The sequence below is a fragment of the Phyllobates terribilis genome, unplaced genomic scaffold, assembly GCF_046119375.1.
Source record: "Phyllobates terribilis strain yellow unplaced genomic scaffold, ASM4611937v1 Scaffold_2__4_contigs__length_985480577, whole genome shotgun sequence".
Taxonomy (NCBI): domain Eukaryota; kingdom Metazoa; phylum Chordata; class Amphibia; order Anura; family Dendrobatidae; genus Phyllobates; species Phyllobates terribilis.
In genome coordinates, this window is record NW_027362762.1 from 694069963 (window position 1) to 694142051 (window position 72089).

Consider the following 72089-nt stretch of genomic DNA (forward strand, 5'->3'; position numbering starts at 1 on the left):
CTGCCATGGTTCAAGAAGAAGAACCGTGTATTTCACAGCAAGATCATTTTTCTGCATGATAATGCACCATCTCATGCTGCACATAAAACATCTGCATCTCTGGCTGATATGGGCATAAAAGGGGACAAACTTATGGTGTGACCCCCATGCTCCCCTGACCTCTACCCCATTCAGAACCTTTGGAGCATCATTAAAAGGAGTGTCTATGATGGCGGGAGGCAGTTCACATCTAAGCAACAGCTCTGGGAGGGTATTCTGTCCTCATGCAAAACAATTGAAGCAGAAACCATCCAAAACCTGACAAATTCAATGGACGAGAGAGTTCAGAAGCTCCTTTCGAACAAGGGGTCCTATGTGAAAATGTAACATCACCTAGAATAAAGTTTTGAGTTGAAAACTGTTTGATTTCAGTTTCTAACAACCTGCTAATGCTTATAATTTCAAAAATGACCATTTTTTTGGTCTTTATTAAAATGAAAAGGTTGATCGAAAAGTTTGGGGGATCTAAGAGTGTGGCAACCCAGTAGTCATGATTACTTCGAATTCTGACAATATGAGGGTCATGCTGCAGGTAGTGCACCAAGAAGGCACTTATGTGCCTTGCGCATCTCGGAGCCCCAAAATTATTTTCCGGGCTAGATGCAGCTAAAAATTATTTTTAATTTTAAATCTGGTGAAGCTTTAGTATAGATGGCCTAATAGGATCAGTGCTGCACACTGCTACAAAGCCCAAATTATTTTCCAGTCAAGATACAGATAAACATGATTAGTAATTTGAAAGCTTAAAACGGTTGGTAGGGTGATTTTAACCAATCATCAAGCTTTTACTCTCCCCAGGATGACACAGGGGTAGAAAAGTCGTTTCGGATCCATGATTTGTTCATCTTTATGAACGTGAGTCTGTCTACATTATCAGTGGAGAGCCGCGTGCGCTTATCTGTCAGCACACCACCAGCAGCGCTGAACACACATTCAGACAGAACGCTGGCTGCGGGGCATGACAAGATCTCCAAGGCGTAAGTGGCTAGCTCCGGCCATTTATCCAGATTGGAAGCCCAAAAAGAGCAAGGGTCCAGTGACACAGTCGTGGCTTCAATGTTTACTTGGAGATACTCCTGTACCATCGTCTCTAGGCGTTGACTATGTGTCAGACTTCTTGTCTCCTGTGGCCTTGCAAAGGATGGGCTAAAAAAGTGGTGAAATGATTCCGCAAAATTGATGTTACCAGCAGATACTGTGGTTCTGTCACGGTTTGAGTGCTGAACACTTGATGGTCCCACGGTTGGCAAGTTGGAACTGTGAGATTCACTACGTGCACCACTGGTATTTTGTGGAAAAGCACATGTAAGATTCTGCAACAGTCTCTGCTGATACTCCTGCATGCGTGCATCCCTTTCTATGGCAGGAATAATTTCTGCAAATTTACTTTTGTACCGGGGATCTAACAGTGTGGCAACCCAGTAGTCAGGATTATTTCTAATTCTCACAATTCGAGGGTCATGTTGCAGGTAGTGCAGCAAGAAGGCACTCATGTGTGTTGCGCATCCAGGAGCACCAAGTCCCTGTTGTGTTGGTGGCGAGGTAACAATCATGCTTCCTTCCTCTGTCCTCTCCCCCCCAACCTCGCACAACAGAAATGTGATCAAGGTCTCCCTCATCTGATGAGTCTTCCATCAGTTCGTCCTCCACTTCTTCCTGGGCTCCTGCACCTTCCTCACTAGTTTGGCTGCTACCATGCGCCCTGGTAATACCATCTCCCCCACCCTCACATGCCTGCCGCCTTGGTGCTGCCGACCGTCTGGACCTTGCAGATGTCAGCCCTTCCGCATACAACTCCTCCTCCTCTACTTCCTCCACCTCCTCTTGTGCCACCACCTGACTCCGAATTCTGTTTAACATGTGCTCCAGCATGTAAATCACCGGAATAGTCATGCTGATAATGGCATCGTCAGCACTAAACATCTTCGTCGCCATTTCAAAACTGTGCAGAAGGGTGCATAGGTCCCTGATCTGAGACCACTCCTCCAGCGTGATTTGTCCCACCTCTGAATCTCGTTGGCCCAGGCTATACGTCAGAACGTATTGCACCAGGGCTTGTCGGTGCTGCCACAGTCGCTGCAACATGTGCAGAGTTGAATTCCACCGGGTAGGCACATCGCATTTTAGCCGGTGAAGTGGCAGGCCCAACGACTTCTGTAGAGATGTAAGTCGCTGAGCTGCGGGATGCGAACGGCGGAAGTGAGCACACAGCGACCGTGCCCTCTGCAGAAGGCCATCTAGTCTGGGATAGTGGGCTAAAAATTGCTGGACAACCAGGTTCAACACGTGAGCCATACAAGGCACGTGTGTGACATTGCCCCGGCGAAGGGCCGCACCCAGGTTTGCAGCATTGTCGCACACGGCCTTCCCTGGTTTCAGGTCCAGTGGAGACAACCATTCATGAAATTGGTTCTCCAGAGCTGACCACAACTCCTCAGCTGTGTGACTCACATTTCCCAGACATTTCAATGTAAAAACCGCCTGATGACGTTGAGCCCTACTGCCAGCATAGTAAGGAGGTGTGCAGGATCCCTTCTGCGCAGTTAGAAAGCTTGTGGCATGACCAGACAGGCTTTGGGTGCAGGTGGAAGACCGAGAGGAGGTTGAGGAGGCAGAAGCAGTGGTGGAACTTTGACATAAAGAGGATTGACGCACAACTCGTGGGGACGGCAAGACTTGGACAGCAGCCCCTTGTCCTGCTGTCACCATAGTTACCCAGTGCCCAGTCAGCGACATGTAACGCCCCTGTCCATGCCTACTCGTCCAAGTGTCTGTGGTGAAATGCACCCTGTCACACACAGAGTTTCTCAAAGAAGCGGTGATGTTGTGTGCGACATGCTGGTGGAGCGCAGGCACACCTTTCTTTGAGAAGTAGTGCCGACTGGGCATCTGGTACTGGGGCACTGCGACGGACATAAGGTCTCGAAAATCCTCTGTGTCCACCAGGCGGAAAGGCAGCATTTCTGTAGCCAAGAGCTTGCAGATGGTGAAATTCAACCTCTTAGCTTTCTCATGGCTAGGAGGAAATGGTCTTTTACTTGTCCACATCTGAGGGACCGAGGGCTGGCTATTGTGCTTAGACGGGGTTGATAAGGGTGTCCCCGGCAAACTGCCGGTCTGTGAGGAAGATGCTGGCGGACATGTTAGGTTGCCTTGATCCAAAGGTGGTGCTATCGATGTCGGACAGCGCTCAAGACCAGCTGGTGTTACCACCTCCAAAGAAAATGATGACCTGCCAATCACGCTGGCTGTTGCGGGTAAAGAGGTGGCAGGTCTGCGCCCCAAAACAGGTGTGACTGCTGTCCCCCCAGTCACAGAGGATGAAGAGGCCGCGGATGCACAAGATATGGCAGACGGTGGTTGGCCCGGCCGGCTAGACCGCATTGTAGCACACTGAGCTTCCCACTGCAACTTATGCTTCATGTCCATGTGCCGGTTCATGCATGAAGTACTCAAACTATGTATTTTTTGGCCTCTACTTAGCTTTTGCTGACAAATGTTACAGATAACACGAGTTGGGTCATCTTTATCGATCTGAAAAAATGCCCAGGCTATGCAAGGCTTAGCACCCATGCGACCTGAAGAGCCACCACGACTTGTGGTGAGAGGCAGAGTTGTGTTTGAGGATGCAGTTGTTGACGTGCTTCCAGTACTACGTCTCTGTCCAGGAAGGCGCAACCTGACCTCGTCGTCACTAGCATCTTCCTCCACCTCCTCTGCTGACCTCATCTCTTGGCTGTCTGTGGGTTGACAGTAAGTGGGATCTCCGACCTCATCATCATCACCCTGTGCGTTATCACACCCGTCGTCCTCAGAGCCAACCTGTTCCTGCCCTGACAAAAAACTAAAGTTGTCGCTCCAATCAGGTATTTGAGTCTTATCATCGTCTTCCTCATTGTCTCCACCAACAGGAGTTACAGTTTGGGAATGAGGGTCTACATTATGGTCAGAACCTTCTGCGTCTGGTCCTGGATCCGACTCATAAAGATTCTGGGCATCAGTGCAGATCATTTCCTCGTCTGGATTCACAGAAGCGCTGGAGTCGACCTCTGATTCCCAGGCTATAGTATGAGTAAACAGCTCTGCAGACTCAACCATCTGTTCTACCTCATACTCAGACGGGCAGCTGGAGATTTGGGAGCTGTGAGGAAGCAAGTGCGATTTGGGTGACACCTTTGAGGACTGGAGTATTTGTGATGCTGAAGTTGATGTGGAGGAGAGCCCACTTAAAGGAGCACTTGATATCCGTTGAAGCACCTGCTGTTTTTGTGCCTCATCTGGAATTTGTAGCGATTGGCGTGGCCGTAAGAAAGGGATCTTATCACATTGTCCGCTAAAAGAAGTAGACATTTTAGTTTGGCTGGAAGATGGTCTTTCTTCTGCACCTACCCCACGGACACAACCTTTTTTCCCCTTCCCAACACGCCTATTCCCCTTTCCACCAGCAGCAGGCCTTTTTCCACTCATTTTGGTGGTTAACTAATTCACAACTCTGGAGTTGTTTGCACAAAAAAACAATGGATGGTAACCGAGCAGAGCTGAGTGGCCAAACTGTGGTATTAGGCCAAAACTATTGGCTGGGTTAGATGCAGAAAAAAATTATTTTTAATTTGCAACCTGATGGAGGTCAGTATAGATGGACTAATAGACCAAGTCCCACACACCGCTAGAAGCCCAAATATTTTTTCAGAGCTAGATGCAGAAATTTTTTTTATTCAATTTGCAACCTGATGGAGGTCAGTATAGATGGACTAATAGACCAAGTCCCACACACTGCTAGAAGCCCAAATATTTTTTCAGAGCTAGATGCAGAAAAAAATTATTTTTAATTTGCAACCTGATGGAGGTCAGTATAGATGGACTAATAGACCAAGTCCCACACACTGCTAGAAGCCCAAATATTTTTTCAGAGCTAGATGCAGAAAAAAATTACTTTTAATTTGCAACCTGATGGAGGTCAGTATAGATGGACTAATAGAACAAGTCCCACACGCTGCTAGAAGCCCAAATATTTTTTCAGAGATAAATGAAGAAAAAAATTATTTTTAATTTGCAACCTGATGGAGGTCAGTATAGATGGACTAATAGAACAAGTCCCACACGCTGCTAGAAGCCCAAATATTTTTTCAGAGATAAATGAAGAAAAAAATTATTTTTAATTTGCAACCTGATGGAGGTCAGTATAGATGGACTAATAGACCAAGTCCCACACACTGCTAGAAGCCCAAATATTTTTTCAGAGCTAGATGCAGAAAAAAATTATTTTTAATTTGCAACCTGATGGAGGTCAGTATAGATGGACTAATAGACCAAGTCCCACACACTGCTAGAAGCCCAAATATTTTTTCAGAGCTAGATGCAGAAAAAAATTATTTTTAATTTGCAACCTGATGGAGGTCAGTATAGATGGACTAATAGACCAAGTCCCACACGCTGCTAGAAGCCGAAATATTTTTTCAGAGATAAATGAAGAAAAAAATTATTTTTAATTTGCAACCTGATGGAGGTCAGTATAGATGGACTAATAGACCAAGTCCCACACACTGCTAGAAGCCCAAATATTTTTTCAGAGCTAGATGCAGAAAAAAATTATTTTTAATTTGCAACCTGATGGAGGTCAGTATAGATGGACTAATAGACCAAGTCCCACACACCGCTAGAAGCCCAAATATTTTTTCAGAGCTAGATGCAGAAAAAAATTATATTCAATTTGCAACCTGCTGGAGGTCAGTATAGAAGGACTAATAGAACAAGTCCCACACACTGCTAGAAGCCCAAATATTTTTTCAGAGCTAAATGAAGAAAAAAATTATTTTTAATTTGCAACCTGATGGAGGTCAGTATAGATGGACTAATAGACCAAGTCCCACACACTGCTAGAAGCCCAAATATTTTTTCAGAGCTAGATGCAGAAAAAAATTATATTCAGTTTGCAACCTGATGGAGGTCAGTATAGATGGACTAATAGAATGATGCTATGCCCAAAAGATTTTACTTCACTAGGTGCAGTAAAAAAATTGGTATTCTATACACAGGTGGTATATCTTGCAACACAGATAGGCTACTCCACTGACTAACACACTCTGCAATAGGCCAAAAAGGATTAGCTTTGCTAGATTCAGCCAAATGCTGTGAAAAAAACTTGCACAGCACTGGCACAGACCTGCCTGGCAAAAACTGATAGGAACTCATGTAACCTAGTCCTGAAAAGGACTCCAATTACAATTAGTCTTTACTCCCACAATCTATCTATTTAAGAGCACAGACCTGCCTGATAAAAGTCGTAGGAAATGCTGTAACCTAGTCCTTAAAAGGACTGCAATCACAACTATTCCCTACTCCCAAGCTATCTGTATATTTATGCGAAAATTGGCTTGAAATTAACAAGGTATAGCGCACACAGCAACAGCGGTGCCATCTAACACGCAGCTGCAGCAGTGAGAAAATGGTGGCGACGGGGAAAATGGCTTGGTCTTATAGGGCAAGGACATGTGACATACACTGCCAATGACACATGCCCTTGCTTGTGTGAAAAAAAGCACTTCGCTCCGTGTGTGCGCTGCTGATAGGCTGACAGATTGCACCTCCCCACTGCAAATGCGGGAAAGAGAAAAAAAAATGGAGATCTTCATTGTTCCTGCAGAGATCCATCCCCTGCCCCTCCCCCCACCCCGCTGTACACTCAAACTGCGTATTAACATTAATTTTCATCATTACTGAGAAAAAATCCAGTTATGATTTTGGTGCACGAACAGTTATCGAACATAACCTCGAACAGCCGAATTTTTCTCAAATTGTTCCTGTTCGCCGACCGGCTCGAACACCGCCCAAAACAGCTCGAATTTGAGATTGGCGAACAGTTCGAGTAGAACAACGCTCATCTCTAATCATTTCCAGTCTCAGTTTCATCCCGTATCACTGATTTATTCTTGTAGAGGTGCTCCGTGTACTCTTTCAACCTCTCCTTGATTTTTTTCAGGCTCAGTTAGTTTGTTCCTGTTGGTGTCTTTCAACATGCCCACTCTTGGTTGAAACTTTCGTCTTTGATCTTTAGGTATGCATTCTTGGTCTTGCAGTCTTGCCTCTCAGATGTTCTCTTTTTATCTCTGTTCATATCTTTTGATAATAAAGTTCTTTGTCTGCTCGAATGGCTCTCTTTAGTCTTTTACTGCTGTCTGCATCCTGCTTGTTACCTTTTGCCATTTGTCTTTCTTTGATGATGTTTAGGGTCTCTTGTGTTGACCATGGCTGTGGGGGTCTCTTCTGCCTCTTGTTTATTGTCTTACTGGCTTCTTCAGTAATAATAGTCTTTATATGTGTCCATAATTCCTAAGTATTCCTTTCTTTTGTGTCCAGTGATGTAAATTGGTTGTGCAGACTGTTCAAGCAAACTTCAGGTATGTTGGTGAAATTGAAAACAGCCAGTTGTCTAGTCCATTTGTGCAGCTTGATTCTAATCTTTGCTGTCCGAAGTTCATGATCAATTCCACAGTCAGCTCTTGGCCTTCATTGATAAACTCCATCTTTGGCGAACATATATGTAGTCAATCTGATTCTTGTAGGACCCAATCAATGATCTATGTGATTTTGGAAGAAGGTGTTCATAATGGACAGTTTATTTATCATCCAAAAGTCAATCTTACTGAATCTCCCTCCAGTCTCGTTTTGTTCAGCAAGTCCAAAGTTTCCAACAACTGTTCCTTGTTTGACATGGCCCACTGTGGCATTCAAGCCTCTCATGATAATGAGCAAGTCTTGTTTTGGCATTTTGTCGATTTCCTCTTGAACTTGTTTGTTCTCTTCCTTCTTGGCATCTGTTGTTGGTGAGTAGACTTGTGTAATTGTGACATGGATTTGACCTCTTTGTAGATGTATTGAGATGACTCTATCACTGATTGCATTATACTTCAGGACATCGCCAGTCAATCTTCAGTTGAGAATAAAAGTGACACTCAGGGGCATAACGATCGCGGTCCTAGAGGTCGCATGCAGGTGACAGTCCTGCCGACACCAGGGAAAACTTCAACTGGTTGTGTGTCCTTGGATGCACATTAAGCTGAAGTGTATTGTGACACAGAGACCCACCGGGTCTGTGAGCTGCAATACACGCTGCCGGCCAATCAGAGGCCAGCAGCTAACATCGGCTTGCAAGTAACTGGGGTCGCATGGTAGCGATGTCATGCGCTTCCGTCCCACTCTGAAGTCAGCTGTCAGCTTCAGAAGAGGACGCCCCGCAGCGGAAGAGTGAAGGGAAGGTGAGTAGAATCATTTATTTTTTTTCTATACATTAAAGAACAGCGGCAGAATGGGGGACATATATAGCAGAATGGAGGATGTATATACTAGGATGAGGAACATACATACCAGGATGGGGGATATATATACCAGGATAGGGGACATATATACCAGGATGCTGATATATATACGAGGATGGGGATACATATACCCCTACATATAATAAACTTGCACCCTTTAGTGCCTTTCATGTGGCACTAAAGGGTGTTTAGTCTTGTTTAACCTAATAAATAAATAATTTGAAAAGAAAATGCGGTTAAGTCCCTCAGATTTTTGGTAACCAGCAAAGGTAAAGCAGACAGCTGTGACGTGATCTTATCAGGTAGGGAAGGTCCATGGTTATTGTCACATATCGTGTGTATGTAGCATCCACATTTATAAATACCGGCAGCGCAGACGAGAGTTCATAGGTGTAACTGTGTCGACAATGCCCAACGAATGAGCAAAATGCGGGTGATTGGATTGTTTATGCCAGAACAAAAATCATTGTCTCTCAGCAGCACATCGCCTGTTGTAAACTGGAGATGTGCTGCTGATAACATGATACTGTATGGGGATAGATCTGACCTACTAGTGATCGTTCTGTCTCCATCATTCGTCGTCGGCTTTTGTAAAGAGGCTGAGAAACAAGCATCGAACGACTTGAGCATTGTCAATCACGCTAATTTAACGTCCTGAACTTAGATGATGTAAATGCAACCTAAATATTTGTGTGATGGGGCCCTCTTTTGGGGTCCCACTTTTAACTTTTGCCCAGGGATCCACTTTGTCTAAACTAGTCTTGGCAGTATTCTCAGGTGACTGCTGCAAACAACTAGGGTACTCTGATTAGCTATAGTGGTCATGGTTCATTCAAGCCAGAAGTAACAGTAAGCTTCAGGTGACATTGTTTGGCTGCAGCATTTACCTGATATTCTTGCTAGAATAGGAGACTAGTGGGGGACATTTTGTATTACAGAGTGCAAAGGAGAAGAAGTGCCAGTTCGATAGGTACTTTATGTGTTTTTTTTGTTTCCAAAACCATGGGCCTATCTGTATTTTAATAGAGTTAAAAGAGACCTAACATGACGACCCTCAAATCATCAGCTACATGAAAATCTAACTCAACTTGCTTAAGTAAAGGCTAATAAGTCTGTGTGCATGGTAATTTATATTTACACAAGGTCTCCATGACGACTTTACATCTGACAGAAGTCAGAAGGAGAAATGTTGTCAACAAGAACAGGTAGTTCTGGTTCCTCTGGCTTTGGGTTACAGCAAGCAATTCTGTATTAGCACAGAAGTAAAAATATAGTACACGGATTTCACTTTTTTTAACGTACAGTTATTTATCTTTTATTTATATTTTTTCTAGTGCTGTAGTGTTTGTAGGGGTTTGCATGTACTTATGCACATAAAGATCTATTTAATATTCTTGCAAGTTTTATTTTGTAATTTTACATATAAATAAGCTCCGCTCCCTTTTCTATTCCTCTGATCATTTGGAAACACACTAAATTCCTTACAATCTTATTAAATCTCTTTGTTCTTATCCAAACAAATCTTTACCAACCTAGATCACAAAACCAGATTTAACCCCTCTTACCCCAAGTCCAGTTCAGATGAACATAATTTCTGTCTGTGTGCATAAAGTTTTACACATGATTACTTACCAATGTGAGTCTCTAGATGAGATAGTGCTTGTTTCAATAGTGCCAAATGGTACATAGCTTGTGTACTCAGCCACCATCTGGATAAGACACACAGACATAGTCATATCCACAATTTACAGACATACAGTGGCATGTAAAAGTTTGGACACCCTTGGTCAAAATTACTGCTATTGTGAACAATCAAGCAAGTTGAAGATGAAATGATCTCTAAAAGGCCTAAAGATAAAGATGACACATTTCCTTTGTATTTTAGGCAAAAAAAAATAGTCATGTTTTACATTTTAAAAATTACAAAAAGTAAAATGGATCAATGCAAAAGTTTGGCCACCCTGCATAGTTAGTACCTCCTTTTGAAAGTATTACAGCTTGTAAACGCTTTTTGTAGACAGACAAGAGTTTTCAATTCTTGTTTGAGGGATTTTCATCCATTCTTCCTTGGAAAATTCTTCTAGTTCTGTGAGATTCCTTGGGTCATCTTGCATTCACTGCTATTTTGAGGTCTAGCCAAAGATTTTCAATGATGTTCAGATCAGGGGACTGTGAGGCCCATTGTAAAACATTCAGCTTGCGCCTTTTGAGGTAGCCTATTGTGAATTTTGACATGTGTTTAGAATCATTATCCATTTTGTAGAAGCCAGCTCTTTTGCAGATGGTGTTATGTTTGCATCAAGAATTTGTTGAAATTTCATTGAAGCCATTCTTCCCTCTACCCATGAAATGTTCCCCATGCCATTGGCTGCAACACAACCCCAAAGCATGATTGATCCACCCGCATGCTTAGTGGTTGGTGAGATGTTCTTTTCCTGAAATTCTGTGCCCATTTTTCTCCACACATACATTTGATCATTGTGGCCGCGTTCTGTTTTAACCTCACTGGTCCACAAGACTTGTTTCCAAAATGCATCAGGGTTGTTTAGATGTTCCTTTGCATACTGTATTTTTCGGACTATAAGACACACATTTTCCCAAAAAATTTTGGGGGAAAATTGGGGTGCATCTTATAGACCGAATGTAGTTTAACAGGGGAGGGTGGTGGCAGGAGTCGGGCGATACTGCAGGCGATGCTGTGCTTAGAGGAGGGGATGTCTGTAGGTGCAACGCTGCGTGTCACAGGGTGGTAAGAGGGGGTGTCTGACGGTCCTCGGCGGTGCGCGGGCTCCGCCAACATTTTGTGAAAGTCCCCTGCACATCCATGTTCTCTATGCGGTGGACTCCGTGAAAATGTCCGCCGGAGGCCTTCCATGAAGGCCATATTTGTGCAGGTGTCTCTGAACAGTAGAACAATATACCTCAACTCCAGCATCTACTAAATCTTTCTGAAGGTCTTTTGCAGTCAAGCAGGGGTTCTGATTTGCCTCTGTAGCAATCCTACAAGCATCTCTCACTGAAATTTTGCTTGGTCTTCAAGACCTTATCTTGAACTCCACTGTTACTGTTAACTGCCATTTCTTAATTACATTTCGAATTGAGGAAAGGGCAACTTGAAAATACTTTGCTATCTTCTTATAGCCTTCTTCTGCTTTGTGGACCTCCACCATTTTCATTTTCAGAGTGCTAGGCAACTGCTTAGAAGAACCCATGGCTGCTGTTTCTTGGCACAAGGTTAGAGGAGTCTGGGTTTTTATAAAGATGGGAAATTTGCATCACCTGGCTTTAACGATGATAGTAAAAAAGCCATAACCCTAACAGGCTAATTAAGGTCTGAAACGTTGGTCAAAGTTATATGACCACACAAATCTCCAAGGGTGCCCAAACTTTTGCATTGGCCAATTTTCCTTTTTGGAATTTTTAAAATGTAGAAGATGACAATATATTTTTTTCCCCTAAAATACAAAGGAAACGTGTCATCTTTATCTTTAGGCCTTTAGAGATCATTTCATCTTCAACTTGCTTAACTGTTCACAATAACAGTAATTTTGACCATGGGTGCGAAACTTTTACATGCCACTGTAACTGACATGTGAATTGCCATGATTGTCTAAACTTAGCCTATGTTTTAATAAACAATATCCCAATTGAGGTGCAGCCTGTCTTAACTGTCCAATTTACAGTGCTCTGCTAAATGCTCTTTCCTGTACCAATTCCTAGACAACCCATTTACTCCTCTAACCTCCTGCTGCCTCTCTGTTGTGGTGACTAACAAATATAGAAATATAGGAATGTGGAAAATGCTAACTTTGAGTTTATTCTCTTAAAGGAGTTGTCCACTACTGGACAGCCCCTTATTGATGAGCCTAGAAAAGGAAAAAAAATAAATACTAATTTCCTAAACATGGTTTTGTCCATGCTAAGTGCCGTCTTCCCTGCTGGTCTGGAGGAATCAACATTCGGCAGCAGTGATATGTAACAGCCAGTCAATGGCCACTGATCAGCTGCAGCATTCACTTTTTGTTGTTGCTGACTAATCAGTGTTTCTTCCAATTGATGAAATATTTTTCTCCTTCCCTGGTCCATTAACATCTGAAAATTATTATATTCACTTATCTTCAATTTTATTATCAGTATCACCAAAACCCCTAGGTCCTCATCAATCCCTGCCAAAATTTTGTTAGGCTACATGCCTTGTCAGACTTCGTGGCTTGCCATGCCTGTTACTACTATAAAACAGACCAATTCTTCCAGGTCTCTTACTCTCTTCATGTTGGTCATACCCAAAAGTGCTAGCAGTACTACATCTGATATGTCATACAGCGGGTGAAATAAGTATTGAACACGTCAACAATTTTCTAAGTAAATATATTTCCAAATGTGCTATTGACATGAAATTCTCACCTAATGTCAGTAACAACCCATTCAATCTACACAGGCAAATAAATCAAACCATAGATGTCCATAAATTATGTGTAATAACGAGAAATGACACGGAAAAAGTATTGAACACATCAAGAGAGGTGCAAAAAGCCATGGAAAGTCATGACACCAGCTGAAAACTAGCAGTAATTAGAAAACAATCCTGCCACTTAGTGAAAAATAATGTCAGCTGGTTTAACTGATGGCCTATAAAAAGGGGTCTCATTACGAAGGTGCCACACAAGAATCATCTCATGATGGGTAAAACCAGTGAGCTGTCTCAAGACCTTCGCACCCTCATTGTTGCAAAACATACTGATGGCATTGATTACAGAAGGATCTAAACTACTGAATGTTCCAGAGGAGACATCTGGGGAGACATTTATTCAATAGCACCTTTAGAAATATTTTGCTTAGAAAATTGGTGACAAATTCAATATTTATTTCACCTGCTGTATATCTCATTTTCCAACTCACTGATCTTTACCCTCCTTCTGACAGTTAAAGCAGCTTTATTATCCTGGTATTACATGCCTTTTCCCAATGCCTCCTCTATCTCATTTGTACAATTATATGCTTGCTCCTGAACCCCACACACCCAAATGTTTATATAGATCCCGGCGACGCATCCCTTTTTTGTCAATGACGTTACTGCATAACTCAACTTCAGAATACAAATAAATGTTAAAAAATTCCATGTAAACTGCTAACAAAAAGTCTTTATTGCTGAGGATAAGCATTAATTAGATAATTTTTTCGACTTTTCAAAAAAAATAAATAATAATGTGATAACAAAGAGACCTGTTTTTAACACATTTGAAGTATTAGGTCTAATGACTAGATCCTATTGTTTCACAACATAATCAGATGATGTACTCATAATATATATATTCATATGCTATTAGCTTGCGTTGACCTCTCCTAATTTAATTAAGACTTTCTTTTTTTATCCTATTCTTTGCATTGATTTAAAAGGCCACACCCATGTAGAACACCCTGTTAATTATACATAGAACACGTGTATTTCCTTCCCAGCCAGGGTGGCACTAAAGATCTGTGCTGAAGAATCAAAAGAAACTGTGCAGAATATGTCTTTAGTTCTTTATTATTTATACATATTATGACAGAATTATTAAACTACATGTGTACATTTGTCTTAATGTGCACACAAAAAAACAGTCATTCATGCTTTTCACCACATTTATTATGTGTTTTCCATTTTCATTACATTTACATTTTCAGTCAACAAAGGGGTTTGGCTTTGCTGTAATGAGCATGTTTAGTTTGGAAAAGGTGGTGGCTGGAGCTCCCACACAATGTGCAAATTTTGCACAATTTTCTGACTCAAAGTAAGTCAATTAATAGTTTGTAGAAATTAGGCTAAACAGTCTAAAGGTTCCCCAAACTTATCAAACTGCATGAGCAGCTCTGATGAATTTGATGAATTTTGAGACTGTCAAGTCAAAGGCCCTGAATCATCAAGACCGGCAAATCTCTGTGGGGCCATGCAGGAGTCAGGAACTCCTGATTCATTAAGAGGCTCCTGCTTCTTAATGAATCAGGAGCACATAACGAGTGGCGTACACTTCCGTGTGCCCCGCCACAAATTTTACTCCAGACCCTGATTTCTAGTGTACCTAACACCACAGCTAGCCATGGATTAGACAAGATGTGGCGTCACGCCTCTGTCCCATCTCAGGTCCACCTGATTGGTGGAGCATGGAGAAACAGGCGTGAAAATGCCAAAAGTAGCAAAATTTTACATTTTTCAAAGAAATTTACACTAGAATTCTGTTAGAATTTATTTGATGTATCAGTGCCTAAGTTTGCACTGAGACAACAGAAATATACAAAAAATAGAAAAAGTGTCAATTCAGCTCACCACATGTGTTGGAGGTAAGTATCCCTGGAGACTCCCAGGGTAAACAGTCTGTGATCTGGGTGTCGTTGTTATGTGCTGTGCAGAGGGACCCAGCAAGACTGACACCAAACCAGCCACAGACACACTTGGCACAAGCTGCCCAGCTATGCGAGCCCTTGAGAGCCGGGAACACTTTTCACCCAGCTCCCAGTAAATGGAAGGGGGACTTTGACAGACCCCTTCCCAGGCCCACTGTTGCGGCTGGTGCCTAGTCAAGAACCAGGTGAGTACCTCTGCAAGAACCCCAGAAAGCGAAACCAGAAGAGAAGATGAGAAAACCCCTGAAAGATAGCAACACTAATGCTAGCACCACTCACCACCAAGCACGTAGGAACTGCAATAAACAGCAAAGAACTGAGCAGGGAGCAGGATTAAATATCCCGCCTAATGATCAGGTGTTGAATACCTCCCAATCATCCCCAGACTGCCACTCCCTGCTAGTTTGAACAGCAGAATGGACAACATCCCACCAACTCATAGTGTCAGACACAGCAGCGTCGCAAGCTTGCCTGGCAAGCGGAGAAATCAGTGAGAGACACGGTGTCTAGTGATGAGCGAGCATGCTCGCTACTGCTCGGTGCTCGTCCGAGCATCTCACTGCTCAAGATGCTCGGCGCTCGCAGAGTATTTCCCGGTTGCTCGGGCGGGAACTCGGGTCCCCTCCCTGCATATTTGGCAGTCTTTAGAGAGCCAATGAACATGCAGGGATTGCCTGCCATAAACTGTAATGCCGTAGCCTTGTTGGTTGTGGACATTACAGTGATTGGGTGGCCGCACAGAGTCATCAGGTCTATATTAGACCTGGCGCCGCCATGCTCGTCACAGTCACTCCAGATCAGACAGTGTAGGGAGAGCAGCTGCATTAGGGAGAGATTTGATTGTGTATTAGGTAGTGTAGGGAGAAAAACTGTACATTACACATGTCCATCTTAACAAACAGTCCTTCTGAGGATTAATCCATCTGCAGAGATATCAGGCACGCAGGGTGTATAGGCAGGCAGTGTATATAGCAGACTGCAGCGCATATAGCACAAGAGGCTCCATTCCAATTCTGCCTTCTGCTGCTGTTAGATATTTCTATACAAAGGCCCAGGTCTCAGGGGCCAGGAATACTTTTCTTTGGATCTTAATCCTCATTATTTGCTTAAAAAGCAATCCAGAGAACACCGTTTTTCTGTGCCATTTGCTTGTGTAGGGAGAGGTGCTGCTGCATCAGGGACAGATTTGCTTGTGCATTAGGTAGTGTAGGGAGAAAAGACGTACATTACACATATCCATCTTAACAAACAGTCCTTCTGAGGTCTAATCCATCTGCAGAGATGTCAGGTAGGCAGTGTGTATAGGCAGGCAGGCAGGGTATATAACAGACTGCAGTGCATATAGCACAAGAGGCTCCATTCCAGTTCTACCTTCTGCTGCTGTTAGATATTTCTGTACAAAGGCTCAGGTCTCAGGGGCCAGGAATACTTTTCTTTGGATCTTAATCCTAATTATTTGCTTAAAAAGAAATCCAGAGAACACCGTTTTTTCTGTGCAATTTGCTTTTTGGCACTGCAGAATGCAGCCAGGTCCTTTCCATATTAGAGCACTAGAAATCCAGCTATTTAAAACTTTGTTTTCTCCGTCAAACGGATCACATATACGTTGTCAGACAATACTGCCATTTCTGGCCTCCTTTAAAAATTTCTTTCAGTGTGTCAGTGAAGCAATTCACAGCAGTTTGCTGTTCAAACTACTTACCTACAGGCCAGGTATTTAAATCTCTGTTTTCTCCGTCACATGGATCACATAAAGTATATGTTGTCAGAAAGTACTGCCATTTCTGGCCTCCATTAAAAATTTCCTTTAATGTGTCAGTGAAGCAATTCACTGCAGTTTGCTGTTCAAACTACTTACCTACAGGCCAGGTATTTAAAACCCTGTTTTGTCCGTCACATGGATCACATATACGTTGTCAGAAAATACTGCCATTTCTGGCGTCCATTAAAAATTTCTTTCAGTGTGTCAGTGAAGCAATTCACAGCAGTTTGCTGGTCAAACTACTTACCTACAGGCCAGGTATTTAAAACTCTGTTTTCTCCATCACACGGATCACATATAAGTTCACTCCAAACTCAGTCATTTGTAGTGAGCGTAGAAGATACTGTCCTCCATTTAAAATGGGCAAGGCACGTGGCAAGGGACGGGGAACTGCACCTGATGGTAACGGTGCATGCAGAGGCCGAGGACAAGGCCGTGGGCAAGCCAAAATTGTGCTACAACAAACACCCACATCTTCTCGCCTGACCTTCCTGTCCCAATTTCTAGGGGACCACAGCACACCACTATTGAACCCAGAGCAGTGTCAAAAGGTTGTTGGTTGGAGAGCGGATAATGCTTCCAGTCACTTAGCCACCACCACCACCACCCTGTCTTCCAAACGGTCAAGTCTCAGTAGCCGTGAGTCTGGACCATATATTCCTCACCCTGATCCTCCTTCCTCCCACCATGCTGAGTACCCAGAGACAACTGATCCCACACTTGGACACTCTGAAGAGCTGTTCACTTTTCCATCTATAGATTCGGGCCTCTCGCCCGGTCCACTTGAAGCGGGGCAAGAGGAGATCGCGTGTAGCGATGCCCAAATATTTGAGCAGCCACGGTCACATGAAGGCGACGATGGAAAAGTGTCACAAGAGGTGGACGATGATGAGACACAATTGCCAGAAAGTCAGGAGGAGGACCAGGGTGCGGAAGTGGAAGACGAGGTGGTGGATGATATAGTAACTGACCCAACCTGGCAAGAGGACATGCAGAGCGAGGACAGCAGCACACATGGGGAGGGAGGCAGAGCACCCCAACAGGTAGGAAGAGGCAGTGTGGTGGCCGCAGACAGAAGGCTGGCAACTGTTCCCCATAACACTAACACGAAGGAAGTTCCCATTATAATTGTTAAGCCTTCCCGAGTCTGGTTGTTTTTTAAAGACTCTGTCGATAACCCCAAAAAGTCCATTTGCACCACCTGCCAGGCCAGCATCAGCAGGGATGGCAAAGTGACCAGCCTGACCACCACCAGCATGATCAGGCACACAGCAGCAAAACACCCGACTTTGTGGGCCGAACCCCAGGGTCCAGGAACAGTATCTGCGGGTGGCACCATTGCTTCTTCCGCTGTTGTGCATGCAAGCCAATCCCCTGTCCATGGTGCATGCGAAGATGCCTCCTGCCCTGCACCTGTTGTTGCACACTCTCAAGTAGCAGCATTAGGAAGCACGTCCATGTCCTTGTCCCAGCGCAGCGCTCAGTTAACCATACCCCAGTCCTTGGAATGCAAGCGCAAATATGTAGCCAACGCCCCACAGGCCACACTACTAAATTCTCACATTTCACGACTGCTTGCGCTCGAAATGTTGCCTTTTAGGCTTGTGGAGACGGAAGCATTCCGCAACCTGATGGTGGCGGCCGTCCCTCGGTACTCGGTCCCCAGCCGCCACTATTTCTCCCGGTGTGCCGTCCCCGCATTACACAAGCACGTGTCCCAAAACATTAGCCGTGCTCTCAACAACGCAGTTACCGGTAAAGTCCACCTAACCACGGACAAGTGGACAAGTGCTTGTGGCTAGGGACGAAACATCTCGCTGACGGCACACTGGGTTAACATAGTGGAAGCCAGGACCCAGTCGGACCTTGGGACGGAACACGTCCTCCCGACGCCAAGGATTGCGGGCCCTAGGTCAATCAGGGTTGCCCCCCACGGTCTACAGCTCCTGCACCTCATCCTCCTCAGCCTTCTCCTCCTCTTCAGCCTCCATCTCCGAAATGACCACATCAGTCACAAGCTTGAAGCACTGCAGCACTGCATCGGCCAAGCGGCAACAGGCTGTGCTGAAGCTAATATGCTTAGCTGAAAAACCGCACAATGCTGAAGAGTTGTGGACAGCTCTGAAAGAGCAGGCAGATCTGTGGATTACACCGCTGAACCTACAGCTAGGCATGGTCGTGTGTGACAATGGCCGGAACCTGGTGGCGGCTCTGAGGCGAGACGAGCTCACACACGTAACATTCCTGGCCCATGTGCTTAACCTCGTGGTTCAGCGGTTTCTCAAATCCTACCCGGAGCTGCCGGATCTGCTTGTTAAAGTATGCCGCCTGTGTGCCCATTTTAGAAAGTCAGCTACAGCTTCCGCCGTCCTTGCAGTGTTTCAGCAGTGTTTGCAGCTTCCGGCTCACAGACTGGTGTGTGATGTCGCCATGCGTTGGAACTCTACACTGCAGATGTTAGGAAGGATTTGTGAGTAGAAGAGGGCAGTTGTTGAGTACCAGCATCAACAAGGCCATCGGTATTCAGTTCAGACTCCATGCATAAGACCTCAGGAGTGGACATGGATGTCAGACATATGTACCATCCTCCAAAACTTTGAGGACTCCACCAAGATGGTGAGCGGTGATGACGCCATAATTAGCGTCACCATCCCGCTTTTCTGTCTTCTGAAACGCTCTCTGCTCACAATCAAAGAGGATGCATTGCAAGCAGAGCACGATGAGATGGAGCAAGGAGCCATACAGGGTAATTACACACAGCCAAGCCTCATCTCATCCCAACATGGATTGAGTGACAATGAGGAAGAGGAGGAGGAGGAGGAAGGACAGGAGCTAGTTTCATGCACTATAGACGGTACTACCTGCACAGCTGTCATACCGTCTGTTCAGCGTGGATGGCCAGAGGACAGAGAGGAGGAGGAGAAGAGCATTGTCAGTCATCCTCTTGGTGAGGACACGGAAGTCTTGCCTGTTAGTGGTCTGGCACGCATGGCTGAGTTTATGTTATGCTGCCTTTCCCTTGACCCTCGCATTCTCAAAATTTTGGGTAACAGTCATTACTGGTTGGTGACACTTCTAGACCCACGCTACAAGGAGAACTTTATATCTCTTATTCCTGAGGCGGACAGGTCTACAAAAATGGGGCTGTACCAGAAGGCCCTTGTTGCGGAACTATTAAAAAAATTCCCATCTGAAAACGCTGGCAGCAGAGGGCACACTTCGTTAGACAACTAAGGAGTACAGGCGAGAGAGACACAACTCCAATCCAGCAGAGGCAGGGGAACACTGTCAAAGTTCTGGGAGAGTTTTCTCAGACCCTCCCATCGCACAGGCCTTGAGGCGTGGGGTACTCTCACAAGGAGTGCAAAGTTTTGGAAGATGCTGAGGGAGTACCTTGACGACCGTACAAACGTCCTCCGTGATTCCGCTGTGCCTTATAATTATTGGGTATCCAAGCTGGATACGTGGAATGAACTGGCTTCTCTATGCCTTGGAGGTCCTGGCCTGCCCTGCTGCCAGTGTTTTATCAGAGCGGGTTTTTAGTGCCGCTGGTGGAATTATAACTGATAAGTGCATCCGCCTGTCAGCTGAAAATGCTGACAGGCTGACTCTTATAAAAATGAACAAGGGCTGGATTGGGCCAGACTTCTCAACACCACCAAATGACAGAAGCGTAACATAAACTCAAATCCAGTGTCTTTTCTTGGGAGGTGTATTCCCATGCACCTTTTCACACCCACACACGGGTATACGCTTCCTGATTTTGTCTATTTGCTCTTGTCCTCCTCCTTCTCCTCATCCTCCACCACCATATCACCAGGGTGACCGTGGTCCGTGATGCAACACCCATATAATTTTTTTAAAGGGTGTTTATGATGCCCGTCATTTTTTTTTTATATACAGTATGTTCATGTACACCCCCCAAGGGTAAATGTTTGTCAGCCCATACACTTAGTGCATGGGCATTACAAGTATAGGAGGCCCGCTCCTTTCTAATGGGAACATTTTTTAATGAGGCCCTCCTCCACGTCTCTTCCAAGGGTCATTGAAGTGCCTCCAAATTTTTTGCAGCCCTTGCATTCACTGCATAAGCCAATACTATGGGAGACTCTCTCCTTTCTAATGGTAATTTGTCGTTACTGTGGCCCTGCTCTATGTGTCTTTAAATCCTTAGTGGGTTTTTTCCTAAAATTGATCAGCCGTTGGACTCACTGCATTCCCTATAACTGTATAGCAGACTCTCTCCTTTCTAATGGGAACATGTCGCACCTTGTTGCTGTGGCCCTGCTCCATGTGTCTGTAAATTCTTAGTGGGTTTTTTCCTAAAATTGGTCAGCCATTGGACTCACTGCATACCCTATAACTGTATAGCAGACCCTCTCCTTTCTAATGGGAACATGTCGTACCTTGTTACTGCGCCCTGCTCTGTGTGTCTTTAAATTCTTAGTGGGTTTTTTCCTAAAATTGGTCAGCCGTTGGACTCCCTGCATACCCTAAAACTGTATAGCAGACTCTCTCCTTTCTAATGGTAACATGTCGTACCTTGTTACTGTGGCCCTGCTCCGTGTGTCTTTAAATTCTTAGTGGGGTTTTTCCTAAAATTGGTCAGCCGTTGGACTCACTGCATACCTTTTAACTGTATAGCAGACCCTCTCCTTTCTAATGGGAACATGTCGTACCTTGTTACTGTGGCCCTGCTCTATGTGTCTTTAAATTCTTAGTGGGGTTTTTCCCAAATTTTGGTAGCCCTTGCAGTCACAGCATGGGCATTACCATTATAGGAGACCCGCTCCTTTATAATGGGAACATTTTTTTTACTGAGACCCTCCTCTATGTCTCTTCAAAGGGGTATTGGGTTGCGTCCAAATTTTTGGCAGCCCTTGCAGTCACTGGATACGCAATAACAGTATAGGAGACCCACTTGTTAATAATGGGAACAACAAAGCATAGCCGGCTTTTAGCTCGCTAACAATAGCTAGGGCCAACTGCTGGCTTTTTAAGAATAGTAAGGGCCGTCTGATGTCCCTATAAAAATAGGCTTTATAACTTTCAGAATCCCTCCATCATAAATAAAACAGGATGTGTCTGATAATGTGCCACACACCACATTGCCAGATAAGGTTGTAAAATGTTAAAATGACATTTCCCGGTGAATGCATTTGTCTTAAAAAAAAACCCAAAACAATAGGATCTTTCTTTAGTATAAAAAACAGCGTCACCAATTTAACCTCAATGTAATTACATTGTTCAGCTCATGCACCTCCTCCTCCATCTCCGAAATGACCACATCAGTCACAAGCTGACAGCACTGCAGCACTGCCTTGGCCAAGCGGCAACAGGCTGTGCTGAAGATAACATGCTTAATGCTTAATTGACAAACCGCCCAGCACTGCAGAGTTGTTGAAAGCTGTAACACAGCAGCCTGATCTGTGTCTCTCACCGCTGAACATACAGCCAGGCATGGTCGTGTGTGACAATGGGCGGAACCTAGTGACGGAGAAATGACAGCCGGGGTAGATACGGTTTCCCTCTATGCCAGTCCTTTCACCGAGCTAAAGAATATGGCTGTGGTGAAATACAACTCCCACTGAGAAGCTGTTTCAGATTGAAAAACATTGTGCCCACCAGAGGATTTGATTCTGAGGGATAACCTTTCTCACCCATTCAAGAGCCCCATAGCAGCTGCAAAGTTAGCGCTATCATGAACTCTCCTGAGGTAGAAGCCAAGGCACAGCAGAGGATTCTCTGGTGGGACCGTCCAACCCAGCCGAGAAGCAGTCCTGTCTAAGAAAAGTGTGTAGGAAGGTTCCCGGACACTCTCTGGCTGCTTTTTTACTGAGGAGGAAACACATGCAAACACAGGGAGAACATACAAAGTCCTTGCAGATGTTGTCCTGGCTGGGATTTGAACCCAGAATCCCAGCGCTGCAAGGCTTCAGTGCTAACCACTGATCCAATGTGCGGCCGTTCACCCTCTAATATCATACAGGCTGGAGAAACTTGCACCTACTGCCACTCTATCTTCAGCTCCTTTGTGAGAAAATGTATTTGGGCAGCCATTCAGTCTACCAAATAAAATTCCTGAGAAGGAAATTGGGGATGGCTTCGCTATTGGTACTGGGGGCAGTGCTAATACCATGGCGTCGTACCATAGTTTGCTGGAAATATTCCAGGCTGGTAGGAGGCAAGCAAATTCCCACAGAAAAGTACCAGCAGCAATGTTCAGGCCACATTTAAAGTGCAAGCAGCTTTAGAGGACTTCCTGTGAGAAATGACTCGCAGGGTAGATACGGTTTCCCTCTATGCCTCTATGGATACCCGGTCGCCGCCGGCATGAGGTTGTGAAAAGCTTCCGCCTCCACAAGCTTAAAAGGCCATATTTCAAGTGCAAAGAGCTGCCAAGAAATCTGGCAGTTTAGTGTTGCGGCCTGTGGGTGAGTGAGTGGCTGGCTGCATACTTGCGCTTGCATTCCAAGTAACAGAAAACTAAGCAGATGGTGGCCTCTATCATCATCATGGCCTCACCTCGGCACTATGAACTCTCCTGAAGGAGAAGCCAGCGCCCGCCGGAGCAGTCTCCGGTTCTTTGGTGGGCCCATCCAACTCTGCTGAAAAGCAGCCCTGGCTAAGAAAAGTGTGGGGGAAGGTTCCCGGACACTCTACGGCTGCTTTTTTAATGTGGATCAGCCATGCTTATGCATGCTATTTCTCAAAACGCATTACAGATCAGGCCATTGTCCAACTCTGTATTCAATAAATTAAATGCGCAAAGAAAGATGTGTGTGTGTCAAAGCACCACCGACAAGTGCGAGTTGATGTTGGATGGGCTGCCATTGCTTCTGCAACAAGCTCAATTATAGGACTTCCTGGGAGAAATGACAAGCAGGGTAGATACGGTTTCCCTCTATGCCAGTCCTTTCACTGAGTTAAATACAACTCTCAGCAAAAAAAGTTGTGGACTGGCTCCGTACCGTCCCTGGCCACATTCACCTGTCCACGTGTTTGTGGTTGGGCGGTCCTTCCCAGTAAGTGCACTGGGGAGGGCATGGGTAATGTTGTGGGACCCGTGCTTATGGAAGGTGGAGACGACACCGGGAGAAACAGTGGCGGCTGGGGACCGAGTATGGACACCCAGCCGCCGCCGGCATGCGGTTGTGGAAAGCTTCCGCCTCCACGAGCCTAAAAGGCCACATTTCAAGTGCAAGCAGCTGTCAAAAATGTGGCAGTATAGTATTGCAGCCCCAAGGAATGGGGTAGGGACAACTGAACGCTGCAGTGGGACAAGGATGAGGACGGTGATTGTTGCAAGTCTGTGACGCACCCACGGGATGGGGACTCGGCGCCTGGGCCTTGCTGTTTGGTTTTGGGGGACGCCGCGGTGGTCGGCTCACGGGGCCGTACCCTGCGGTCACTCTTAAAAAGCAAGGAATTGGGGAAAAGGTGTATGGGAAGGGGAAAGTTCGTGACGCCACCTGTGGTGTCTGGTGAGGATCACCAGCGCTGCTACAGTCCTCTGAGGCCGGTGATCCGGCAGCTTAGATGGTGCAGCTCCCCACAGGTGGAGCGGGGCCTCAGGGCAGCGTAAGAGAAGGGATGCAGGACAGAGGGGACCCAGCCGGGTCGGAGGAAGAATAGGCACACACACGACAGTTCCCTTCAGTACCTTTACTGGTGGTGTTTCAGGCACGATCCAGGACACTGTAGAGTGAAGGGTGCATATCAGGACTCTCCCCAGTGAGCGGGTGTGGGGCCTCCTGCTTCTTGCCTTTTCCTGTTAAGTTTATGACCTCCCTGGAGCTAGGCCTAACTTGGTCTCTGTCTTGCACCGGCTGACCTGGTGGTAGGGCCTTCTGTTGGAGATCACACTCCCTGGTCTCTTGGGCCTCAGTGACTCCTGACCCTGGTATATCAGTAAGCTTTTGGTGTTCCTGGGACATGTAGTTCGCCAGGGATCCCGGTTGTTTCTGTTGGTCCTAGAGATCCTTGCAGACTCGGACCCGGTGTCCGGTAAATGCTTGTGGGGTGAGCTGGTTAAGCTCCTCTGTCCCCTATGTAGCTCGCTTACTCCACTTGCCTTCGGCCACGCTTGGGGCCCTCACTAGGCTTCACACTGGCAGTAGGCCTCGCTACTCTTCACCGCTCTTATGGCGCCGGCATGCCTTAAGCTCACTGACTGAGCTTTATGAGTCTGAACTCTCTCTAGAGGGACTGGAACTACCTCTGTCCCTTGAGGAAACTGTTCTCTAGACTGAGCTCAACTCCACGGCTGACCTCTCTCAGGCTCCTCTACTGCAGGAACTGACTGCCTAGCTCCACCTTACCTTTTTATATCCCTATCCGGGCTCCCTCTGGTGGTCTGAGGTGGAAGGTGGAGGTGTGTGAATGCTATGAGGGCCTCTTGTGGAGGAATCCGTCCATGCACCCCTCCAGGATCTGTGGCACCAATGCGCAGCAGGGGCGCCACATCTGCAACGACAGGTGCATGGTAGGAGGCATCTTCGCATGCGCCAAGGATCACTTATGATGGACACACTTTTAGGCAGTGACCTGGGAGTCAGAAATGCTTCCAGAGGTCTTCCCCATGCTGTTCCCATGTCTTTTCAGCACTGTATGCATGTGTCTGATGATGTGTCACACACCACATGGCCAGATAAGGCTGGGTGCCCACGTAGCGTTTTTCAAGCGTTTATGCTGCGGAATTTCCGCAGCGTAAACGCTTGTTAAACGCTAGATAATCCGCACCCCATGGTCTCCAAGGGGATTCCGCATGTTCTATGCACATGCTGCGGATTTTTCCGCAGCGTTTATGCTGCGTACAAAAATCCGCAGCATGTCATTTAATTTTGTGGAAGCGCAGCGGAACTCCCGCCATTGACTTGCATTGAAACACATAGAAACCGCGACTGTACATTTGTACAAGCGGCTTCTATGCGTCTCTATGTGCGGATGGTACCCAGTTCTGGAGGAGAGGAGACTCTCATCCAGACCTGGGTACCATTGTACCTGTAAAAAAAGAATAAAATAACAAATAAAGTTTATACTCACCTTTCCGAAGGCTTCTCTCTGAATGCCGGCATCGCTTGAGGACCTGCGGTGACGTCACAGTCATGTGACCGCAGGCCCTTCACCGCTCTGCCTCGCGATATGCCGGCAGCGGGAACCAGCCAGGAAGCAGCGCTGCAGCCACGCCGGGACATCGGGGGTGAGTATAGCTTTATTTGTTTTAATTTTTACGGTTCATACTGTATAAATCCATGCTGTTTGCATGGATTTATACAGTGTGACCTAGTTGTCAAGCACTTTCCAAGTGATGCTATCGCCTGGAAAGCGCTTGTCAATCTGCATGCGGAAACGCATGTGAATCCGCATGTGGATCCGCATGTATTCTGCAGGAAAAACGCATGCACAATCTGCATGCGTTTTTTCTGCCAGGGAGATGCAGAAATGCTGCAGAAATTTTCTGCTTCATTTCTGCATCGTGGGCACATAGCCTAAGGTTGTAAAATGTTAAAATGACATTTCCTGGTGAATGCATTTGTCTTGGTTGAAAGCAATGCCAAAGTGCAAAAACGCATCAAAAACGCTACGTGTGAACATAGCCCAAGGTGTGGAGGAGTATTTTTGTTTTTGGTTATTTATTTTGCCTTATATACAAGTCATTACCCTGGAAAGGATGTTCCTTAACATATTTCCCAGGAAAATCCATTTTGGTTTAGTTTTTATATGCTCTATTGTGAATCCGTAAAAGTGGCGTAATACTCTGACCATGTTGTTGTCAGCAGTGATCTGGGAGTCAGAGATACTTCCAGGGGTCTTCCCCATGCTGTTCCCATGTCATTTGAGCACTGTTACCATCGATTTGGGCAATTTCTAGGCCCTCTGCAGACCGCCGTGGGGAGCCGCCTGAAAAATGCTCGAGTTTCCCATAGACTTACATTGGGCTCGTTGCTCGGGTCGAGCACCCGAGTATTCCAATTTGCTCGACCCGAGCAACGAGTACCTGAGCATTTTAGTGCTTGCTCATCACTAACGATGTCCTGTGTCCTCACACATCCTACTATGATTAAAGACTAAGTTTTAACTATGTTTTTTTGGTGCTGAATAGCATCCCCCTTTTCACAATTAAGAGCCAAGTTTGCACTGTTTAAATTGTTGACAGTTTTAAATAAAAAGTTACACATTGTGGCTAATAGAACATTTTATGTAAAGTAGTTATTACACACATAAAGCTGACATCAGATAGCTGAACCAGAAAAACTAAATGTAGCTGCTGAATGCTTTTGGGTTCACATTCTTATACCTCCCAGCTGTGAATTGATAGAGAGCTGCAGCTACTTAAAGGGAACCTGTCACCAGTTTTTGAGCCTATGAACAATTGGCACCACCTTGAACTGCTCCTGTTCTGCATCCCACAAATGTGTCTATAAGCTCCCCACTCCCCCTGTATACTCCAAAAAATACCGTTTGATATGCTCCTGCGCTGTATGTAAATAAGGGTAGTCCGGTCTGATGGGCATACTCGCTGAGGCATCTGTCCCTCCTCTCTTCTCCTAATAACACTCTCCTGCTTTGATTTATCTGGACTTGTCATTCACATTGCGTACCGAGATATCACACCTGCGCAGCAGCCTTACAGGACCACACAGGCACACTCTGCTCTGCCATCCTGTAAGCAGGGCATAAAACAGCACTGCACAAGCGCTTAGCAACGTCATCATTCACATGAATCAAAGCCAGGCGCTTGAGCAGTGCTTTTTTAGCAGGCGTGATGTCTTGGTTCGCAATGTGGATGATGCGTGTACATCAATCAAAGAGGGAGGATGTGATTAGGAGCAGAGAGGAGGGACAGACGCCTTAACAAGGACGTCCATCGAACCAGAGCACCTTTTTAGTACAAAAAATAGCACGATCCTTTAAATTGTTGCAAGTTAGTCTTCAACTGCGCAAAAGATACAATTAAACAGATTTTGTGTTTCATTAGGGAATGGAAGGACAATTGTACAAAAATTTGGAGACTGTAGCATCGGTGTCTCTGCCCCCTGCCAGGCAGAGACGCCGTCCCTCTCACCGCTGCGCTCCTTGCCCGGCATCCTCCAGCGCTCTTCTTCCTGCTTCTGCTGCCGGCGCGTGCAGCTTCCCGGGTACTGTGCTTAGAGCGCGAGTGCGCGCACCTTCCCTCTTAAAGGGGTCGCGCGCGCCTCCCTAAGGAGTCCCCGGCCAATTGCCGGTGGCCCTCCCATATATAAGGCACCTCCTCCAAAATGGAGGTGCCCGAGCAATAGTTGATGCACAGTGTTCTAACCTCTGTTTCAGCCCTCAGGTCCCGCTGCTAGCCTGACTACTAGTCCTGCCCGCCAGCCTGACTATCAGTCCAGTCCGCCAGCCTGACTACTCTCCAGCCCGACAGTCTGTCTTCCATTCAGTCTGCCAGTCTGTCTATGGGCCTCACCCGCCTGCTTACCTGGAAGCACCTGCCTGTTACCTGTAAGCCTACGTGGAGGCTCCTGCCCGTCACTTGCCGTGACCACCTGACAGCCTACCTAGAGGCTCCTGCCTGTCACTTGCCGTGACCACCTGACAGCCTACCTAGAGGCTCCTGCCTGTCACTTGCCGTGACCACCTGTCAGCCTACCCGGAGGCTCCTTCCCGTCACTTGCCGTGACCACCTAGTCTACCTAGAGGCTCCCGCCTGTCGCCTGCTGTCTCTGCCAGTTCATCTACCCGGACCTCTCGTCATCCTGCCCGCTGTGCCCATTTGCAGTATCGGTCAGTCTCAGCCATCTGACCCATGGGAGTCACCTGCTCTCTTACAAGGTCATCCCCAGAGTAGCACCTGGTCCCTCTGCTCGGTCCCTCCCAGGTCACAGAGTCGTTAGCCGCCGTACGACCTGGTTCGGTCCGAGTTGATACTTAGTTACGCCCCTCTGGGTCGCTCCTTGCACCGCAGCACAGAGGTTCCACCACCCGGATCCGTAACAGAGACATTTCGAAAAGTCACAGATAATGAATTATAAAAAAAAGCGCTAAGGTACTGTCTGCGGTGTCCACCACTCAGACATGTGGCGCGGTGGACAGTGCAGACAGTACCTTAGCGCTGCAGCAGGCAGTTTATGCACCTCCAGAGGACTGATAAAGGTCTGATTGACCGAAACATCTTATTTATTCTGGAATTTCTGTGAGCTATTAAAGAGTCATTTGTTTATATGAAGAAAGCAAGTGCCAAGTTTTACTTTAATTATTTACGGATTGGGGTCCTACTTGTGCACCAAAGAAAAAACAGAAGTGGAGTGTCTGTTCTCAGACATAATGAATTAGACTAAAATATCCAGAATAGCTTCAATGCTGCATGGTTCAGGAGCTTGGAGGAGCTTGGTGTTCTTTGAGAAGGCGTGCGGTGGATTTATGTAAGACTGTTGCTAGGCTTTGATTGTGTGCAAATCCCTTTCCTTCTACTTTGGTTTTTCCATCTTTCACTCCCAGGTGTTTCCCTCTGTTGTTTGTCTGTGCATATTTGTATGATTGGTATTTTTCTTTATCCCTGTTCTTATTACCTTGTTAGTATGGTTGGTGCATTGCCATACACTACCCTTTTCCCTGGGTGGGGGGATGGGGAGAGGGAACAGCCTGAGGGCTGATTCAAGAGGTCAGCAAGGAACGTGACCCCGGCGTCTTCAACTTCAGAATTAATCCAGGGAACAGGGATAGCTAGGGTTCCCCTAGCATTAGAGACAGGAAGGGAGCCCCTGGCCCCGGGATATCTGACAAACAGAGGTCTGACAGATGCAATATAATGAACTATTGCACTGTAAAAGGCCCATATACTGTTCTTGCACAGGGGCCCTCTTATGTCTGTGTCTGTCCTTACTGTGGGGGTACTAACAGATTTACAGATAGAGCATATGACAAGGTGTGGGATCTAAATCTAATATTTCCATCAAACACTATAAGGCACAGTATAAACATTCAATAAAACTACAAGTATGTTGTTTTTATCTTTCATGACAAATTGACACAGAACAAGCAAACAAAATTAGAAATACATATTGTCAATATATTCAAGAGAGTCTGGCACTCCTAAAATGCCAACTAAATTGCGTATACATTTATATAGACCCTATGAAAATCATACCAGGCATATACAGTTTAATTTGAAGGGAATGTCCAGTCTTTTGTTAAGTCTGCAGTCACTCTATATGTGACTGCAGACTTTTGAATCCTCATGCTGTTTGGATTTTCTGTCAGTCACATGACTGCAAGCATGCAATATGCATACCTCCGGCCACATTCCGACTAGACATACGTGTAGAAGTGAATTGAACAAGGCTGTACACATCTAGTTGGAATGTAGCTGTAAGTATTCATATCGGATACTTGCGGTCATGTGACCACCCGCTCTCACCGCATACACGGGAGAATCCTGACAATGTGCGGAGCGTGTGCTTTGAGGATTCTGAAGTCTGAAGTTCCATATTGTGACTACAGACATTTAGTTAAAGGTCAAACAACCCCTTCAATATCAGGTGAAAAATCTACTTTTCTTTAGCATGTGAATGAGGGCACTTTAGTGCACCTTTGGAGTGGAATGCACCCACAGCCATGTTGTGCTGCTCTCCTCCAGCGTCAGTGCGCAAGCACAGAGACGCAAACTGGTTTTATACGTTGCTCCCTCTTACCAAAGGAGCACTGTCCATCAAGATAAAGGACCGGCTTTAATATGCAATTAGGAGGGGTGACAGTGCTCCAAGTAGTAAGCTACCCCAAGGGTGCACCGGAGCACCCTCATTTGACTATTAAATAAAATATTTTTCAGCAAGTATTAAGTTAAACTGTAATTGGCTGGTATAATTTTTATAGGTGCCACATCACCTTTATAAATGTCTCCGCAATTTAACAGTCATTTGGGGGTGAAAGACTCCTTTTAAATAACATATGAACCAACAGCCTGTGAGAAAAATTGGTATTTTGGGGACAAAATACTAAGAAAAATACTTTAAAAGTCCTATATCACATTACGTTCTTCTTCACAGCGCTACTGACCTCCAGCTACAAGTCATCTAGTTAAGTAAAAAAATACTGCTCTTGTGATATAAACATGATAACGTCATAATATTTATAACAAAAATATGGGCACAGCAAAAATTTCCTAATCAGTCTTTCTACTAAAACAGTCTCCAAATCTGCACTCTTACTTCTATAATACAGTCCCACTCAAGGAACATTATATATATGTTTTTTTTCTTCCATATTCTTTATAAATGTTTTTAAAGCATATGTTGGTTTAATGATTGATAGCTTATGAAATGTTCACAATAAAGAAGTGCTCGAAATGGCCAAACCGCTCATTAATGCCGATCACCTTTTGTAGTGTTGCTAAGAGACCTGAGACTTGGCCTCTTGAAACACAATGGGGTTATTTCACATAAAATTATGGTTGAACTACAAATCACTTATATAAAATAAGAGCCTGTCACATTCATTGTAGAGTTTTATTATAGCAGAAGAACTTTAGAACTGCATGTTCCATTTACTGTTAAGTCATTATACTATTTGTACTAATCTTACTGATCTCACTGATCATTTTATAATAGGGCAGCCAATAACTCTAATAACACCAACCTAGTTATTATTAGAAAGGAACATGAAGCATCCTTTCAACTCATACGACATACTCTTCTATTTGGCCCTCCAACCGAGATGTCACATGAAATGCAGTGGGTGGCATTCCACACTTTTGATTTGTGCTTTTAATGTGTTACATTTAGGCACAGATCCTTATTAATTTCAGCCTACCTGGGGCGTAGGCTTAAATCTTTTTTTTCTTTTCCATAGTAAGAATATTTTAATAGGTGAAGACAATTATTTTGAGCTAAGACAGGGTTGTATCTAGTGGGAAAGGTTACTGGGGCATGGGTACCAGGGAGGGTGCCAACAAGCCCACATTGCCTTGGTCAGGGAGTTTGGATATGGGGTAAGAGCAACAGCATAAGCCCCAATTTATCAAAGCTTTTTCGCCAGAATTTTGGTGTAAAAAGCTTTGAAAAGTCGTCTTTTAGTATTTTCACTTCAATTTCACTCAGATCCAACAAAGTTGGTTGAGTTTGGGCAGGATGGAGTATGATGGGGCATATCGATACCTGCTTGTAAAATTCATGATGAGCGGTGGTGTTCCACACGCCAGAAATGTTACTCCAGTCCCTGAGGTGCACATGGAGGCGCATGCCACTTTGTTCCTTGCCTGATCCTCATTAATTTCAACCAACCTGGGGCTTAGGCTTATAGTTTATATTTTATTTTCCATAGTAAGAATATCGAAATAGGTGATGGTAATTATTTTGAGCTAAGACAGGGTTGTAGCTAGTGGAAAAAGGCTACTGGTGCATGGGTACCAGGCAGAGTGCTAACAATCTTCCATTGCCTTGGTTGCAGAATTTGGATACGAAGTAAGGGCAGCAAACTTTGACCCCAATTTATCAAAGCTTTTATGCCAGAATTTTGGTGGAAAAAGCTTTGAAAAGTTGCCAAAGTTGGCTGAGTTAGGGCAGTACTGGGACATAATGGGGTGCAGTGCTCCGCACTCACTCAAATTTATAGGGTTGAAATCAAATTAATAACGAGCGGTGGTGTTACTTACACCATAAATCTTATTTCAGCCCCCGAGGTGCACATGGAGGTGCGTGCAACTTTCTTCCTTGCCTGATTCGTTAAGTGTCGTTTGCGCCTTAATGAATCAGGCGCCTCACACTCCACCCCACCCTCTTGTGGCATTAATGTTTGACATGGATGAAAAAAATTCTAGCTATAGCTCTGTAAATATTGTCAGCTAAGGCAGGCTTGTGGTTAGGGAGGAGAACTACCAAGGTATGGGTATCAGAGAGGGTGTCAACAAGCCCACATTGCCTTGACCATGGTATGTGGATAAGGGGCAAGGGCAGCAAACTCACTCTTTGCACTGGGAAAAAAAATCATAGGTAAAGCTTTTTAACTTTTTTTCTGATAAGGCTGGGTTGTAGCTAGGGGGAAAGACTACTGGAGTATGGGTACAAGGGAGGGTGTCAACAAGCCACCACTCACCATTGCCTTGGACATAGTGTTTAGATACAGGGCTAGTAAACAAAACTAAACTTAAATCTTAGCTGCGATATCTAGAGGTTCCAATACACATTGGATAGCTGTTGGTCAAATGATCGTTTGGCCGACAGCTATTTCACCCTACTCCACCATACACATGAACGCTCATCTCAGCTGAGCTTTCCTGTGTTCTTTATATGAGAATTTCTGTCAGACTCTTTAGAATGAACGAAAAAAATGGAAACTGAAATTTGGAAAGCTGGATTCTTTTCTCCCCCGACATCATCTGTCCGGGGAAAGTCAGGAAGCCCAGATATAGATTAGAATGTTAACCGATCCCGCCAACATCGATAGGTTCAGTGGATTTTAGTCTAATGTGTCAGGGAGCCTTAAGGGATTGGTTATGTAAGGAGTATTCCCCAATTATCATACACAAAGACTGGTCACCTGTAACTCCATAACTTAAATTAGACTGATTAAATTGCCATTTACAAGTGGTTTATTTCTGTTAATGTTGATGATTATTGCTTTCAGCCAATGAAAACACAAAAGTCATTATCTAAGTAAATTAGAATATATAACAAAAAACACCTGCTAAGGCTTCCTTAGCATTTAAAAAGGTACCTTAGTCTGTTTCAATAGACTTCACAATCATGGGGAAGACTGCTGACTTGACAGATGTCCAGAAGGCAGTCATTGACACACTCCACAAGGAGGGTAAGCCACAAAAGGTCAGTGCTGTATCCAAGCAATATTAATGGAAAGTTGAGTGGAAGGAAAAAGTGTGGTAGAAAAAGGTGCACAAGCAACCAGGATAACCGCAGCCTTGAAAGGATTGTTAAGAAAAGCCCATTCAAAACTTTGGAGGAGATTCACAAGGAGTGGACTGCTGCTGGAGTCATTGCTTCAAGAGCCAACACACACAGACATATCCAGGACATGGGCTATAAGTGTCACATTCCTTGTGTCAAGCCAATCATGACCAATTGACAACGCCAGAAGCGTCTTACCTGGGCCAAGGAGAAAAAGACCTGGACTGATGCTCAGTGGTCCAAGGTGTTGTTTTCAGATGAAAGTAAATTTTGCATTTCATTTGGAAATCAAGGTCCCAGAGTCTGGAGGAAGAGTGGAGAGGCACACAATCCAAGCTGCTTGAGGTCTAGTGTGAAGTTTCCACAATCAGTGATGGTTTGGGGAGCCATGTCATCTATTGGTGTTGGTCCAGTGTGGTTTATCAAGACCAAAGTCAGCGCAGCCGTCTACCAGGAAATTTTAGAGCACTTCATGCTTCCCTCTGCCGGTAAGTTTTTGGAGATAGAAATTTCTTTCTCCAGCAGGACTTGGCACCTGTCCACACTGCCAAAAGTACCAATACCTGGTTTAAAAACAACAGTATCACTGTGCTTGATTGGCCAGCAAACTCGCCTGACCTTAACCCCATAGAGAATCTATGGGGTATTGTCAAGAGGAAGATGAGAGACGCCAGACCCAGCAATGCAGACGAGCTGAAGGCTGCTATCAAAGCAACCTGGGCCTCCCTAACACCTCAGCAGTGCCACAGGCTGATCGCCTCCATGCCACGCCGCATTGATGCAGTAATTGATGCAAAAGGAGCCCCGACCAAGTATTGAGTGCATTTACTGAACATACATTTCAGTAGGCCAAATTTAGCATTTTGAAAACATTTTTCAAGCTGTATTCTAAGGTATTCTAATTTACTGAGATAACGACTTTTGTGTTTTCATTGGCTGTAAGCCATAATCATCAACATTAACAGAAATAAACACTGGAAAAAGTTCACTCTGTTTGTAATGACTCTATATAATATGAGTTTTTGATGATATTTTAATTTAGTGAGAAGCACTTGTATATTTCAAAGTGTTTATTGCACCACTACACAATACACGTGAAAAACTAGTGAGCTGAAAGTCGAAATCCTCAAAAGATGATCAACTAAAGCAAAATAAATAGCAACAAAATGTATATACCCTGCTCTTTGTCCATGGTAATGGGTAGAAGGGATCTTCAAATGACAATAAAATAAAGAACACAGTGAAAAATAAAGAAAAGAGAAAGAAAACAAGGACTGAAAAATGTAAAAAGAAAAGTTCAGAGAAAGCCTTCCCCTGGTTCCCAGCTCCACATGAGAGAACAACAAAATGAAATTGCCTTTTATAAAAGAATAGGTAACTGAGTAGTATACCATGTTAAGAGTCCCATTTACATCATATCTGTAGTAGCCAACAGCTGAACAGGAGAATTCGTTTTCGGACTATAGTTTTCTCATTGCCACCACATACATATTTTAAAAATCAAAAAAAGAAACTGCAGAATGAAGAAGATTAAATTGATAACTATACTACTTTTACGAATGGCTGATAAATAGTCAGTCAGTATAAACTACATTATAGGGCCAAAATGACATCACAATTTTCACATATTATCTGTAATTAGTAACAACCAATCAATGACAGATAATGTGTGAAAATTGTGTTTATTTTTCCATTATTTAATCCAGCTACCATCCAATAATTATTGGATGGTAGCTGGATTAAATAATGGAAAAATATACTCTAAGAGAACATATTGCAATAAGATCATGTACATTAAATGTACCTATTTGAGAATTTATAGGGTTTAAATCAACAAACATCTTTAAATTGCACTCAATCTTCCATGCCCAATTGGTCATAGGATCCAAGTTTAAAGGGAACCTGTCACCTACAAAAATGCTTTTTACCTGCAGATTTAGTGGTAATCTGCAGGTAAATAGTGTTTAAATGATGTTAGTCTGCTTCACTGGATCAGTGGCTGCAGGAAAAAAAACCTAAAATATATTTTTTCTACAGCTGCTGCATGGGGCGTGCTGTAATCACTCCACCTCCCCCTTACTAACTGTTAGCTCTGCAGTGCAAGTGTGCAGTGAGTGTGTACAGAGCAGGTTGTCAGTGTGCTGGGTGATTATAGCTCACTGTGTAGTCAGAGCTAACTGTTATCACCCCATTTTATCCCTCTTGCCACTGTTCCATTAAACCTGATCAACATAATTTAAAATAATTACCACTATATCTGCAGATAAACAGCAATTTTTATACGTGACATCTTCCCTTTAATGGGAATCTTTTTGCAGGATTTCACCCACCTGACTGCTGATATGCAAATGTAGCTCTTGCTATTAATATTTTACATATTTTTCATATTCACATTTCTATGTCTGAAGGGTGTGTGTTAGCAGGATTTCACCCTCCAGACTGTTTATATGCACATAAAGCTCTTGCAAAGACAAGTTCATATATTCATTTAGCTAGCTAGTCTGTTCCTACTGAGAAATTGAATAAATTTCCATTTGAATAAATATAGAAATGAGATTAAAGTGCTTTAGGCATGTGGAAGCACTTCCCAAGTCTCTACTCTCCCCAGCTCTATTCAGCATCCAACGTTATCTTCTGCTGCTTGACTGACAGTTCCTTTGCTTGAAAGCACACAACAAAGGAGCTGTCAGACCAGCAGAAGGTAGTGCTAGGTGGGGATTAGAGCTGGGAAGAGCAGAGAATTGGGAAGTGCTTCCACATGCTGAAAGCACATCAGCCTCATTTGCATATTGATCCAAAAGGCAATTTCTCAAAAATGGAGGGAGGAACAGACTAACTAGCTAAATGTATGACTGGACTTAATTTTTCAAGAGCTACATGAGTATTTAAACAGTTTAGGAGGAGACATCCTGCTAACAGATTCCCTTTATATATGGAAACGTGAATATGAAAAATATGTGGAATTGTAAAAAAAATGTGAATATGGAAAATTACATTCCTAATAGTACATTTTAAAAACATGGCTCTAGCAAAAATTGCTGTGACACTTCCACTATATTTTCAGTTCCTATGAAAGAGTTGCAGACATCTCATTAGGGTAATTACATCAGCAGGGTTACCAAGTATCATCAGTCTCCTTAGAGATTGTAGCACATAAACAACTAAAGAAATGATCGTTTAGGAAGAGCAATAAATATAGTCTCATCTGAGATTTGCTTTATCTACATTCTATTTATCCTTTATCTATTTCTTAAAGTCTCGTTTCCTTCCTGATATTCCCTAAAGAGAGTCAAAATTCAACTGAATTTCTACTCATGACACTTAACTTTTCTGTTAATAAGAGGGTCAAATCACATCTGCAGAATATTATGCAAACGTTTTAGGCATGTGTGGAAAAAATGCTGCAATGAAGAATCCTTTCAAAAGTGTTAATAGTTAATTTGGTGCGACCACCTTTTGCCTTCAAAACAACATCAAACATCAATTCATCTAGGTACAATTGCATGCAGATTACGAACAAACTTGGCAGGAAGACTGTTCAAATCAACTTAATGACATTGGCTGTATGTATTAGGTCATTGTCTTGCTGCAAAATAAATTTGGAGTCAATTTGATGTCTCCCTCATGGCACTGATTGATGGATAAGTATCTGCTTTTATTTCATAATGGTGAAGAAACCAAGAAATGGGCGATGTTGAGGTCTGCAGACCCAGTGGTGGCCAAGAAAAGTTAGTGAAGCAGATGAAAGACACATCATCCTTACTTCCCTTCACAATAGGAGGATGTCGAGCATCGCCATCAGCTCAGAACTGGCAGCAACAGGTGGCATTCAGCTGCACCAATCTACTGTTAGGAGAATTCTGGCCAGAAGTGGTCTTTATGGAAGAATTGCCGCCAAAAAACAATACCTTCTGACGCGCCCCTGGGCCTGCTATGTCGCGCAGCGTCTCGCGCACGGGGGCTTACCCGGAACCGGATCAGATGAGGGTTGTAGTCTCCGAGTGGCGGGGACCCGGTCCGTGCCCAGGGAGTCAAACTCAGTGTGTGGCAGTCTTGATAGGTGTTATTTGAGTGTCGACTACGCCACCCGTTGATTTGCAGCTATGGAGCTGCCGCTGCAGGGCAGACCGCTGAGGCCGGTGTAGAATTGTGCAGCGTGATAGTATAACCCCCAACGGGAGGGGTATGGCCTCAGGGCAGCCGACGTGGAAGATGGGGGTAGCAGGAACCACTCAGAGACGGTGCGGTGTAATTCAGGGTCTTTACTGGTAACAACGATAGACCCTCCCGGAGTACTTGCTAGCGAACGGGGCCTGGTCAGTCCTTGAGCAGATGGGATCTCCCCTGGCCAGGCGGAGTTGTAGGCCTCCCAAACTGACTGTACTCTTCTGGCTACCTTGCTAGAAGCGGATATAAGTAGCCCACGTCCATGAGTGTGCCGTGTGGTGCTCACCCGTATGGCCGGTGACTCGGGGCCTTCTAATGGCTTTCGCTCCACGATGGCAGTGCTGGTCCCACGCGTGTGACCTTGCCTTCGGGTTTCTGGGCCTGAGGACCTGAAATCCCCTGCCGGTCGGCTTCTGCTGCTGGGTAAGAGTTAGTCCCCACAGCCTCGGACGCCGGGTCCGGTAAGAAAGCTTCTCAGTCAGGGCGAGCTCTGCAGCTGCCAGCCCCTGATTCGTAGTAGTATTGCTCCCACTGAGCTTCTGCTGTTTCTTCCTATGACTGTTTCTCGTCTCTACTCTCCTTGACTCCTAACCCTGCCTCAGCCCCGGGTTTATATAGGGGAAGTTCTTCCCCTCCCAGGACTGGGCAGGAGGTGTGGCATGCATAGGATCCCTGACCAAAGGACCTCCCACCTGCTCTCAGACATAACATTACATTACTGTGGAAACCAGACCCCTGGGGTGCCACATTCCCCCCTAGTGAAATTTAGTACTCCGGGACTAAACATATTTTAGAAAAACATAACAAGATATAACAACAATAATAGTACAATAAGAAGAAACACATAAAGGTGGTCACGGCATGTCCGTAACCGGGTGTAGTCTTTGAAGAAAAGCAAGGTGTCCATTTCACCAAAACAGGGAGACGTAACCAGGTAGGGGTTTGTCCTGCCCCGAGTCCTTAACAGTCTTTAGTCCGTCCTGGGTTACGCTCCAACTATGTACAAAGGATTCCCGGTAAACCCACCAAGGACTCCTACAAATAACTAGAAACACAAAATTATACACAAGCAACAATACACAGGTAAACATAAATAAAACAATTTATACACTTCAAATCCTCCAACGTGCGGGTAACTGGCCTCTAGTGGCCCTAGTGGACCTACGGAGCTGACTGTCTAGCCCTGAACTACAGGGTGTAGGAGCTGTCAAGGGTAAACTGGGCAGCTGTCTACCGGCTCTTTGGCTCACTAGGGATATGGCAGGCTCACTGCAAGCAGAGGGTTGATCCTCCTGGTCTGCGGGTGTGGGGTCTTCTGCCTCCTGGACCGGCTGTTCTTCCAGCTCTACCTGTTGCTCCGTAGGTGCTTGGGATGCTGGTTGGAGGAAGGTGAGTACGGGTACCACAACTGCACCATTGACTTGAGTCCAAGACCGAGGGAAGTCCCCGAGCACAGTACTAACCATATCTTCCCTTTCCTCTACGGGTCGATGGTCTTCTTGTTCCTCTTCAGGGTTCCTCAGTTGTTCGGGACACTTCTTCAGGTGGTCCCGGGATACAATGGCTGTGGTTTCCCCTCCGTCTTTACTGATGGTACAAACCTTCGGGTTCTCGTGGCTTGAGGGCAGTACGGTGTACGGGTCCTTCTCCCACTGGTCGTCCAACTTGTGGAGCCGTCTCTTCCTCTTCAAGACCTGCTCTCCGGGTACCAGGGGAACAGCGGGAGCATACTGGTTGTAAGTTTTCTCTTGTCTTTCCCTAGCCTGACAGAGACTTCGCTCCACGCTCTCCTGTACTCTCCGGTACTGCTGCTGCCTCTCTGTGTCCCAGTCTGCTTCTGGTGAAGTGTCCTCGGGTGTCAGGACTCCCATCTCCAGGTCAACAGGTAGCTTACCAGGTCTTGCCCTCATCAGGTAAGCCGGGGTACAGTTAGTGGAACCTACCGGGATGTGGTTGTATAGGTCCACTAGGTCGGGCAACCTCTCGGGCCACAGACTGCGTTCTTCCAGGGGCAATGTTTTTAGAAGATCTATCACCACCTGGTTCATTTTCTCACAAAGTCCATTAGTTTGCGGATGATAGGGTGTCGTCCTTATCTTCCGGCAGCCATACAGAGTGCAGAATTCTTGGAAGACCTCCGCTTCAAAGGCAGGTCCCTGATCCGTCAGCACTTGGTCCAGGTACCCGTGTGGACGGCAGAAGTGCTGCTGGAAGGCTCTAGCTGCTGTTTGAGCCGTTAAGTCCTTGACGGGGACGACAACCAAGAACCGGGAGTAATGATCCACGATGGTTAACGCGTAGACGTAGCCACTTCTGCTTGGGGTCAGTTTTACATGATCCAAGGCTACCAGTTCCAACGGTTGCCGGGTGACGATGGACTGCAGGGGAGTCTTCTGGCTGGCACGGTCCTTCCTTCTCAGGTTGCACGGGCCACAGTCTCTGCACCACTTCTCAATGGTTCCCCTCATGCCTACCCAGTGGAATCGCTCGCGCAGCAGGAACTCCAGCTTCTTCCACCCGAAGTGTCCAGCTCCGTCGTGGTATGCCTCCATCACCATGGCTGCGTCTCTTCGTGGCACCACTACTTGCCAGAGTAGTTCATGCGTCCGGGAGTTAACCATTCTGCGGCACAACTTCCCCTTGTAAAGGAACAGTCGACTCTTCTCTGCCCATAGTTGTTTGGCTTCCTCCGGAGCGTCTGGTTCAAGGCAAGCCTCCGGGCGAGTCAGCATCTCCTTCACCAGTCGGACGGCAGGGTCGCTGTCTTGCGTTTCCGCCCAGTTGTAGTGAGGTAAGGGGTTCAACGTAGCAGCCTGCTTACTCCTTACCCGGTGGGAATACTGGATAGTCCCATGACGGTGGAACGCAGGGAGTTCAACTTCTTCCAGTCCCTCCGGATCTTCTCCTTCGTCCGGCAGGTTGGGCATCCTGGACAGGGCGTCCGCGTTGGTATTGGAGCGTCCGGCCCGGTATTTGATTGTGAACTCGTAGTTGGACAGACGGGCCATCCACCTCTGTTCCAGGGCACCGAGTCTTGCCGTGTCCAGGTGTGTCAACGGGTTGTTATCCGTGTACACGGTGAACCGGGAAGAAGCGAGGTAATGCTTAAAGCGCTCGGTGACTGCCCATACTACGGCCAGGAACTCTAGCTTAAATGAGCTGTAATTCTCAGGGTTCCTTTCGGTGGGTCGCAGCTTTCGGCTGGCGTAGGCGATTACTCGTTCCTTCCCCTGCTGGATCTGGGACAGTACGGCTCCTAGCCCGATGTTACTGGCGTCGGTGTAGAGGATAAAGGGCTGGCTATAATCCGGGTACGCCAGGATTTCGTCCCCCGTGAGGGCCATCTTCAGCTGGCGGAAGGACTCTTCTTCCAGCTCCTCCCATTTGAAGGGCGGCTTCTGGTTCTTGGCCTTCCGGGACTGGCCTATCAGGAGGTCCTGCATAGGTGCTGCCTTTTTGGTGAAACCGGGAATAAACCTTCGGTAGTAGCCTACCAACCCGAGGAACTGCCGCACTTCTTTTACGCTGGAGGGGCTTGGCCATTCCTTAATTGCGGTGATCTTATCAGGGTCGGGAGCCACTCCGTCAGCGCTCACCACGTGTCCTAGGTACTGCACCTTTGGTTTCAGGAGGTGACACTTGGAGGGTTTCACCTTTAGGCCGTAACTCGCCAGAGCTTCGAACACTTCCGCCAGGTGTTTTAGGTGGTCCTCATACGTCTTGGAATATACGATGACATCGTCCAGGTACAACAGGACCGTCTCGAAGTTTCTGTGGCCCAGACAACACTCCATTAGTCGTTGGAAGGTTCCTGGTGCGTTGCAGAGTCCGAACGGCATGCAGGTGAACTCGCTAAGTCCCATCGGGGTGGTGAATGCGGTCTTCTCCCGGTCCGCCTCTGCTACAGGAACCTGCCAGTACCCGCTAGTGAGATCCAAGGTAGAGAAGAAGTTAGCAGATCTTAAAGCAGCCAATGACTCCTCTATCCTTGGTAAGGGGTACGCATCCTTGTGTGTGATACGGTTGATTTTCCGGTAATCTACACACATCCTCATGGTGTTGTCTTTTTTTCTGACTAAGACTAGTGGAGCTGCCCAGGGGCTACAGCTATCCCTGATCACCCCAGCCTCCTTCATGTCTCTAAGCATCCCCTTGGCGTGTTGGTAGTGGGCAGGGGGTACGGGTCGATACCTCTCTTTTATAGGAGGATGGTCTCCCGTGGGGATGTGGTGTTCTACCCCCTTGACTCGCCCGAAGTCTAACGGGTGTTTACTGAACACTCTCTCGTACTCTTGAACCACCCGATAGACTCCTTGTTTCTGGTGTGCGGGAGTGGAGTCAGTACCCAGATGTAGTTGCTGACACCAGTCCTCCATGTTTTTCTTAGAGCCGTTACGTTCCTCCGGGTGAGATGGAGGCAAGGGTTCCACAGATTGTATAGAATTTTGGTTAATGGTATATAATTTGGCTAGCGTGGCATACCGGGGCAGGTACACTTCCCTCTCCCCGATATTTATTATGCGAACGGGCACCCTCCCATGGCGTACATCAACCACCCCCCGTGCTGTCAAAATGGTGGGCCTACTGTCCGAGTAAACTGGTTCTACCATTGCCTGGTAATCCCTACCTCTCAGACCAATAGCTGCCCGGCACCAAATCATCATTTCACTTTTTGGGGGCATGGCAATAGGAAAAGGGTCACACATTCTTACGCTACCAATCTCACCGCCGGAGAGTTCCACCTGTTGCCGTCGCATCAGTGCCCGGATCTCTTTCTGGAGCACCCGCTGCTCGCTGGAGCTGGCGTTCTTGGCAACCTGCTGTAAAAGGAAAATCACCTCTGCAAGACAATTTTCAATTACATTAGTTCCTAGAGTTATTTTTGGGTGACTCTCATGTTTGTCAATATCTACAATGATCAGTCCCTGTGCTGCCAGTTCGACTCTACCGATTTTGATGGTCACCTCTTTAAATCCAATCTGTGGCACGGGCTGGCCATTGCTGGCGATGATACTCAAGTCGTCGTCAGGGTAGCGGGTAATATCCGAGTCATTCCAGTACTGCTTAAAGACCACGTACGGGATGGTGGTGACCTGTGACCCGGTGTCCAGTAGGGCACTCATAGGAATGCCATCCAGTACCACAGGCAAGACTGGACGTCCTCCCACATATCTGTCGCGCCAGTTCGATGGGCCTGGTGATCTTTTTCCTGGGGGTTGGCCCTCTACCCCAGGTTGTGCCCGTTTAAAGAACAGTACCTTGCCATATGTCCGGGTTGATTGCAGCGGCGGCAGATGGGTCGTCCGTCTTCGCTGTATCGGTCACTGGGTCTTCCTCTGGCCGGTGGGGTCCTCCTTGGTCGACGCCACGGGATGTCCTCCGGTCCGGATGCCAGCTGGATCTTCCCTGGGGTGGAAACCTGTAAAGACTGCACAGTTCGGGTTAGCGCAGCAACGCTTTTAGCTAGCTCTTGGACCTGATGGTGCAGGTCTGGAGCCGGGTCATTGTTCAAAGCCTGCGCATCAGCCCCCACAGGCCCTGACGACAAGGGCGCCGCCTCCTGGTGGTAAGTGATAGCTGGGTGCCTGTGGGTCACAACGCCAACCGGTGCCGGTTCTCGGAGCACCCGGATGGCTCTGTCCTTGAACTGTGCAAAGTCCAGATGAGGATCCTGTAAGGCCATTGCCCGCAACTGGGTTCGGTGGGCATTGCAATATAGTCCCTCTATAAATTGTTCGGTCAACAGCCTGTCCTCGTTTCCCACGCCGTCAGGGTCGGTCTGCTTAATGGCTCTCAGGGCCTCTTGTAGATTTAGTGCATAGTCCCTTATACTCTCATGTGCTCGCTGCTTGCACCCATAGAATCTAAGCTTAATCTCGGCTGAGGTGCGGGTATCAAAGGTGTCCCTCAGCCGGGTTAGTATCCCTGCGACAGTCCTCCTCCCAGGTGGCCAGGACTTTACCTCCTTTTGGGCTGCCCCGGCTAGTTGGGCCACCAGGATGCTCACTTTTTGCTCCTCTATGAGGGGGTACACCTGGAAGAGGCTATCCAACTTTTCTTTAAAGTCATTCAGGGTATGTGACTCCCCTGAGTACTGGGGTAGCCAGGCTGCTCCCGGGATATAGGGCATGGTGAAGGGCATAACTGCAGCAGCAGTGGCGCTGGCGGGGGTTGAGGCAGTGAAGCTCTCCTCCGCATCCGACATCTTCCTCCCCCCTAGTGGACCGTGGCCTACCTTGCGATGATCCTGTTCCGTAGGCCGCGGCTCCGCAGTAGATCGTCAGGGTTGAGGACCTTCCGTCGCGCTCCGGTGACGTCGGCGTCTGCTGGGCTCCTTCCAGGACCTTACGCAACGTCCGGACGTGAGGCGGGACTTCAGTTCTCGCGCGCTTTCGGAGTCCACGCCCCTCTTCTTCCCGCGCGGCGTCCTCAAGATGGCGTCCAATGGCGGGAAAACTCCACGGATGGCAGGTAGAAGGCCGAAGATGGCGCCGGATGGCGGGAAAACTTCGCGGATGGCGGGAAGAAGGCAGAAGATGGCGCCGGATGGCGGGAAACCTCACCACTGGTAAGTTTGAACAGTCTTTGCTTTTCAGGCACGCAGTACCCGGTGGTTGCGGGCACGAAATCCTGCCGACTACGCCAAAGTTGACGCGCCCCTGGGCCTGCTATGTCGCGCAGCGTCTCGCGCACGGGGGCTTACCCGGAACCGGATCAGATGAGGGTTGTAGTCTCCGAGTGGCGGGGACCCGGTCCGTGCCCAGGGAGTCAAACTCAGTGTGTGGCAGTCTTGATAGGTGTTATTTGAGTGTCGACTACGCCACCCGCTGATTTGCAGCTATGGAGCTGCCGCTGCAGGGCAGACCGCTGAGGCCGGTGTAGAATTGTGCAGCGTGATAGTATAACCCCCAACGGGAGGGGTATGGCCTCAGGGCAGCCGACATGGAAGATGGGGGTAGCAGGAACCACTCAGAGACGGTGCGGTGTAATTCAGGGTCTTTACTGGTAACAACGATAGACCCTCCCGGAGTACTTGCTAGCGAACTGGGCCTGGTCAGTCCTTGAGCAGATGGGATCTCCCCTGGCCAGGCGGAGTTGTAGGCCTCCCAAACTGACTGTACTCTTCTGGCTACCTTGCTAGAAGCGGATATAAGTAGCCCACGTCCCTGAGTGTGCCGTGTGGTGCTCACCCGTATGGCCGGTGACTCGGGGCCTTCTAATGGCTTCCGCTCCACGATGGCGGTGCTGGTCCCACGCGTGTGACCTTGCCTTCAGGTTTCTGGGCCTGAGGACCTGAAATCCCCTGCCGGTCGGCTTCTGCTGCTGGGTAAGAGTTAGTCCCCACAGCCTCGGACGCCGGGTCCGGTAAGAAAGCTTCTCAGTCAGGGCGAGCTCTGCAGCTGCCAGCCCCTGACTCGTAGTAGTATTGCTCCCACTGAGCTTCTGCTGTTTCTTCCTATGACTGTTTCTCGTCTCTACTCTCCTTGACTCCTAACCCTGCCTCAGCCCCGGGTTTATATAGGGGAAGTTCTTCCCCTCCCAGGACTGGGCAGGAGGTGTGGCATGCATAGGATCCCTGACCAAAGGACCTCCCACCTGCTCTCAGACATAACATTACATTACTGTGGAAACCAGACCCCTGGGGTGCCACACTTCCACATAGAAACAAGGCCAAATGTGAAATATTTGGCTGTAACAAAAGGTATTTTATTCACTGAAAGGCTAGAGAGCAGTACAATAATGAGTGTCTGCAGGCAACAGTGAAGCATGGTGGAGGTTCCTGCAAGTTTTGAGGTGTATTCCAGCAAATGAATTTGGGGATTTAGTCAAAATGAATGGTGCCCTTAATGCTGCCTAATACAGACAGATACGTATTCATCATGCAATACTATGAGGCAGGTGTCTGATTGGTTCCAAATTTATTCTGAAGCAGGACAATAACTCCAAAGATACATCCAATGTCGTTAAGAACTATCTTCAGCGTTAAAATGAACAAATAGTCCTGGGAGTGATGATATGGCCCACACAGAGCACTTAGCTCAACATTCTCAAGCCTGTCTGGGAATACATGAAGAGACAGGACGATTTCCACAAGCTTACATCCACAAATCTGTGGTTAGTTCTCCAAGATGTTTGTAACAATCTACTGAGTTTTTTCAAAAACTGTGTGCAAGTGTACATAGAAGAAATGATTAGCTGATCCTTGGATTTTTGGGTTAGTTGGGTTCGACCGAACTTTAGTCCAAAGTTCGGCTCGGGTACCAGAACTCTACCTGACCTTGAACCAGAACCCAAAACTCCATAGAAATCAATGGGACCCGAACTTTGGTGCTGTGAAATGGTCGTAGTAAAGGCTAGGGGGCTGAAAAAGGAAGCAGAGAGTCTCTCTCTTTCCTCCCGGAACTCCGAACATTAAAACGGACTTCCGGGAGAAGTCCGTGTTCAGAGTTCAGCACCGGACCGGACACTAGATGTCCGGTATGAATTCCGAACTTTGCAGTTCAGGTTCGCTCATCTCTAAGAATGATGCTTTGATGTGTTTTGAAGACAAATGACGGTCACACCAAATATTAATTTTATTTAGATTTTTATATTGTTCATTGACTTTGCATTTTGTTAATCGATAAAAATAAACTATTAACACTTCTATGTTTGAAAGTGTTCTTAATTTGCAGCAATTTTGTCCACATCTTCTAAAATGTTTGAAAAGTTTGTAGAAAAAATTCTCCAGTCGCTTATTATTATGTTATTATGTTTGGAGTACAAGAAAATTAATTGAGCAGCAGTTAATTGACAAATAATCTTTTAAACCTTATCAGTGATTCTGTACGTCTTGCATGTGCTAGGCTTATATCAGAGGTGCAGGCACGATCAGATGAATTATAAAAAGAGAGCCTCTATGAAGTTCTTCAAATACTAAAAATGGAATGGGAGAGTTAAAAGCAAAGACACATTCATCAATATAAATAAAGAATACAACAGACAGTATAGTGTATGCAGAATAACTATTTTTAAAGAAAAATCACATAATAAGGTTAAAACTATGGATTTTATCCTTTGGGCATTTTCACTATAAAATTAGAATAGAAGTTGTCTACAAATTAGATAACAAGTCAAGCAAAATTCTGTGCAACAGCCAGCTGTCAGCTAGAGGCAATACATAGGGGTGGTGGAATCCCTCTGTCTGCAGCCCATGAGATTATATGAGACATACAGACAAACCAACCCTATACGCATCTATAAGCTATATTTACCTTGCTCTACAAATTATATCAGCTTGTAAAAATGAAATTTTGGTATTGCTAAAAATATCAGTCCATCTACCTGCCTATTATAACTTCCTAAACAGCAGAAATAGGAGGAAGGTGAGTACCTAATGATATCAGCAACCTATAATTGTAAACTTTAAAAGCGTAAAGCTGATAATTAGAGCTAACAGCAAACAAAGAAAAAAGATTTAATAGGCATAGGATGTAGACTGGGAATTGAATGAGCAGAGACAGTAACTGACTATATAATCAAATATAAAAGTAGCACCTAGTGATGCAATAGTTGTAATGAATGAACACTGGTTCTTCAACATATGATGCAAAATGGGTAAGAGCATCCACTTAAGATATTCTATTACAGGGATTGTCTGACTTGCAAAAATGTTGTCCAAAGACACAACATTTTGTTATATAAAGCAGAGTAAAGGTAAACTCATTAGCTCTACAATCATTGCTAAAACACAGGCTGGCTGAAAGACACAGCCTATCACAGAAAACAGCAGTCAGATGGTCGAACAACGGGACATCATCAGTTTCAGTCCTGGCCGGAGACCACTAGAGCGGTCTGCAATAGAGTCAGAGGGACTACTTTTATTTAAAAAAAAAATCAGATTTTTGGAGAAAAATAAATATAAATATTGAATTTTAAAGCAGATAACCACTTTAAATTTCCAGTGTTCTAATAGTCAGCATTATATAGGTTTTCATTTTTTTTTGTTAGCAAATAGTTCAAAGTTATGAAGATTTATGGACAAAAAGATATGGGATGAATAATACAATGTACCATGTACACAAAATTATGAATCTTGTTTATAGCTAATGTGCCCCTAGGAGACAGCGATCCGGCCACCATGATCAATAGTATAGCCTAGGATTCAGGAGAGATTCTCGCAATTCATGGAAAACTATTGCTGTGTGGGAGATTGCAGTTTTGCAAATTGTGGACAGTGGGCAGAAACAGTTAAATGAGTGAAAAGAAACTACAAAGTGTGCAAGGATGAAAATAAATGACAATCATCTGTATGCAAAGCTTGTAACAGTCAAACTTTGCAAGAAAGATCTGAAAAATGAAAAATAAAGCATGTAAACTGCTGATGGAAACAAAGTAAACAACAAATGCAATTACTTTAAGGCGGCACAAAATTGGTCAACATTTAAAGGGAATCCGTCACCAGCTTTGTGCCAACTAATCTGAGAGCAGTATATTGTAGAAACAGAGACCCTGATTTCAGTGATGTGTCACTTTATAGTTTTGATAAAATCACTGTTTTATCAAGAGGAGATTATAACTAGAGGACTAGTAACCCTGCTGCCAAATGGTGCTCAATATTCATGAGCTCTGTATAACCCAGTGGTGTGGGTAGGGTTATACAGATCTCAGCATTCAGAGAACTGGTAGATTTGCAGCAGATAAAACAATGATTTTATTAAAACTACAGTAAGCAGCCAAGTAAGTGATACATCGCTGGAAACAATGTCAGGCCCCTACATCATCCTGCTCTCAGATAGGATAGCAAAACCTTGGTGAAAGATTTCCTTTAAATATTGCACTCATGTATGTGATGTTGATGGAGATGCAAGGTTGAATAAAATCTCATGTGAAAAGTGCTTTTATAGTGGGGAGATTTATGTACTTACAGGAATTTCTACTTTGAAAATTCATAAAGTGAGTGAGTTTCTCTCATACACTGGACGCATGATCTCTCCTCTTTATTCCCTTTCCACTGTGGCCAATTTTATTTTCACTAGATTTCACAATACAAACTGCAAACATTATGATTCCTGATGGAGCTGGTATAACTACTTTGAAAAATGATGATAGAAGGGCTGAATATTTTTGATATTAAAATGAGCATCTTATGAATCTGGCTAAATAGTAAATATGTCCAAGTGTATTCAATCTGTGCCCACCCCGCTTGACAGCTGCAGCTTATAATGTGCAGTGTAAGATTTCAGCATGAGCAGGGAGGAGGAACACTGAGGAGTTGACAATCAGGCAAGGTAGGCAAAGATTCAGTTTACACTTTCAAAAAAGGATTATATATATCTATGCTCAAATGGATTTTCAAAGCTACTACATCAGCCTAATCAAGCCTAAGACATCTACAATATAGCAGTTTTTGTTGTGAAATCAGGTGAAGAATTACTTTAAAAAGGAACCTGTCACTTGATCCATGCTGCCCAAACAGCGTGCAACATAAATTACAACCTGGTTGCATGATTGAAGCTAGGTTTATATACTTTAACCCCTTTCTGATGTGATCAGTAATACTACGTCGCACTGGCCCGGGTCTATTGGACCAGGTACGCATCACGGGATCGCGCCCGTACACAAACGGTTCGGGGCAATCGGCGCCGGGTGTCAGCTGATTGTCACAGCTGACACCCGGTGCTATGTGCAAGGAGAGGTCCCGTACTGCTCCCGGCACATTACATTAACCCCTAAAATGCTGTGATCGAAGTCGATCGCAGTATTCCAGGAGCAAGGGGAGGTAAGAACCGCTTACTTACCTCCTCTCCGGGTTCCCGCGCTGTCTGTGCGGGGTCCCAGAAGTTTTCATGACGACATCCGGGTCACCAGGCAGCAGAAAGTGATCATGCGCAGTGAGCGATCAAAGTAACTTCTGCATGCAGGCTGAGAGCCTTTAAAGCATAGAGATGCTGCTGCTGCATCTCTATGCTATATAAGCGATCAGCCTGCAAAAAGTGAAAGTCCCATAGTGGGACAAAGTGTAAAAGTAAGAAAAAGTATCAGAAATAAAATCCCGCGATCCCAATGTATTGTTACCCTTTTATAAATCACTGGTGACGCCACATCTGGAATATGGGATCCAGTTTTGGGCTCCACATTTTCAAAAGGATATTCAGAAGTTAGAGTCAGTTCAAAGACGGCCAACTAGATTATTATACAGAATGGAAGGCCTCTTATATGATGAGAGATTGAAAAAGTTGAACTTGTTTAGCTTAGAAAAACGACGCCTCAGAGGGGATCTCATTTACATGTATAAATATATATGTGGTCAGTACAAAGGTCTAGCTCATGACTTATTCCTTTCAAAGACTATACTAAGGACCAGGGGGCACTCATTACGGATGGAAGAAAAGCGATTCCAGCACCTAAACAGGAAAGGGTTCTTTACAGTCAAAGCAGTTAGGCTGTGGAATTCCCTACCACAAGACGTAATAATGGCAGACACTATAACAGCTTTCAAAAAAGGGCTGTATGATTTCCTCAATACAGGTAACATTGTGGGTTATAGTTAAATTAGACAAATTGTTACACCTATAGTAGTACATTTGATCCAGGGTTCTAGGACTGATCGCCTTTTCTCGGGGTCACGAGGAACGGCATAAAAAATAAACTCTAGGGTTAGGGTTGTGCTAGGGTTAGGGTTGTGCTAGGGTTAGGGCTAGGGTTGTGCTAGCGTTAGGCTTGTGCTAGGGTTAGAGTTGTGCTAGTGTTAGGGTTGTGTTAGGGTTAGGGTTGTTTTAGGGTTAGGGTTATGCTAGGGTTAGGGTTATGCTAGGGTTAGGGTTGTGCTAGGGTTAGGGTTGTGCTAGGGTTAGGGTTGTGCTAGCATTAGGGTTGTCCTAGGGTTAGGGTTGTGCTAGGGTTAGGGTTGTGTTAGGGTTAGGGTTGTGTTAGGGTTAGGGTTATGCTAGGGTTGTGCTAGGATTAGAGTTGTGCTAGGGTTAGGGTTGTGCTAGGGTTAGGGTTGTGCTAGGGTTAGTGTTGTGCTAGGGTTAGGGTTGTGTTAGGGTTCGGGTTGCGCTAGGGTCAGGGTTGTGCTAGGGTCAGGGTTGTGCTAGGGTCAGGGTTGTGCTAGGGTTAGGGTTGTGTTAGGGTTGTGCTAGGTTTAGGGTTAGGGTTGTGATAGGGTCAGGGTTGTGCTAGGGTTGTGCTAGGGTTAGAGTTGTGCTAGCATTAGGGTTGTGCTAGGGTTAGGGTTGTGTTAGGCATAGGGTTATGCTAGGTTTAGAGTTGTGCTAGGGTTAGGGTTGCGCTAGGATTATGGTTTTTTCTGGGTTAGGGTTGTGCTAGGGTTAGGGTTGTGCTAGGGTTAGGGATATGTTAGGGTTAGGGTTGTGCTAGGGTTAGGGTTGTGCTAGAGTTAGGGTTTTTTCTGGGTTAGGGTTGTGCTAGGGTTATGGTTGTGCTAGGGTTATGGTTGTGCTAGGGTTAGGGTTAGGGTTACAGTTTTGCTAGGGTTAGGGTTGTGCTAGCATTGGGGTTGTGCTAGGGTTATGTTTGTGCTAGGGTTAAGCTAGGGTTAGGGTTGTGCTAGGGTTAGGGTTGTGCTAGGATTTTGCTAGGGTTAGGGTTGTGCTGGGGTTAGGGTTGTGCTAGAGTTAGGGTTGTGCTAGGTTTGTGCTAGGGTTAGGGTTGTGCTAGGATTGTGCTAGTATTACGGTTGTGCTGGGGTTAGGGTTGTGCTAGAGTTAGGGTTGTGCTAGGGTTAGGGTTGTGGTAGGTTTGTCCTAGGGTTAGGGTTGTGCTAGGGTTAGGGTTGTGCTAGGGTCAGGGTTGTGCTAGGGTTAGGGTTGTGTTAGAGTTGTGCTAGGTTTAGGGTTGTGCTAGGTTCAGGGTTGTGCTAGGGTTGTGCTAGGGTTAGAGTTGTGCTAGGGTTAGGGTTGTGCTAGGGTTAGGGCTAGGGTTGTGCTAGCGTTAGGCTTGTGCTAGGGTTAGGGTTAGAGTTGTGCTAGTGTTAGGGTTGTGTTATGGTTAGGGTTGTTTTAGGGTTAGGGTTATGCTAGGGTTAGGGTTGTGCTAGGGTTTGGGTTGTGCTAGGGTTAGGGTTGTGCTAGCATTAGGGTTGTGCTAGGGTTAGGGTTGTGCTAGGGTTAGGGTTGTGTTATCGTTAGGGTTGTGTTAGGGTTAGGGTTATGCTAGGGTTGTGCTAGGATTAGAGCTGTGCTAGGGTTAGGGTTGTGCTAGGGTTAGGGTTGGGTTAGGGTTAGGGTTGTGTTAGGGTTAGGGTTATGCTAGGGTTGTGCTAGGATTAGAGCTGTGCTAGGGTTAGGGTTGTGCTAGGGTTAGGGTTGTGTTAGGGTTGTGTTAGGGTTAGGGTTGTGCTAGGGTTAGGGTTATGCTAGGGTCAGGGTTGTGCTAGGGTCAGGGTTGTGCTAGGTTTAGGGTTAGGGTTGTGCTAGGGTCAGGGTTGTGCTAGGGTTTTGCTAGGGTTAGAGTTGTGCTAGCATTAGGGTTGTGCTAGAGTTAGGGTTATGCTAGGGTTGTGCTAAGATTAGAGTTGTGCTAGGGTTAGGGTTGTGCTAGGGTTAGGGTTGTGCTAGGGTTAGGGTTGTGTTAGGGTTAGGGTTGTGCTAGGGTTAGGGTTATGCTAGGGTCAGGGTTGTGCTAGGGTCAGAGTTGTGCTAGGTTTAGGGTTAGGGTTGTGCTAGGGTCAGGGTGGTGCTAGGGTCAGGGTTGTGCTAGGGTTGTGCTAGGGTTAAAGTTGTGCTAGCATTAGGGTTGTGCTAGGGTTAGGGTTGTGCTAGGGTTAGGGTTGTGTTAGGCATAGGGTTATGCTAGGGTTAGAGTTGTGCTAGGGTTAGGGTTGCGCTAGGGTTAGGGTTTTTTCTGGGTTAGGGTTGTGCTAGGGTTAGGGTTGTGCTAGGGTTACGGTTGTGCTAGGGTTAGTGTTGTGCTAGGGTTAGGGTTACGTTTTTTCTAGGGTTAGGGTTGTGCTAGCATTAGGATTGTGCTAGGGTTATGGTTGTGCTAGGGTTAAGCTAGGGTTAGGGTTGTGCTAGGTTAGAGTTGTGCTAGGATTTTGCTAGGGTTAGGGTTGTGCTGGGGTTAGGGTTGTGCTAGAGTTAGGGTTAGGGTTGTGTTAGGCATAGGGTTATGCTAGGGTTAGAGTTGTGCTAGGGTTAGGGTTGCGCTAGGGTTAGGGTTTTTTCTGGGTTAGGGTTGTGCTAGGGTTAGGGTTGTGCTAGGGTTAGGGTTACGTTTTTTCTAGGGTTAGGGTTGTGCTAGCATTAGGATTGTGCTAGGGTTATGGTTGTGCTAGGGTTAAGCTAGGGTTAGGGTTGTGCTAGGTTAGAGTCGTGCTAGGATTGTGCTAGTGTTAGGGTTGTGCTGGGGTTAGGGTTGTGCTAGGTTTGTCCTAGGGTTAGGGCTGTGCTAGGGTTAGGGTTGTGCTAGGGTTAGGGTTGTGCTAGGGTCAGGGTTGTGCTAGGGTTAGGGTTGTGCTAGGGTCAGGGTTGTGCTAGGGTTAGGGTTGTGTTAGGGTTGTGCTAGGTTTAGGGTTAGGGTTGTGCTAGGGTCAGGGTTGTGCTAGGGTTGTGCTAGGGTTAGAGTTGTGCTAGCATTAGGGTTGAGCTAGGGTTAGTGTTGTGTTGGGCATAGGGTTATTCTAGGGTTAGAGTTGTGCTAGGGTTAGGGTTGTGCTAGGGTTAGGGTTTTTTCTGGGTTAGGGTTGTGCTAGGGTTAGGGATATGTTAGTGTTGTGCTAGGGTTAGGGTTGTGCTAGAGTTAGGGTTACGGTTGTGCTAGAGTTAGGGTTGTGCTAGCATTTGGGTTATGCTCGGATTATGGTTGTGCTAGGTTAGGGTTGTGCTAGGATTTTGCTAGGGTTAGGGTCGTGCTAGGATTGTGCTAGTGTTAGGGTTGTGCTGGGGTTAGGGTTGTGCTAGGTTTGTCCTAGGGTCAGGGTTGTGCTAGGGTTAGGGTTGTGCTAGGGTTAGGGTTGTGTTAGGATTGTGCTAGGTTTAGGGTTAGGGTTGTGCTAGGGTCAGGGTTGTGCAAGGGTTGTGCTAGGGTTAGAGTTGTGCTAGCATTAGGGTTGAGCTAGGGTTAGTGTTGTGTTGGGCATAGGGTTATTCTAGGGTTAGAGTTGTGCTAGGGTTAGGGTTGTGCTAGGGTTAGGGTTTTTTCTGGGTTAGGGTTGTGCTAGGGTTAGGGTTGTGCTAGGGTTAGGGATATGTTAGGGTTAGGGTTGTGCTAGGGTTAGGGTTAGGGTTGTGCTAGAGTTAGGGTTACGGTTGTGCTAGAGTTAGGGTTGTGCTAGCATTTGGGTTATGCTAGGATTAGGGTTGTGCTAGGGTTAGGGTTGTGCTAGGGTTAGGGATACGTTAGGGTTTGGGTTGTGCTAGGGTTAGGGTTATGGTTGTGCTAGGGTTAGGGTTGTGCTAGGGTTAGGGTTGTGCTAGCATTAGGGTTTTGCCAGGGTTAGGATTAGGGTTGTGCTAGGCTTAGGGTTTTGTTAGGGTTAGGGTTGTGTTAGGGTTTGAGTTGTGCTATCATTAGGTTTGTGTTAGGGTTACGGTTAGGGTTGTGCTAGGGTTAGGGTTGTGCTAGGGTAAGGGTTAGGGTTGTGCTAGGGTTAGGTTTAGAGTTGTGCTGGTGTTAGGGTTGTGCTAGGGTTAGGTTTAGAGTTGTGCTGGTGTTAGGGTTGTGCTAGAGTTAGGGTTGTGCTAGGATTAGGGTTGTGTTAGGGTTGTGCTAGGTTTAGGGTTGTGCTAGGGTCAGGGTTGTGCTAGGGTTGTGCTAGGGTTAGAGTTGTGCTAGCATTAGGGTTGTGCTATGGTTAGGGTTGTGCTAGAGTTAGGGTTGTGTTAGGCATAGGGTTATGCTAGGGTTAGAGTTGTGCTAGGGTTAGGGTTGTGCTAGGGTTAGGGTTTTTTCTGGGTTAGGGTTGTGCTAGGGTTAGGTAATGATAATGATATGGCTGGTAGTGTCGAGCGCAAGTGTTTGTTACTTGAGTTTGCATTGGGTGCTCGGGTATGCACTAAGTATCGCGGGTGCTCAAGTGGCATGCTAATGACTAATGACAACTTATTTGATATAATGACCTAATGTTATCAAATTCTGCGTCGTACCTCTGGGTTCTAAATATTCACTATACCGCTTGATAAAATCCTTGAGGGGTATAGTTTCCAAAATGGGGTCACTTGTGTTTCCACTATTTAGGCGCATCAGGGGCTCTCCAAACACGACATGGCGTCTGCTCTTGATTCCAGCCAATTTTGCCTTCAAAAAGTCACACAGTGCTCTTTCCCTTCCGAACCCTGCCGTGTGACCAAACAGTGTATTGTCCCCACATATGGAGTATCGGCGTACTCAGGAGAAATAGCACAACAGTTTTTGGGGTCCATTTTCTCCTCTTACCCTTGTGAGAATAAAAAATTTGGGGCTAAAAGATTATTTTTGTGGAATAAGTTTGATTTTTTTATTTTCACGGCTCCATGTTATAAACTTCTGTGAAGCACCTGGGGGTTGAGGGTGCTCACCACACATCTAGATAAGTTCCCTGAGGGGTCTAGATTCCATAATGGTGTCACTTGTGGGGGGTTTCCACTGTTTAGGCACATCAGGGGCTCCCCAAACGCAACATGGCGTCCAGTAATTATTCAAACAAATATTACAATCCAAAAGTCAAATGGTACTCCTTCCGAACCCTGCCGTGTGCCCAAACAGTGGTTTTCCCCCACATATGGGGTATCAGCATGCTCAGGAGGAATTGCAAAATTAATTTTAGGGTTCAATTTTTCTGATACCCTTGCGAAAATAAAAAAATTGGGGTCTAAAGTAACATCTTTGCGAAAAAAGTTAAATGTTCATTTTTTACTTCCACATTCCAAAAATTTCTGGGAAGCACCTGAAGGGTTAATAAACTTCTTAAATGTGGTTTTGAGCACCTTGAGGGGTGCAATTTTTAGAATGGTGTCACTTTTGGGTATTTTCTGTCATAAAGGCCGCTCAAAGTCACTTCAAATGTGAAATGGTCCCTAAAAAATGGTTTTGTAAATTTTGTTGTAAAAATGAGAAATCGCTGGTCAACTTTTAACCCTTATAACTTCCTTAAAAAAAAAATTTTGGTTCCAAAATTGTGCTGATGTAAAGTATACATGTATGTGGGAAATGTTATTTATTAACTATTTTGTGTGACATATCTCTCCAATTTAAGGGCATGAAAAGTCAAAGTTTAAAAATTGCGAAATTTTCAAAATTTTCGCCAAATTTCAGATTTTTTTCACAAATAAATGCAAGTCATATTGAAGAAATTTTAGCACTATCATGAAGTACTATATGTCACGAAAAAACATTCTCAGAATCAGTGAGATCTGTTGATGCGTTCCAGAGTTATTACCTCATAAAGTGACAGTGGTCAGAATAGTAAAAATTGGCCTGGTCATTAACGTGCAAACCACACTCGAGGGTAAATGGGTTAAACATCTGGCTACTGCAGGTGATTGTCAGGTCTATCCCATAGCGAGACCTATGAAACAGCTCTGGCAGCCCTGGGAAGAGTCGGCTAGAGGTGTGGCCAGACTAGGCTTTTCCTCAGCCAGATCTTTAAGGCATATTTTCTCTAAAACACTACAGCATTTCATATAAAAATGTACTTATGTGCAATCATGCAGCCAGGTTCTGATTCATGCTGCCAGCAAATTGAGTAGCATGACTCAGGTGACAGATTACACTTTGAGGCTGTTATAATTTACACCGCCCCCCACCCTTACAAAATACATATATTTTTTTCCTATTGACATAACCCTTTAAAAGATTGATTTTTGCAGCATGATTTGGAGGTTTGTATGACACCATTTATTTACTTTACTATATAATGTATTGAAAACGGAAAAAAGATTACGGGATGAAACATGTACATATATGAATATATGCACATATAAATATATACATATACAGTGGGTACGGAAAGTATTCAGACCCCTTTAAATTTTTCATTCTTTGCTTCATTGTAGCCATTTGGTAAATTCTAAAAAGTTCTTTTTTTTCTCATTAAAGTACACTCTGCATCCCATCTTGACTGAAAAAATACCAGAAATGTAGAAATGTTTGCAAATTTATTAAAAAAAAAAACCCTAAAATATCACATGGTTATAAGTATTCAAACCCTTTGCTCAGACACTCATATTTAAGTCACATACTGTCCATTTCCTTGTGATCCTCCTCGAGATGGTTCTACTCCTTCATTGGAGTCCAGCTGTGTTTAATTAAACTCATAGGACTTGATTTGGAAAGGCACACACCTCTATGTATAAGACCTCACAGCTCACAGTGCATGTCAGGCCAAATGAGAATCATGAGCTCAAAGGTACTGCCCAAAGAGCTCAGAGACAGAGTTGTGGCAAGGCACAGATCTGGCCAAGGTTATAAAAGAATTTCTGCATTACTCAAGGTTCCTAAGAGCACTGTGGCCTCCATAATCCTTAAACGGAAGAAGTTTGGGACCACCAGAAGTCTTCCTAGACCTGGCCATCCTGGCAAACTGAGCAATCGTGGGAGAAGAGCCTTGGTGAGAGAGGTAAAGAAGAACCCCAAGATCACTGTGGCTGAGCTCCAGAGATAAAGTAAGGAGATGGGAGAAAGTTCCACAAAGTCAACTATCACTACAGCCCTCCACCAGCCAGGCCTTTATGGCAGAGTAGCCCGACCCTCAGTGCAAGACATATGAAAGACCGCATAGAGTTTGCTCAAAAGCACATGAAGGACTCCCAGACTATGAGAAATAAGATTCTCTGGTCTGATGAGATGAAGATAGAACTTTTTGGTGATAATTCTAAGCGGTATGTTTGAAGAAAACCAGGCACTGCTCATCACCTGCCCAATACAATCCCAACAGTGAAACATGATGGTGGCAGCATCATGCTATGGGGGTGTTTTTCAGCTGCAGGGACAGGACGATTGGTTTCAATTGAAGGAAACATGAATACAGCCAAGTACAGAGATATCCTGGATGAAAACCTCTTCCAGAGTGCTCTGTACCTCAGACTTGGCCGAAGGTTAACCTTCCAACAAGAAAATGACCCTAAGCACACAGCTAAAATAACAAAGGAGTGGCTTCAGAACAACTCTGTGACCACTCTTGAGTGGCCCAGCCAGAGCCCTGACCTAAAGCCAATTGAGCATCTCTGGAGAGACCTGAAAATGGCTGTCCACCAAAGTTCACCATGCAACCTGATGGAACTGGAGAGGATCTGCAAGGAAGAATGGCAGAGGATCCCCAAATCCAGGTGTGAAAAACTTGTTGCATTATTCCCAAGAAGACTCATGGCTGTACTAGCTCAAAAGGTTGCTTCTACCCAATACTGAGCAAAGAGTCTGAATAATTATGACCATTAGTGTTGAGCGAGCATGCTCGATACTGCTCGGTACTCGCCCGAGCATCACGCTACTCGGGATGTTTGGCGAGCTCCGAGCATTTCCGGGTTACTCGGGCAGGAGCTCGGGTCTCCGCCCTGCATGTTTGGCGCTCTTTACAGAGCCAATGAACATGCAGGGATTGCCAGCCAGTCACTGTAAGGCCGCAGCCATGTTGTTTGTGGGCATTACAGTGATTGGCTGGCCGCAAGGCGTCACCTCGAGTATTTAAAACCGGGCGCCGCCATTTTGGACACAGTCGCTCCGGATCAGACAGTGTAGGGACAGCGCTGCTGATTTAGGGAGAGATATATCCTGCGAAATAGTTAGTGTGGGGTCTGTGAAGGCTGCCAGATCAAACAAACAGTCCTTCTCAGGACTAATATCCATCCCAGATATCAGGCAGGCAGGCAGGCTGTATAGGAGATGCAGTGGTTATATCAGCAAATGCTGCATTACAGTCCTGTGTGCTCCTGTTGCTGAAATTGCTGGACTTAGCTCCAGGTCTCGGGGGCCAGGAAAAATCCTTTTTTTTTCATCTAAATCCTCTTTTTTTTTTCCTCCTTCACACTGTACAAATACCCGTCTTATTAACCTTTTGGTGTCCCCCCCCCAAAAAAAAAAAAAAAAAAAAGTGTGTCTGATTTTTCAGACACAAATATATCTGTTGAAAATAGTCTGGTGTAGGCCAGGGAAATAGAAGTGTGGTTTTGCAGTTCCATGGGCCATTTGTATCTAAAAAAAACAGTTTGAGTGTGTCGCTCACTGTTCAGCCGCAAATATATATATTTTAAAAAGTCTGGTATACACCAGTAAATAATAAATGTGGTTTTGCTGTTCCACGGTAAAAAATCTCTATTATCCTGTTTTTGGCATTTTTTGCCGTAAAAAAAAAAAATAGTTTCTCCCTGATTTTTCAGACACAAATATATCTGTTGAAAATAGTCTGGTATAGGCCAGAGAGATAGAAGTGTGCTTTTGCTGTTCCACGGTAAAAAATCTCTATTATCCTGCTGTTGGCATTTTTTGCCGTAAAAAAAAAATAATAGTGTCTCCCTGATTTTTCAGACACAAATATATCTGTTGAAAATAGTCTGGTGTAGGCCCGAGAAATACAAGTATGGTTTTGCAGTTCCACGGTTCAAACCTTTGTATTATCCACTTTTGGGCCATTTGTATCTAAAAAAACAGTTTGAGTGTGTCGCTCACTGTTCAGCCGCTAATATATATATATTTAAAAAAGTCTGGTATACACCAGTAAATTATAACTGTGGTTTTGCTGTTCCAGGGAAAAAAATCTCTATTATCCTGCTTTTGACATTTTTTGCCGTAAAAATTAAATAGTGTCTCCTGATTGTTCAGACACAAATATATCTGTTGAAAATAGTCTGGTGTAGGCCCGAGAAATACAAGTGTGGTTTTGCAGTTCCACGGGTCAAATCTCTGTATTATCCTGCTTTTTTGCATTTTTTGACGTAAAGAAAAACAGTAGTGTCTCCTGATTGTTCAGACACAAATATATCTGTTGAATATAGTCTGGTGTAGGCCCGAGAAATACAAGTGTGGTTTTGCAGATCCACGGTTCAAACCTCTGTATTATCCACTTTTGGGCCATTTGTATTTAAAAAAAACAGCTTGAGTGTGTCGCTCACTGTTCAGCCGCAAATATATATATTTAAAAAAGTCTGGTATACATACACCAGTAAATTATAACTGTGGTTTTGCTGTTCCACGGTAAGAAATCTCTATTATTCAGCTTTTGGTATTTTTTCCGTAAAGAAAAACAGTAATAGTTTCTCCCTGATTGTTCAGATTGTTTAAAAGAGTCGGGTGTAGGCCAGAGAAATAGAACTGTGGTTTTCCTCTTCCACGGTTCTAATCTACTTTTTATTACCCTTTTTCCATTGATAGTGCGAGTGTAAGCTATTTAACTTACTTTACAATGGGCAAGGCGCGTGGCAAGGGACGTGAAAGTGGACGTTCTGGTGATGGTGCGTGCAGAGGACGAGGCCGTGGCCAAGGTGAAAATGTGCCACAACAAACAGCCACATCTTCTCGCTCCCATTTCTTGACCGAACTACTAGGGAAGCACAGAACAACACCAGTATTGCGAACTGATCTGTGTGAACAGGTTATTAATTGGATAGCAGATAAAACTTCCAGTTACCTGGGCACCACCACCTCCGGCCTGTTTTCCACACGGTCGACTCTTAGAAGCCGTGAGTCTCGACCGCATACTCCTTCTCACCCTGATGCTCCTTCCTCCCACCATGCCGAGTGTCGTCAGACAGCAAGTGATCCCACACTTGGACACTCTGAAGAGCTGTTCACTGGTCCATTTCCAGATTTGTGCCCCTCGCCTGCTCCGCTTGAAGTGGTGGAAGAGGAGATCCCATCTAGCGATGCCCAAATATTTGAACAGCGACGGCCACAGGAAGTCGACGCTGGCAATTTGTCACAAGAGGTGGACGATGACGAGACACAATTGCCAGGAAGTGAGGAGGAGGATCGTGGTGCGCAAGTGGAAGAGTAGGAGGTGGTGGATGATCTACTAACTGACCCAACGTGGCAGGAGGACATGCAGAGTGAGGCCAGCAGCACATAGGGGGAGGGAGGCAGAGTACCCCAAAAGGCAGGAAGAAGCAGTGTGGTGGCAGCAGACAGAAGGTGGGCAACCGTTCCCCGTAACACCAACACGAGGGACGTTGGCAGTACAACTGGTAGGTCTTCCAGAGTCTGGAATTTTTTTAAAGACTCTGCTGATAACACCAAAAAGGCCATTTGTACCACCTGCCATGCCAGCATCAGCAAGGGTGACAAAACTACCAGCCTGACCACCACCAGCATGATCAGGCACATGGCAGCAAAGCAACCGACTTTGTGGGCCGAACCCCAGGGTCCACGACCAGTGTCAGCGGGTGTCACCACTGCTTCTTCCACTGTTGTGTGTGCAATAGAACCCCCTGTTGTGTGTTCAAGGCAATCCCCTGTCCATACTGCATGCAAAGATGCCCCCTCCTCTCAGTCTTCACTTGTTATGGCAGTTTCTCAAGAAACAGCATCAACGTCCACGTCCACGTCCCACCGCAGCGTTCAATTGTCCATATCCCAGACCATTGAACGAAAGCGGAAATTCGCAGCTAACGCCCCACAGGCCACAGTCCTAAATTCGCACATTTCACGACTGCTTGCGTTGGAAATGCTGCCTTTTAGGCTGGTGGAGACGGAATCCTTCCGCAACCGTATGGTGGTGGCCGTCCCTCGGTACTCGGTCCCCAGCCGACACTATTTTGCCCGGTGTGCCATCCTCACACTACACAAGCACGTGTCCCAAAACATCTGCCGTGCCCTCAACAACGCAGTTACTGGGAGACTCCACCTGACAACGGACACGTGAACAAGTGCTTGTGGCCAGGGATGGTACATCTCCCTGATGGCACACTGGGTAAACATAGTGGAAGCTGGAACCCAGTCGGACCTTGGGACGAAACACATCCTCCCCACACCGAGGATTGCGGGCTCTATGTCAGTCAGAGTTGTCCCCACAGTGTACAGCTCCAGCGCATCCTCCTCCTCCTCCTCATGTTCAGCCTCCATCTCAGATATCACCACATCAGTTACAAGCTGTAAGCACTGCAGTACTGCCTCCGCCAAGCGGCAATTGGCTGTGCTGAAACTTTTAAGCTTAGGTGAGAAACCTCACACTGCTTGTGAGTTGTGGACAGCTGCGAAAGAGCAGGCAGATCTGTGGCTGAGACCGCTGAACCTACATCCAGGCATGGTGGTGTGTGACAATGGCCGTAACCTGGTGGCGGCTCTGAGGCGAGGCGTGATCACACACTTACCATGCCTGGCTCATGTGCTTAACCTCGTGGTTCAGCGCTTTCTTAAATCGTACCCCTAGTTGCCAGATCTGCTTGTCAGAGTACGCCGCCTGTCAGCTCATTTTCACAAGTCGGCTACAGCTTCCGCCGCCCTTGCTGTGTTGCAGCAGCGTTTGCAGCTTCCGTCACACCGACTGGTGTGTGATGTCCCCACACGTTGGAACTCTACCCTCCACATGTTGCAAAGGATTTGTGAGCAGAAGAGAGCAGTTGTGGAGTACCAGCTGCAACAAGGCCGTCGATATTCAGGTCAGACTCCACACATAAGACCTCAGGAGTGGACCTGGATGTCTGACATCTGTACCATCTTGACAAACCTTGAGGAGTCCACCCAGATGGTGAGTGGCGATCATGCCATCATTAGCGTCAGCATTCCACTTGTCTGTCTTTTGCAACGCTTTCTGCAGAGAATTAAAGAGGAGGCATTGCAGCCAGAGTATGATGAGATGGATCAAGAAGCCGTAGCGGTCGATTACACACAGCCCAGCCTCATCTCATCACAACGTGCATTGGGGGACAATGAGGGAGAGGAGGAGGAGGAGGAGGAGGAAGAACAGGAGCTTGTATCATGCGCTGTAGACGGTAGTACCTGTACAACTGTCATAACCGTCGGTTCAGCGTGGGTGGCCTGAGGACAGGGGGGAGGAGGAGGAGGAGAGCATGGTCAGTCGTCATCTTGGTGAGTACACGGAAGTCTTGCCCGTTACCAGTCTGGCACGCATGGCTGACTTTATGTTGCGCTGCCTTAACCATGACCCTCGTGTTGTCAAAATGTTGGGTGACAGTCATTACTGGTTGGTGACACTTTTAGACCCCCACAACAAGGAGAACTTTCACTCTCTTATTCCTGAGGTGGAGAGGTCTACAAAAATGGGGCAGTACCAGAAGGCCCTTGCTGCAGAACTGTTAAAAAAGTTCCCATCTGAACACGCTAGCGGCAGAGGTCACAGTTCGTTGGCCAACCAAGGCGTACAAGTGAGAGAGAGGCAACTCCAATCCAGCAGAGGCAGGGGAACACTGTCAACATTCTGGGACTGTTTTCTGAGACACGCCCAGCTTACAGGCCCTGAGGCGCGGGATACTCTCACAAGGAGTGGAAAGTTTCAAAAGATGGTGAGGGAGTACTTTGCCGACCGTGCCAGCGTCCTCCGTGATTCCTCTGTGCCTTTTAATTGTTGGGTATCCAAGCTGGACACTTGGAATGAACTCGCTCTGTACTCCTTGGAGGTCCTGGCCTGCCCTGCCGCTAGCGTGTTATCGGAGCGTGTTTTAGTGCCGCTGGGGGAATTATAACTGATAAGCGCACTCGCCTGTCAACTGACAATGCTGACAAGCTGACCCTTATCAAAGTGAACAAGGGCTGGATTGGGCCAGACTTCTCATCACCACCAAATGACAGCAGAGTAACATAAAGTCAAATCCACTGTGTTTTTTCGGGAAGTGTATTCACATGCACCGCTTCACACCCACACATGGGTATATGCTTCCTCATTTCGGCTGTTTTATGCTCTTCTCCTTATCCTCAGCCTCCATCATTACTATACCACCAGGGTGACCGTGGTCCGTGTTGCCATTATTGAAAGTTCCTCCGTCCTTATTTTTGTCAGCTTTTGCTTGGAAGGCATAAGCAAAGACTGTGGGAGACCCACTCCCCAATAATGGGAATAATATTTTTAAGATGCTGTACTGTATGGCTCTTGTAAGGGGCATTGCAAGTTCCTCCGTCCTAATTTTTCGCAGCTTTTGCTTGGAACGCATAAGCAAAGACTATGGGAGACCCACTCTCCAATAATGGGAATAATGTTTGTAATATGCTGTACTGCATGGCTCTTGTAAGGGGCATTGCAAGTTCCTTTGTCCTAATTTTTGGCAGCTTTTGCTTGGAAAGCATAAACAAATACTATGGGAGACCCACTCTCCAATAATGGGAATAATGTTTTTAAGATGCTGTACTGTATGGTTCTTGTAAGGGGCATTAAAAGCGTCTTGTTAAGCTACTGTGACCTCCACCACTTTTCTGAGGGGCATTAAAAGCGTCTTGTTAAGCTACTGGAACCTCCACGTCTCTTCTGAGGGGCATTAAAAGCATCTTGTTAAGCCACTGGGACCTCCACGTCTCTTCTGAGGAGCATTAAAAGCGTCTTGTTAAGCTACTGGGACCTCCACCACTTTTCCGAGGGGCATTAAAAGCGTCTTGTTAAGCTACTGGGACCTCCACCACTTTTCCGAGGGGCATTAAAACCGTCTTGTTAAGCTAATGGGACCTCCACGTCTCTTCTGAGGGGCATTAAAAGCGTCTTGTTAAGCTACTGGGACCTCCACGTCTCTTCTGAGGGTCATTAAAAGCATCTTGTTAAGCTACTGTGACCTCCACCACTTTTCCGAGGGGCATTAAAAGCGTCTTGTTAAGCTACTGGGACCTCCACGTCTCTTCTGAGGGGCATTAAATGCGTCTTGTTAAGCTACTGTGACCTCCACGTCTCTTCCAAGGGGCATTCAAACCATCTTGTTAAGCTACTGGGACCTCCACGTCTTTTCCAAGGGGCATTAAAACCGTCTTGTTAAGCTACTGTGACATCCACTTTTCTTCAAAGGCGCATTAAAAGCGTCTTCTTAAGCCACTCTGAACTCCACAGCTCTTCCAAGGGGCATTGAAATGTTGTTTTTAATTACCTCTAACCTCCACGACTCTTCCAACAGGCATTGCATTTCCTCCTAATTTTAGTCAGCTTTTGCTTTTCAATGAAAAGGCGAAAACTAAGGGAGACCCACTCCCCAATAATGGATAGAAGGTTTATAGTACACTGTAATCCACGTCTGTTTCAAGGGGTATAGCAGTTCCTCATAATTTTTGGAAAGCCTTCCATTCACTGCTTAGGCCAACAGTGTACAGGAGACCCAGTTGCTATAAATGGAAAAAACGGTTTAGTTAAGGCCCTCTGACCTCCATGTCATTTCCAAGGGGCATTGGAGTGCACTCACTGTATGCCCTATAACTGTGTAGCCGAGCCGCTCATTTTGTTACAGAAACATATCCTACAAGACATACAGTATGTGCTTGACTGGCCTGATATTGATGTGAATGGTCCCTGTTCCTCCTGCTCTTTCTCCTTTGCCACTACCTCATCCATCATTTATCACCTGAAGCTTTGTTTTAACGGGAGTCATAGAACTGGGATAGTAGCAGGAAAACATCCAGCAATCCTCGGAGGAGGTAGAATATGCGCCAAAACGCTGACCACCTCAGGCCTAGCCGCTACTACATACATGCGCTTGCATTCCAAGAAAACAAAGCAGATGCTAACTTCTATCATCATCATCATCATGGGTCCTCACCTTGGCACTCTCAACTCCCCTGATGGAGAAGCCAGGGCCCACCGGAGGAGTCTGGTTCTCTGGTGGGCTCGTCCAATGCTGCCCTGAAGCAGGCCGGGATAAGAAAAGTGTGTGGGAGGGATGTTCCAAGGAGAAATAGGGGCGGCTGGGGACCGAGTATGGATACACCGGCCACCTCCTGGCGGCTGGGGACTGTGTGTGGACACCTGGCCGCCGGGCGGCTGGGGACTGAGTATGGATTCCAGGCCGCCAACGCAGCCATGACGTGGTGGCCAGATTCCGCCTCCACATGCCTAAAAGGCCCAATTTCAAGTGCAAGCAAGCAGTATAGTATTGCAGCCTGTGGGTGGGTGGGTGGTTGGCTGCATATTTGCGCTTGCATTGCAAGGAATGGGAGAGGTACAATTGAACACTGCCCTGGGACAAGGACTTGAACGGGGATAGTTGCAAGTCTGCAACGACAGGTGCAGGGTGGGAGGCATCTTCGCATGTACCATGAACAGGGGTTTGGCATGCACACACTACAGCGGAATAGGCTGTCCTTCCCACTAAATGCACTGGGGAGGGCACAGGTAATGTTTTGGTATGCGTGCTTAATCTTATGTATAAGGCACACCGGGACAAATAGCGGCGGCTGGGGACTGAGTATGGATACCTCGCTGCCGAAGCAGCCATGAGGTAGTGGCCAGCTTCGGCCTCCTCCAAACTAAAAGGCCCCATTTCAAGTGCAAGCTAGCAGTATGGCATTGCAGCCTGGGGGGTGGGTGGGTGGCAGGCTGCACACTTACGCTTGCATTAAAAGAAAACAAAGCAGATGCTAACTTGTATCATCATCCTCATGCTCCTCACCTTGGCACTCTCAACTCCCCTGATGGAGAAGCCAGAGCCCACCGGAGGAGTCTGGTTCTCTGGTGGGCTCGTCCAATGCTGCCCTAAAGCAAGCCGGGCTAAGAAAAGTGTGTGGGGAGATGTTCCAAGGAGAAGTAGGGGCGGCTGGGGACCGTTTATGGACACCTGGCTGCCCCCAGGCGGCTGGGGACCGTGTGTGGACACCCGGCCGCGGGGCGGCTGGGGACCGAGTATGGACACCAGGCCGCCAACGCAGCCATGACGTGGTGGCCAGATTCCGCCTCCACATGCCTAAAAGGCCCAATTTCAAGTGCAAGCAAGCAGTATGGTATTGCAGCCTGGCGGTGGGTGGGTGGTTGGCTGCATATTTGCGCTTGCATTGCAAGGAATGGGGGGGTACAATTGAACACTGCCCTGGGACAAGAACTTGCATGGGGATAGTTGCAAGTCTGCATCTTCTGATGCGGCAAGGATGACTTCTGATGGGCACACTTTTAGGCAGTGACCTGGGTGTCAGAGATGCTTCCAGGGGTCTTCCCCATGCTGTTACCATGTCTTTTGAGCACTGTATGCATGTGTCACACAGCACATGGCCAGATAAGGTTGTAAAATGTTAAAATGACATTTGTCGGTGAATGCATTTGTCACGGTTGAAAGCAATACAAAAGTGCAAAAACGCATAAAAAATGCTACTTGTGAACATAGCCCAAGGTGTGGAGGAGAATTTTTTTTTTTGGTTATTTATTTTACCATATACACAAGTCTTTACCCTGGAAAGAAACTTCCTTAACATATTTCATAGGAAAGCAGTTTCAGTTTCGTTTTTGAACGTTTTATTGTGAGCCCTTAAAAGTGGCTTAATACCTCTGACCACGTTGTTGACAGCAGTGACCTGGGGGTCAGAAATGCTTCCTGGGGCGATAACTATGCTGTCCCCATGTCATTTGAGCACTGTCACTATCGTTTTGGGCACTTGTTAGGCTTTTAAAAGACTGCCGGGGGTGCCGCCGCAAAAATGCTCAGGTCTCCCATAGACTAACATTGGTCTCGTTGCTCGGGTCGAGCACCCGAGTATCACGGCGAGCTCGGCCCGAGCTTCGAGCACCCGAGCATTTTAGTGCTTGCTCAACACTAATGATCATGTGATATGTCAGTTTTTCTTTTTTAAGAAATATGCAAAAATTTCTACATTTCTGTTTTTTTTCAGTCAAGGGTGCACACACAGTGTACTTTAATGAGAAAAAAATGAACTTTTTAGAATTTACCAAATGGCTGCAATGAAACAAAGAGTGAAAAATTTAAAGGGGTCTGAATACTTTCCGTACCCACTGTTTATATATATATATATATACATATATATATATATATATATATATATATACAGTGCTGGCCAAAAGTATTGGCACCCCTGCAATTCTGTCAGATAATACTCAGTTTCTTCCTGAAAATGATTGCAATCACAAATTCTTTGGTATTATTCTCTAAATTTAATTTGTCTTCAATGAAAAAAACACAAAAAGAATTGTCCTAAAGCCAAATTGGATAAAATTCCACACCAAACCTAAAAAAGGGGGTGGAAAGAAGTATTGGCACCCTTTGAAAAATCATGTGATGCTTCTCTAATTCGTGTAATTAACAGCACCTTTAACTTACCTGTGGCACCTAACAGGTGTTGGCGATAACTAAATCACACTTGCAGCCAGTTAACATGGATTAAAGTTGACTCAACCTCTGTCCTGTGTCCTTGTGTGTACCACATTGAGCATGGAGAAAAGAAAGAAGACCAAAGAACTGTCTGAGGACTTGAGAAACCAAATTGTGTGGAAGCATGAGCAATCTCAAGGCTACAAGTCCATCTCCAAAGACCTGAATGTTCCTGTGTCTTCCGTGCACAGTGTCATCAAGAAGTTTAAAGCCCATGGCACTGTGGCTAACCTCCCTAGATGTGGACGGAAAAGAAAAATTGACGAGAGATTTCAACGCAAGATTGTGCGGATGGTGGATAAAGAACCTCGACTAACATCCAAACAAGTTCAAGCTGCTCTACAGTCCGAGGGTACAACGGTGTCAACCCGTACTATCCGTCGGCGTCTGAATGAAAAGGGACTGTATGGTAGGATACCGAGGAAGACCCCACTCCTTACCCTGAGACATAAAAAAGCCAGGCTGGAGTTTGCCAAAACTTACCTGAGAAAGCCTATAACGTTTTGGAAGAATGTTCTCTGGTCAGATGAGACAAAAGTAGAGCTTTTTGGGAAAAAGCATCAACATAGAGTGTACAGGAAATAAAAAGAGGCATTCAAAGAAAAGAACACGGTCCCTACAGTCAAACATGGCGGAGGTTCCCTGATGGTTTGGGGTTGCTTTGCTGCCTCTGGCACTGGACTGCTTGACCGTGTGCATGGCATTATGAAGTCTGAAGACTACCAACAAATTTTGCAGCATAATGTAGGGCCCAGTGTGAGAAAGCTGGGTCTCCCTCAGAGGTTATGTGTCTTCCAGCAGGACAATGACCCAAAACACACTTCCAAAAGCACTATAAAATGGTTTTAGAGAAAGCATTGGAGACTTCTAAGGTGGCCAGCAATGAGTCCAGACCTAAATCCCATAGAACACCTGTGGAGAGATCTCAAAATGGCAGTTTGGAGAAGGCACCCTTCAAATATCAGGGACCTGGAGCAGTTTGCCAAAGAAGAATGGTCTACAATTCCAGCAGAGCATTGTAAGAAACTCATTGATGGTTACCGAAAGCGGTTGTTCTCAGTTATTTTGGCTAAAGGTTGTGCAACCAAGTATTAGGCTGAGGGAGCCAATACTTTTGTCTGGCCCATTTTTGGAGTTTTGTGTGAAATGATCAATGATTTGATTTTTGCTTCATTCTCTTTTGTGTTTTTTCCTTGCAAGCAAATTAAATGAAGATAATAATACCAAAGAATTTGTGATTGCAATCATTTTAAGGAAGAAACTGAGTATTATCTGACAGAATTGCAGGGGTGCCAATACTTTTGGCCAGCACTGTATATATATATATATATATATATATATATATATATATATATATATATATATATATATATATGACAAAGTCACTGGCAAAATACTGGACGGGAGATATGTAGCACTGAGGTTGTTAGCTCCGGTATTTAAAAATAGGAAAAAGGTTCCAGCGCACGAGTGGGTTAAAAAGCCATCTTGGGTGCTAGGGTGATTGAACACCTGTAGAGAGGGAGGGGGTCAGAGGATAAAATCCCAGCCTGGAGAGCATTTGGTGTGGGGGTGGGCTGGAGGTTAAGCTCGTTTTGTATAAGGCTGTGAAACTGCAGACCAGTTACATTGCCCATACTGACCCTGTCCATTACCAAAAGCTCCCAGATTGGACATGTGAGCACTAGGATTGGAAAATGGAGCTATGGAAGAAGTTGGCTTGATCTAAAAAATCATGTTTTCCTTTATATCATGTGGACAAAAACATTCTTGTTCAGCACTTAACTGGGGAAGTGGTGCTACCAGGATGCACTATAGAAAGAACGTAATGTGGCAGAGGTATTGTGATGTTCTGGGGAATCTTATGATGGGAAAGCTTTGGTCTTCACGTTCATGTGGATGCTATTATTGCAGACCCACAGCAACCTTCATCTCAATGGTATTTCCTAATGGCAGCTGCCTCTTTCAGCAGGATAACGCATTTTGCTATTCTCCTAATATAGTATAGTAATTCTTTGAGAGATAAGGTGAAACTATTCAATATTCGGTAAGTAGTTTTATTGTTATGACTGATCAATATATCCCAAAAAATCTATTTATAACACTTAGTTTTGAGTTTCCCTTTTTTTAATGAAGAAACTGATCTATGGCAAATACTATATGGCCTGCCCGCTGCATTTAAAAAAATTAGCTTACTATGGAAATATGTCAAGAGATATCTAAGTGCAAAGGTTGTGTTTTTTTCTATGGGAATGTGAAGGTTAGGGTAATTTCGTTAACATGTAATGCATAGTTGATTATTTACAATTCAGAAAAAGAACTTATGTGTGGCCTTTGTAGTAAAATTGAATTGTCTCTTAGAACATTTGAAAGTTTTCCATGATGTTAGGTAGGAAAAATCATGTTAACAAAAGTAGTATTTCACCTTTATAAAAATATTAACTTCAAGAATTCAAGTTCTTATGGAAAAGTACAGTATAAAACATATGAATTTGGTTTTAGATGGTTTTGCAGACATCTCCTAGTTTTTCATGGACTTAAAAAAAGCAATGCAGAAGATGTGAAAATAAAATTCTTAATACACTTAAAGGGGTTGTCCACGACTCAGAAAATTCCTTCTCAATTGCGATATTCCTCATAAAATCACAGCCTATACTCACCTCTGATGCCGTTGCAGTGATTACTGCACGGATCTCCTGGGGCTTGTGCGACATTGTTATGACAAGTGAGCCCTGGAACCAATCAGCTGCCGCTTAACACTCACTTCCTTTGGATGAAACTGACACCCAGAAGAAGTCAGAGTTGCTGCTGATCTCTGACTTCTTCCAAATGTCAGTTACGTGAATTGAGAGTTAAGTGGCGGCTGAATAGCTCCAAGGACAGCAAGACTGGAGACCTAGTGCCATCATCGCTGTAATGGTGCTGGCATCGGATGTGATTACAGACTGTTGATATTTATACGGGGGAATATAGCAATTGACAAGGGTTTGTCCAAGTAGTCTATGATTGTTCCCCTGAGTTGCTTCCCTGTTCGGTTCCTTCAACACATCTCTATAAACAGTCTTGTGTAATGATGTGTTGACTGGGTTAATAGGTACAAGAAGTGCATGTACACCACAGTGTGAACGGATGGGTTGGAGGTAGGAATGATTGAATTTAGAAGATTTGACTTCTCCAAATTGCACAGATTTGAATTGAATGTTCGTTATTATGCTCTGGGGTCTCTCCAGACCCAGCACATAATAAACAAATGATGTTAAAAAAAGAAGTTAATGCTCATCGGTCACCTTTCCTGCCAACTTGTCATCTTTTCCCCTTTCCCCGTCATGCGCATTCTCTTCGGTCTCTACAGTGAAGGTCAGGTCCTCCGGCTCGACTTGGCCTTGGACATCATTGTGCACTGTCAAGCGACACATGTCGTAACGTCTATGATGTCCGAGGCCTAGTTGAACCGGAAGACCTGGCTTAGAGTGAAGAGACGAAAGAGAATGGGCGATGGGGGATCTGAAAAGAAAAGATGCGGAGGACTGGGTGGCGGGCTGTGGGAGAGGTGAGTTGTGAGGTGAGTATTATTACCATTATATATATATTTTTAAACTGTTTGTAGGCTCTCTATGGGTCAGCAAAATGAAGGCTGAAGCTAGCCACCATTTTGCTGATTTTACATGGGCCCTCTATTTTTTAGCAAAATTACGGCTGCAGCTGAATTTTGTATTTTGTATGGAGCAACTTGAAAAAAAATCTGTATTCTCAAGAATACGATTTTTTATAAAAATTTAAGGAGAATTCAATTTCACTGGATTAAATTTGTTCATGTCTAGTGGGCAGCAATGAAGAATAAACAAAACCCCCAAATTATCTTACTCAATTGTCTGATCAGAAACTTATCGCTAATTATAACTAAAAGAAATGTATTACTTCACCGTTAATAAAAAAACTCTATGGCATGAAAATTGTCCCAATGTTCCCTTTTTGCGTGCACTAAAAAAAAATATGATAGCCTATATGTCTTTTCATCCACGATCAACTGATTTTTCTAGCAAAAGTTCCCCTATGTTTAAGCATTTCATTATCTGAATGAACACACACATCCCTACATGTGGAAATATGACTTCACACAACAATTACGGAAGACTTGTTGGCATTTGCCATTTATGTAATTGTCTGAAGTCCATTAGAGATTATACCTTACTTGCTCACACTATTACAAAGACAAGAAAGAGCTGGTGATTCATATAGGAAACATGTTTTACTGATCAATCAATCACAGCAAATTGCTCAATAGTACTTGACGTAATGAACTCTTAGGTTTCGGTACACACTGAACATGTGATATTTATAGATATGTTTTCAGATTACCTGAAGTGGAATTTGTTAACTGCACTTTGTCAATATA